Source organism: Microcebus murinus, chromosome 6 (genome assembly GCF_040939455.1).
Source record: "Microcebus murinus isolate Inina chromosome 6, M.murinus_Inina_mat1.0, whole genome shotgun sequence".
NCBI classification, from domain to species: domain Eukaryota; kingdom Metazoa; phylum Chordata; class Mammalia; order Primates; family Cheirogaleidae; genus Microcebus; species Microcebus murinus.
Window position 1 is genome coordinate 45782937 of NC_134109.1, and position 72089 is coordinate 45855025.

Here is a 72089-nt window from a genome sequence, read left to right on the forward strand (position 1 = left end):
GGTCTTGAACTCCCGAGCTCAAATGATCCTTCTGCCTTGGCCTCCCAGAATGCTAGGATTACAGGCGTGAGCCACTGTGCCCAGCCTCTTGGTTCCATTTCTGATTTCCAGAAAAAGACTATGACAAGGCCAGCTTGGAACAGGGTTTTTACCTTGGCCATCCAGCCAAAACCAAGACGTAGTGTCATACAAGATCATATTTCCTGTTTTGTATGTGTGTGTATACACATAAATATTATAATGGTATCTTGGTTCTTGTCCTTCAATATAAAGAATCACTCTCTAGATATTAATGGGTAATTGTTCATATACTATTTATCACTAAAGATTTTAATGTGAGATTAGGTCTTTTCCAAAATCATAATCACTGAACTTATAATTTCTTCATATGTAAAAAAAACAGTTTTCTTGACTGAGAGTGATTAAAAGCCCAATGTTTTTACTTCCATATTTTTTGTTTTCTTTTCCACTCTTCTAAAAGTGGAAGGTAAGGCATACATCTTGACTCTTGGTTAGACAACACAATGCATAATCCATGTGATTATCTGGTATTTGTACTATTCACAACAGATACCAACCAGGTGACAAGCACTATGATAAATAAATAGGACAAAGTCCCTGCCCATAAGAAGTTTATATTCTAACAAGGGAGATTATGTTCTAGAAAATTTTGAATAATGAGACTTGGGAAAGGATCATAAATTTCATTGTATACTTTGTTTAAGGAGTAATTACACTCTTCTTACTTCAGACCCTGCTGTGAAAATAACAGTGATCAATCCTGCCAAACAGAAATTCCATTTTCATGCCATATTTACTGACATACAATATTTACAAGTTCGCAGTGATTCTTAGGAACAGAATTCTCTGCTTTATCTCCTGTGGTAAGGTTCAAGAAACCCAAGAACACTAAGTCAGGGCTTCTGCCAGTTAACCCCTGCATTGGGAAGGAGTGTTTATTTGTTAGAAAATGTAGCGTGTAAATTAAGCATTCCTGTGTGCTGAGTAAGCAGGCAATCTGGACTTATCATACTTAGAAAGAGATCTGAACTGAGGGGCCCCTTAACCTCTTAGTCAACTTTGTCAATAAGTTGTCATTTCCCTACGGCTGTTTGAATGTTAACGCAGAATATGCAGTGCAGAAAATCAAGAGCAGATCATTTGTTAGATGAGTGAGTGGTGATAACATTTTCCTTTTGCTGTTCCTCAGAAAACCTGAGCTGGTGTCAGGCAAGAGCCTCAAAAGCAAATGGGTTGGAGATCATTCTTTTCCCAGCTGTGTTTGGCAAAGCAATGGTAGTCAAAAAACTATGCTCGATACAACCTATAATGTTATGGCTTATATCAGATTTAAGTCAATAAATAAATAAATGAACCTGTGGTCTACAAGAACGATTGGATGAGCCAGGAGTGGATAATCGTTTTCATTCTAAATTTGTTGTCTGCCTGGCTTCCTCGGAAGAGCAATAGGAAGTGTGATTGCAGCACACATTGTCCTGGGCATCTGTACAAGATTCCAGGCACTGGACTGTCCAAGGATCTCTGAGTAGGGAGTGTCACCAAAGTTGTCATCATGAGGTCTTTTCCAAAATTCCAAGAAACCCACTTGGCAGCTTCCATATCATGAAACATTCTCTCTCTCTCTCTCTCTCAGTCAATTTTCTCTCCATAGCAAAATTTACATACTGATATACTTTGTCTTTGCAGAATTGTGTCTTACTTTATTTCTCCACATCAATAGACTATTAGTTTTTTAATTGTGAAAAATTTCAGATGCACAGAAAGCATGGAAGGTATATAACAAAGATGTAGGTGCTCACTATTCAGAATTAATAAATATCAATAATGTGTTTTATTTGCTTCAGTTTTTTTTAAGGAATGAAAATGAGGGACAGCATCCCTTTTGTGCCACCCTCATCCCATTCCTCTCCCTCCGTCCCCAGAGACAACCACCATCAGGAAGTTACTGGGTATCTGTACTTCTAAGTTTTTGTACCTTTACTATAGATGTCTGCATTCATAAAAATATTTGGTTTAGATTGTGTGTTTTTAAACTTTACAGAAGTGTCATTTATTTTAAAAACCAGTCTAAACTTGGCATTTTTTACTCAACATTGTTTTTGAGATTTACCCATAACAAAGCATTTAGATCTAGTTTATTCATTCGTTTTAACTGATGTGTGATTACTTGTTTGGTAGGCTGAAAAATACATTTTAATTTGCATTTTCCTAATTGCTGATAAGGTAGAATATACTTTCATATTTTCTTTTCCTTGGCCATTTAGGTTCTTTCTTCTGTAAATTGTCTGATCTTGTCCTTGGTTCATTTTTTTTATCGTGTTGATTGTATTTTCTTCTTTTTATAATCTTGATACTAATTGACACACCATTGGCTAGACTATAATCTTGATACTATACTTTTTTCACTATATGAGTGGTAGAGGCCTTATAGAGTTTGTGGTTTCTCTTTTTACATTATTTATGGTCTACACCCCCCTTTTATTATGTAGGAGTATCACATTTTGATGTATATAATTTATCACTTGTGCTTTTATTATTGTGGTAAAATACACATAGCATAAAATTTACCATTAGTGACATTTAATATTATATATTCACCATGTTGTACAACCATCACCGCTCAAACATTTCATCACTCAAAAAGGGAACCCATACCCAGTAAGCAGTTATTCCCCATTCTCCCACCACAGGTTCTAGAAACCACTAATCTGCTATCTGGATAGGTATGCTGACTTTGGACATTGCATATAAATGGAACCATACAATATGTAGTCTTTTGTGTCTAGCTTCTTTCACTTAGTATAATGTTTTCAAGATTCATCCATATTGTAGCATGCATTAATATTTCATTCCTTTTTATGGATAAATAAATTAGATTGTAGGGGTGTGTGTGTAGAGAGAGAGAGAGAGAGCAATAGAGCACATTGTGTTTATCCGTTTATCAGTTAATGGACATTTGGGTTGTTTCAAACTTTTGGCTCTTGTGAATAGTACTGTATGGACATTGGCCTACGAGTATCTTTTTGAGTCCCCGTTCAACTTTGGGGGGTGTATACCTGGCAATGGAATTTCTAGGTCATATGGTGAGTCTATATTTAGTTTTTTGAGAAACTCCTGAAATATCTTTCACAGCAGCTGCACCACTCGCATTTCCAGAGAATTCTTTCTGGGAACACTTTCATTTATTGATGTTTGGAAACAAAATGTACAGTCATAATGATCACATCAAAATCAAAGTACAATTTCTCTTCTTATATGCATATGTGTTGATTTTTATTTCATGTTTAATTTTCAGCCAAAGCTGAATGCCCATGTTGGTCCTAATTCGTGGTTAGGAATTCTTTATTCGAAATAGTATAAATATAAAACAAAACATTTGGATCAAGAATTAAAGTGGAAGCCTACTAAAAAGTTTTTTATATATGGTATCTGGCTTAGTTTATTATTTATGTCATTATTTTGAGACCTTATCTTGAATTCTTAGGAAACTTTAAAAAACTATAGCTTCTAGTTTTAGCCCCTGGGGTATTGTTCTTTGGCATAAGAAATGAAAATGCTTATCAGATATCAGTTTTATTTTATTTTGCCTTGAGAAAATTTCATGCAAAATGATGTATTTAAGAATAACACCATTATTTCTAAGATGTAATTTATACTCTGAAAATATTTCTGGAATATATAATTTTGTGACTAACCAAACTGGGCTTCTGTATTTAAAGTTCTTCCTGAGTTACAAAATGATAGAATGAGTTCACAGAGATGTGTCTGACTGAATCAGTGTTAAGATTTGTTTTGTTTAATTTTTTGCTTTTTCTTAAAATCTGGATGCTGTTTGTAAGATTATCTGTAGGGGGAAAAACAACTTGTCTGAGATTTATTTTCTATCTGTATTTAATATGTTTTATAGGTTTAGATCATGTTACAGTTCTACAGGTATTAGTGAGATGCCTATTATATTATCATAATTAGCATCTAGGAATCTACAGTTGATATGGAATGGGATGAATTCCTTACAGAAATGAAAAGAAAACATTTTAAAGATATGTCATCAGAGAACATATAGTTTCAGAGAAAAAGTAGGGGCTGGGTTAGTTGCAGTTGCTCTAACCAGTGTTAGCAAATGATTACAAGCATACTATTGATCACAGTGTTGAATTTATTTGATTTTCATTATGGTTTTGGCAGGAAGGGGAAGTCAGGAATACCTCCCTTAGAGACTTAAAAATGGACAGGTGTATATCAGGACAGGGAAATAGAAGCACTGCAGACTGAGGGGCAGCAGAAACCTCAGTTGGCATGGAGAGGTAAAACTGGAAGTTTCTCAGCAATGAGATGGAACAAGGAAGTAAGCAGACCCAGCCTACCTTTGCTTGTCCACTAAGGAGCTCGGGTCGTACCCTGGGGATGATAGGGAGCCAATGATGTAGGGAAACTGATTACTTAGGAATTAATTAGTTTCTGAACAACAGTCGCAGGTTGGTCCTAGGTCCTATAGGTGCGATCTTGTACAGTGGGGTTCTGTTCATGAAAACCTAGTTCATGAGAAAAAGAAACTTAATCATGAAAATAAACAGATAAGAAGTAATATAAAAATATGTGCTTTTACAAGTGCATATTAAGAGCTTTGTAGTGAAGGCTACTTTGGAAGATTTTCTTTTTTGCATTAATTGTACTGAAGGATTTTTCCTTGTAAATCTCCTGTAGCAAACACAGGAATATTTCATTTCTCCAAAGACTTTTGGCCTCAATTAACACATTAACTGCCACGTGAGCTGTATTTAACTCATGCTAGTTTTGAGCTTGGGGCCTTGTGAATCATATGTAACTCACACGTCTCTTCACCTTGGGAGGCGGGTGAACTCTTTTTCAAGTTGCATATAACTCACGCACAGAAAACAATAAAAAATAACAAATTTTTCATTAATTTAGAAAGGATAATTTTGTTTTCAAAGTTTTTATTCTATTTTTGTAATAAAACCTGGGCCCTAAGGAAAAAAAATATTTTTCTAATGTGGCAGTCAATGTGTTAAAAATTAGAGTCATTTGTCTCTAAATTGCTGGCTGGCAATTAAATTTATTCATTCTTTCTTTCACAAGTATTTATTGAACACCTACTATATGAGATATTATTCTTATGGTAAACACAAAGAATGAAGACTCTGCCATCAAGGAGACTTTTTTCCTACTTGGAGAGAAAGACAACATACACACACACACACACACACACACACACACACACACCACACAATAATACCAGGTAGTGATAAGGTAATAAAAGTTATAAAGAAAAGTTAGACTGAGAAGGGAGGGAGAGTATTGGGAATATTTTATAGAGTTATTTTATACTTTTTACAGGTCAGGAAAGATTTCTGTATGGAGATGACATTGAGCAGAGACCAGAACAAAATGAGGGAGTGAGCAGTGAGGCTACCTGACAGAAAAGACACGTGTGACTGTCTTAAAATGTTTTGATGGGATGGAGCTGGGTGGGGCAGTTGTTCCAATCACTACTCCTTTGAGAATTTCTTGCTGTGAACACGGCTGTAGATTAAGTTACTTGCATCGCCTCTGACTTCAGTGGGCTCCTGGGGTCTCCAGTCAACTTCAGATTTGTTAGCAACATCTGTCAAAGTCATTTGGTGGATACAAATATGACCATGTTGATGTCATTGGTGTTGGTGGTGGTGGTGGTGGTGTGAGTGTGTAGCTCTCATAATAAAACAGGCTGAACAGCTAAGGGTTGAGAGTCAATACACTCACAGTAACAGATCCTATTAATAAAAACATTATCAGATTTTTATTTAAAAATATCAATAGTGATAATAATAACTGGTATTTTAAAAGCACTTACCATGTGCCAGGCACTGTTTTAAATATTTTATAAGATATATCTCTCATTTGATTCTTTAGAAATTCTGTGAGGTAGGCAACTACTGCCCTTCTGATGTAGGTGTAAAAAAGAGGCTTAGAAAGTCTAATTAATGTGCTCCAAGTTACACGGTAAAGGGGCAAAGGCAGAGTTTGAAATGAGGTCTGTTTACCTTCAAAGTCTAAGCCTTACACCAACCACTGTGCTATTTTACCTCCAAGGCAATGCCCTGACAGCAGTGTGGAGGATGGGCTGGGGAGGACAGTAGCGCTAAACAGAGCTAGGCAGTACTTCTGACTAATTTCCTGACAACCTGCTCCCTCCCCTGGGTATCCTGGGAGTCTCTAGAGTAAACACAAAGCCTTCTATGCTTTTGAGCATAGATTTATGATTGGCAGGAAAAGTGAGCAAGCAGATTTCCTTATTGGTCTTGTGGAAATGCATGGAAAGTTTAATAAAAATTTCATTATGGAAAAAGTCTTACAGGAATTCATCTTTAAGAATAATAAATCTCTGTCTTCGAGATTCAAAACCTTGTTGCGTCTGTGCAAGCTGAACTGAGTAACAAGAAGATTGAAGTGCAGCAATTCTGTAGTTAGGCTTGATCTCTGATGGGTAGACCACAGTTTTCTTTTAGACATCATCATTTTTTCATGTGACACCTAGGATTATAATTAAGTCATTGCTGAAATAACTGTATTATTTTTCCAAAGTAAGTCATGTAAATATAAATAACAGTTTATAGTTGTAAATTTGTTTGACTTATTTCTATCTGTTGGGAACAGGACGATAGGTATATAAATTCTAAGCCAAATCTTTGGCATCATATTAATGCGTAGCTTGACTTGTTGCTGAACAGGTTGCTAAGATTTAGATAACAGCTCCTATAAACAGCGGCTTTATAGACCACGTCATTCTGCAACCAGTAAGATACTGATCATTGATATTTAGTTTTGATTTTCACTTCATATATGCTCACTCCTTCACAGCTCAAGAACAAAATATATGAAGAAAAACTAATCAGAGTAATAGAAATTAGATTCTGATTTTAGTTTACACTGTTAATTTCCCTCTATGTACAAAAACCATGAACCATTTTTTTCTGCCTTTTGCAGGAAGTGTGCCTACTGTTTTATCTGTTAATTTTTTTTTTTTTTTTTTTTTTTTTTTTGAGACAGAGTCTCACTTTGTTGCCCAGGCTAGAGTGAGTGCCATGGCGTTAGCCTGGCTCACAGCAACCTCAATCTCCGGGGCTCAGCGATCCTACTGCCTCAGCCTCCCGAGTAGCTGGGACTACAGGCATGCGCCACCATGCCCGGCTAATATTTTTGTATATATATATTTTTAGTTGGTCAATTAATTTATTTCTATTTTTGGTAGAGACGGGGTCTCGCTCAGGCTGGTTTCGAACTCCTGACCTTGAGCAATCCGCCTGCCTCGGCCTCCCAAAGTGCTAGGATTACAGGCGTGAGCCACCACGCCCGGCCCTGTTAATTTTTTAAGTGTTGAAACAATAATAAACTCACAGAAACATCAGAATCTCAGGACATGTAACTTTTCCCCCTGATTTATTTGAGATTAGGTTGTAGACACAATGCATTATATCACCCCCAAATATGTTAGTGTGTGTTTCCAAGGCTATTTTCCTACATAACCACAATAAAATAACCAAGATCAGGGATTTTGATGCATTAAAAACCATGTATTTCTCAAAACCCATGTAAGTTTTGCTAATTGTCCCAATAATGTCCTTTATAGCAACAGGATCTAATTCAGAATCACCTGTTACAGTCAGTTGTCCTTTCCCATGAGTTTTCTTCAGTCTGGAATAGTTTGTCACTCTTTTCTTGATTTTCATGACCTTGACTCTTTTGAGATTACAGACCAGTCATTTGGTAGAAAATCCCACAATTTGGGTTTGTCTGGTATTTCCTCACGATTAGATTCATGTTATTAATCAGAGAGAAACATCACAGAACTGACACTGTTCTTATTACAGAGTCTTCCAGCTCACAATTTAAATAGGTTCTATCACTGACGATATTAACTCTGGTCTTCTAATTAAATTAGAATCTGTCAGGATTTCTCACTGTAAAGTTATTCTTTCCCTTTGTAATTAATAATTATTTTATGGGCAGGTGCTTTGAAATCTTATAAATAGCCTGTTCCTCATTAAGCTTTCATTTTTAAAATTTTTTTTATCTACGTGAAATTATTGTTTCCTATTTTATCCAAGGGATCACAATCTGTTATCATCATTATAAATTTTTATGCTCAAATTATCTCCAGTTTGGCCAGTGGGAATCCACTTTCGAGTGACTTCTATGTTCTTGTGACATGGACCCTCATAACCTGAGCACTTCCTTTTCGTCTTGCACAGTAAGATGTTTCTGGCTCACTTTATACTTTTCTTGCCCTAGTCCTGGAATCAGCCATTTTTCTGCGGAGCACTGGTTCCTTTTAGAGCTAAAAATAGTATTTAGAAATCAAGATCTATGTGCCAGGTGTGCTCATTGCTATTTGATGGAGAAGTTGTTAATTTTAGTGGCTCTCAGTGAACAGAGCTAGAGAATATGGACACACGTGTGTGCACATGCACACACATCTGCATATGTATTTACTTCTATGTTTATCTCTCTATATTGAAAACTATGCGCTAACACCGACACCCCAATTCCAATTCTACACCACAGCATTCACTCTAGTTTTCTCCTTTTCATTTTTCTCTAACAATGGCAAATCTGGTTTCCATCATCCTTAATATATTTGCTTATTTAATAAACCCTTCTGTATGTAACTGATCTCCCATCCCCACCATCATCTCCTCCCCACACCACCCTCTTCCTGCTCAAGTTCTCACTTTCCATTCTGAACCCCTGACTGCCTCACGTGGATGCCATCCTCACTCTGCTTGGGTCCTGACAGCCCAGTCCAGGTTGTCCCACAAGTGTACACCCTTCTCACCCTGCTCAGACTCCTACACCCTCCTACTGGGCCAGCCCTTTTCAAGGATGCCTGGCTCTCCCACCAGGTTCTGCCTTCCTGTGTGGACAGCCTCCCCATCCCCTTGGGCTCTGATAACCCATGCGAGGCTGCCCCTTTGAATGGACACCTGCCTTATGCCTCATTCTGTTCAGGCTCCTACATCCTAATGCCAGGGCACTCTCTCCAACCTTATTGGGGTTCAGATCCCCACTGGGTCACTTCCCCTGTGTGGAGACCCCCCTCCCCCTTGGTGCTCTGATGCCTCTCCAGACCACCTTTCTGCGTGAACACCCTCCTCCATCCACCAGGGCTGCACAGCCCACATGGCACCAGTCCCATGCGTGGGTGCATCCCTTCCTTGTTTGGCTCTCACATCCCCCAACTGCAGAAGCCTGCCTTACTCTGCCCCACCCAAAGGGCTTAGGATTGAGCTGTTCAGAGAGAACGGAAAAAAAGAGGAAGAGGAAGACATGCTATCTTAAGTCTTTCAGAAATTAACAGAGATTCTATCCTTGACATGAGCCATTCATTCATTCGTTCAACAAATATTCACGAGTACCTACTACGTACCAGACACTATCCTAGGTAGCACAAATATGGTGCATTTGCATTCCAGGGGAATATGGTCAGAAATAGAGGGCCATTATAGATCTCCATTGTGTGGGGTCAACGGAATGATCCCTGGGCTTGAAATTAAAAATGATTTAAGTTTTTTTTAGTGTCCCTTAAGGTGGTGTGATCTTGAGTTATTTGCTTAACTTTGAATATGTTTTGTTATCTGTAAAATGGGGACAATACCTACCTTACAGTGTTGTTTTGAAGACTACGTGAGATTTATATATACAACACTCAAAACATGGTATGCGATCATTTTCAAAATACTCTTAGAAGAATATACTGAGTAGGTCAGGTGTGGTGGCTCATGCCTGTCATCCTAACACACTGGGAGGCTGAAGCAGGAGGATCACTTGAGGCCAGGAATTTGAGACCAGCCTGGGCAACATAGTGAGACCCCCATCTCTCCAAAAATAAAAATAAATTTTAAAAAAGAATATATTGAACAAATAAAAAATAGAAGAAGGCCTTGGAATGTATAAGAAACAATTCTAAGTGAATAGAACATCTGGCAAGTGTAAGATACCATAATACTAGACATCAAAACAAAGTAAAAGACCCTTGGGGCTCACTTTCTATCTGGAGGAGACAGATCATGAACACTTAGTCCATCTTGAGGTGTGTTTAAGGTCATTCCTATGGGGTGTGGGGCCCGGTGGCAACGCCATTCCAAGATGGCGCCCACTTCCTGGTCAAACCCTGCTGTTAGTCTGACAAACAAGTGCTCAGCGCATGTGCAGAGTTTGTCTCCTCCCTTCCAAGTGCCTTATCCAATCAGACAATGCCCAGTGTACTTACTGCCTTTATAAGCAGCCGCTGAGAACGCCTCGGCGTCTCCGCGTGTAACCAGTTAAGCAATCCCCATTAAAGCGCTGTCAGAAGAACTCCGGTTGCCGCGTTTTCCTTGCTGGCGAGGCGGGCGCGACAATGGGGAAATGATAAAGTAGGATAAAGGGGAAGGGGAGCGCAGGGGGGTACGGTTTTAAGAAGGGTGGTCAGTGAAGGCCTTACTGAGAAGGCATCACTGGAGCAAACTGTTGAAGGTGAGGAAGCGAGCCACGGCTAATCTGGGGGGAGAGCATTTGTTTATTGCAGGAAGAGACAGAAGCCAGGGCACTGCCTCTGAGATGGGAGCTTCCTGGTGTACCCCAGGCACAGCATCATGGCTGCCGGTGTGGCTGGCATCAATGAGCAGGGGAGAGAGGTGGGAGAGGAGGCCCAGGTAATAGAGAGAGCTCGTCTAGATGGAAGTTCTCACCTTGTAGATGTCTGCATCCCAATCCCAGTTTCATCATTCTTACCCTTTCACTGTGTTAGTTTAAAAATAAAGTTAGCAAGCTGTCTCCCGCATGTGCTTTGTATCTTAATCCAAAATTCCTGTTACAATGGATTCCAGTTAGTAGTATTTTAATGTGCTCAAATAGATAAAGGCAAGGCCTTATTATTTGAAAAATACTTTAATACTGATAACACAGGATAATTGTGTTTTCCTGCTTAGTATTTCTTTGTAACACACTATAACTTCATTGAGAACAAAGAAATTTGTAGAATGAAGATGGGAATCTGACTCTTCAGCTTCCTTAGTTTTTCAAACTGGCATGCCATGGAAAGATGTGAACATCTGAAATAGTGTTTCCTTTCAGAGTGGGCGTCCAACTCGAATCACCATAATAGGTAGTAAAGAGAATAAAGGTCTCTAGTTTATATTATAGTTAGGCATGGTCTCCTTTCATCGGAATGCCTACTCATACCAGAAAGATCTATTTTTACAGGTCAGAGAGTAGTACGCCACAGCATGCAGCCTGCAGTGTTTTGGTTATTGTACCTTTCATTCTACGAGTAACATGAGGACATTTATTTTTAAAAACATAAAAAGTTAATGTTGGATTTTCAAAAGTCTAGGGCTTTTCGGCTTGTTCCTCCTTTGAACTCTTCACAGTGTGGACATACTGAGAAATTTCTCTAAGAGCTGAAAGATAGTCTCAACTATGTCTTCAAAGTCTTGATCGTACAGCTGTTGCAATTTTTAAATGTTTAATTTCTCACAATGTATCAGGCATACTCTTAGGAATGAGATGAGTATTGGCCAAGTAAATATATCATTTGATAACTAAGAGCAGCCAGTTCCATTTTCAAGGGAACTTCTGTTCTCTGGGGTAGGACACTGACTTCTATATCACCATATAGTGCTATCACCTGACGCGTCAACTTATTAACCCAAAAGACCAGGTTCAGTTGACAAGCCCAAAGCTCCCCATCCCTAGTGTACAGAGCCAGTCTAAGAACTTAAAGACAAGAGAGAAACCAAATGACTGTGTGGTCTCAGGTTGGCAAGATCAGCACCATAATCACAAGGGCATCTTAGGAGGATGTCCTTAGTGACTAACCCACTTCACCCCGGCATGCCCAATTTTCCTTTGTGTAAAGTGGAATGCTGTTGCTTCTTTCATTTGTTGAAAGCTATCAAGCTACAACCTTGTTTCTGAGAAAGGTTTGTAATCTCAGGTTGCATTAATAGAAACACAATATCCACATCAAGCCAGGAACTGATATATCTGCACTCAGTACTTGTGAGACTGGTTTAGAATTATTGGTATTTGGTTCTGGCATTAATAACTGGAGAAGATCTGGAGGAGGGCACCAAATGGTGAGGTGTCCTGTGCTATGCTGTCTTTCTTTCTCTTGTCCCCCTGTCTTTTATGCCCACACATTCCTCTGCATTCTCCCATGTGCACTGATCTTCATTGCAATGTCTGAAATACAAACTCGTCCCATATGTGTATTATCATCAACATTCTTGACAGTTATCCAGAGGTAAAAAAAAAAAAAAAAAAATAGATAGCTCCACCCCTACCAACACCAAGAATCAGAAATCTGAGCCAGGACTGTGTGAAGTGGTTAGAGTGGACACTGAACTGGGCATCTAAGATGATGCTAATCCCTAACTGTATTAGCACTTACCATGTGCTATGAAATATGTGGATCATGGAATTAAACCACTAAAATTGACCTTTAAAAGTACATACATTTTGGCCAGGCACGGTGGCTCATGCCTGTAATCCTAGCACTCTGGGAGGCCGAGGCGGGCAGATTGCTCGAGGTCAGGAGTTCGAAACCAGCCTGAGAAAGAGCGAGACCCCATCTCTACTATAAATAGAAAGAAATTAATTGGCCAACTAATATATATATATATATAAAAAATTAGCCAGGCATGGTGGCGCATGCCTGTAGTCCCAGCTACTCGGGAGGCTGAGGCAGGAGGATTGCCTTAGCCCAGGAATTTGAGGTTGCTGTGAGCTAGGCTGATGACACGGCACTCACTCTAGCCTGGGCAACAAAAGCGAGACTCCGTCTCAAAAAAAAAAAAAAGAAAAAAAAAAAGGACATACATTTTATAGAAAATAATATAATTCAAGAAAATTTACTTAGAATAAAAAAAAATTACAAAAGCTAACAGAAAAAAATAAAGAGTAACTTTCTGAAATAAGTAATGCCTAATACATGGCTTTGGCACATATATAAATTAGATGCTAGCTTTTGTGAATTGCTAAAATAACACTTCTTTCTATAGTGTGTATTTCAGGTGATCAAAATGCTTTGTAAATTCAAAAAGTCAATTGCTGTTAGGTGATTGGTAGTATGTTATAAAGATGCAGTCAGAGAGGAAATCCAATGGAGTTAAGTGTTTGGTGAAGGCAGAAGACAGTCATCAAATATTCAAATTGCAGCACAGCCTGTAAGAGTAGGTATTATAAGTTCACATGCATGAAATATTGATTCTCTTTCTGTGAATGACTCAAATAGGGGCTCTTTTCAATTTCAGAAAACCATTAGATTTGGTTTAAGCTAAGTGAAATAAACAAACCCCAGCCTAAGTGAGAGCTAATTGTCTTCGCCTGCCTTTCAAAGTCATCAAATTCAAAACCTGAATATGTTGTTTTTTTCTTGGTTCAAATCAAAGCTAACTTCACATTAGCATTAGGACAATCCCTCTTTCAAAGTGCACTGAGGAAACAGGGACGCCAAAAGTTTAATTGAATTATCCTGAGAATGTAGTGACGTGGATGGGATCTGCCCTCCTTTCTCAGGGCTTGAGCCCTCTGCAAGCATCATGGTTTGGGGTTGGTGTTGTTTCTTGACCTTGGGTCTGGTTCTAGGTTGTCATGGGTTTAAACAATTTTGAGATGCAGGTCTTCTGGAGGCTTTCTATCACTTCTAAGCAAACTCAGATCCCTATTAGGTCTTTGGACATTCAAGGCCACAATTTAGCACCAGAATTTCCCAGTTCTTGAAAAAGATGTTTCTAGGAACAACTCAGCTAAGAGCCCACTGCTTGGGTCCATCCCATATCTGAACACCTAAGGTTAGGGCTGGTATTCTGAGATAAGTATCTGCTATAGTTTCTTTCTCTTTTTTCAATCCACTGACTATTGGGGGCAAAGAATAAAATCTAGTTCTTTTATCACAATTCAGTTCTCTAATTGATCAGGCTATTTTCTGCTTATTGTATTTCACTTGAGAATGAATCGATAACTTAAATAGGTCTGACGTGATAGGATTATTAGAAAGGAAATATTTACATGTCTAATCTTAGTAATTGTTTTCTAAGTTACCTTTAAAAGACCATAAATAGGTGATTGACTACTACAGAGGATTTTTACTTTCAATTCCTTCTATGTATTTATTGATGCAAATGAAATAACAGGATTTAGTCATTCAACACAAGGCATGGGACAGTAGTGCATGAGGAAACAAAGTTCCAGAAATCTTCCAGTTCTTAGTTAAGGGACTTAAATTCTTATATTTTGGGCTCCTAGATTGAATCATTTTGTTCCCACTTCCCACCTGTGATATTATGTTCAATTTTCCTTTTTTTTTTTTTTTCCTTTTTAGTTCTCAGGCATTATTCTGGAATTTTGGGGGGGTGGTGAGGTGGGTTGTGGGATTGTAGTTGACATTTTCATTTGGAGAAAAAAAGTAATCTGATAAAAGGAATCAGTCTTCCAGATTCAAAGTAACTTCAGGATTTTATGTTTAGGAATTACCCATGGGCCTAATTAGTTCCATTTAGAATAATTTTTTAACTTTAGAATGCCTGGTGGACAGGAAAGATTTATTTACATGTCCAGATTTTAGTTAAGTTAAATTTTGCCTGACTCATTTAAACTTGTAGAAAAGCAAACCATTTATTTATTCTTTTTAAAAATAAGAGCTGATTTGACATAGATTGTTTGTATCAAAATATACTGATGACTAGATTGGTTTGAATCATTCTAAGTGATCATCTAGTTTGATAACTGCTTATAAGAAGTGGGTTTGAATAAACAACCCAAAGAGACTTTGGGAAAAAATAACATCCCCCTTTTTTAAAAATAACAGCTACCCTATAATAACACTGCAAAAAATAAGGCAATTCTAGTATTTTAAAGATCATGTTGGAAGTGTAAAAACTGAAAGAAAAAATACCTTCTAATAGCAAGAACAATACTGAATATTTTAAACTCTAACTTACAATGCAACTACACTTTTGAAAACCTGGCAACCACACTTTAAAAATCCGCCAAATTAAATATAATTTTTCTACTTTGATTTCATTTAAAAGGTACTATGTCTGCATTAATTGTAAAATGTGATTGGGGATAGTTTATCACATACTATTCCATTTTCAAATTTTTGTTTTATAGTTTATTTCTGTAACATTTCAGTTGAGTTTACACAGTAACTATGATTAAACAGTGCAAATTCACTGAAATATTTGATGCTGCGTTCACACTATGCCAAACATTTAGAAATATATTAAGATATGACTCACTGTTACATGATTTCCTATATGAGTCAAACCATGTTCCCTAAATATAGACAGATGAATTTTACTACAACACAGTCATCTTATAAAGTGTATTTTACTCATGGCCCCAGTCTGAGCATTAAAAGAGTTCCAGTATATCTGAAGAATGAACCAGGTTTTTTCAGTTTTTATTCCTAATACATGGCATCAGACATAGCCACATATATTCTCCCTTGGAAGTAGAATAAAGAGTATTAATAGGAATTAACTGTCTTGAAACCTTTCTATTATTTCTTGTTGAGAGGAAAATTCCTTAAGTCTTGATTACCATTAGCATAGTAGACATTATAAAATAAATAATCTGACAATTTGATACATAACTTGAGGAGGATGAATGAACAAAACTGACATTAACCAACTGAGTCCACTCTTGTAAGTAAAAGTAATACTGTAGTGATGAGAATACTCCCATATACACAAACATTACAGTAAAAGGTACCTATGAGTTTCAACTTCATTGTCCAAATAAACAGTTTGTTAAGAAATCATAAGACAGAAAGCTTGGTTCCTTCCACACATCTACTTCCTAGAGAATGCATATGAAGATTTATCTAGTCTGTGCACGGTATGTTTATAACAGCAGTAGCATAGAAGATTAAAATACAAAAGACAGTAACCATTTAGGGTTTTACATGAATTACAAAACCACATGCTTTGTCATTCAACAGAAAAGCATAAATCAAAAGGAAACTGGATCTTAAAGGTGGCTGAGTGTTCCTCTAAAGGCCAAGTAACATGCTCATTGAGGGAAGATTTTATAGATCTTTCTGACACCTGCCATGAAGTGTCTTGTCAGCACGCCTGTAGCCATGACCCTGCTTAATTGTTTGTTTACTCCTTTTTATTAGAGTAGGTCCATTTTGTTTATACAATAAGTGTTTTCATTTCTCTAAGGAACCATTTCAAAATGATCTTCCAGATGTTCAATAACTAAGCACTTTTTAACTACTGTCTACAAAGGTCATCCTGTTTACTGGCATTTGACTGTGTAGAACAGGAAGTCTGTGCTGCATCTTGTGTTCTTAATGAAGTCCGACAACAGAGGACTGAACGAATTAGTCTCAGAACAGGAGGCCTAAGGATGGCAAAGACCCAAGGGTCAATTATTGAATTAACTGATAAAAATCTAAGAGCTTGAAGGTCCCACTTTTCCTTTCGGGAAGAGGTTTCATTCATATATGCAAAAATCTGTAAGAAGCAAAGGGGAAAAATGATGTTAGTTTTACATTGTAGCAGTAAACAGGCTTAGATCCTATGCTATTTATTGAGATTTAAAAGCAAAACTATGTTTTGTGTTTGATGAATGAGGGGTGGGGTAGGGAGGCAAAAACATATGTAACTAATATGTAAATTATAACACAATTAATGCATTTTTGCCCCTTGAACTCAATGAAAGCATGTTTTCTGTAGATTATAATTAATATTAACACCATGTGCAATGGTCCTGGTCTTTTCATTGGGAATGGAGGGAAATGAAAAAACTTTTCTTGGCACCTAGAATAGAATCATTTAATAAAAACTGACAATAATATTAGTAGCTCCCATTTTTCAGTAACCTAATATATGTGTCATGAATTGTTCTGGGTACTAAATCTGTTTTATCTCTACTCCTTAGAAAAACTCTCAACTGTTGTCTCTTTTTCATGGACAAGGAGGTGAACTTTAAGAAAGTTATAATAATCATATGTTCCATTTACTTCCAAATACTAAATCTAATTATCACAATTCAGTGAGAGAGGGTTGGCAACAGAGCACCAACAGCAGGAATATGGGTTCTGGCCATTGGATTGCCTGAGTTTGAATCTTAGCTCTGTATAGAGCATTGGGACCAATGGCAGGAAAACTAAAACTTCTGTGCCCCAGTTTCTATATCTTTAAAATGGGCAATAATAACAACATACCTACTTCATAGGGCTGCTAGGAGGATGATGGGAACGAACGTGTGTGAGCTGCTCAGAACAGTGCTCCACCATGCTAGTTGTTATTTTATGCTAGTTGTGCTCATTTTACCAATGAGCACACTGGATGTAGAAAAGTTAGGTGACTTGCCCAAGTACCCAGGGCTGGTTAGTGGCCAAATCAGGACACAACTCTCTTGACACCAGTGCAGTGCTTACTGTGTGCTACATCCAGACCTGTATTAGAGCAAAGCTTTTCAGAACAGTGTCCTGAACACTAGAAATCTGACACCTCTTTATATGTGGATCGGTGTTTTCAAACCGGCATGACAGCTCTCACCTGACTCCTTAGACATTCAGGGAGTAGCACAACTTTTTGGTCAGATTGGAAGAATGGAAGAATACATGATTGATAAAGATCAAACACTTCCATTTAGCATTTAGAAAAGAGGAAAACAAATGCAGTCATTTAAGACCAGTTCTTTATAACGCTCCTGGGACTTTCTTACTATGGCAGTCTGTGAGTTAGGGAGCTATCCCCTCTTTTCCTCCACTTTCCTTTTCCAGAAGAAGGAACAGTTCGTTTCCTTTCTCCTAGTACTTACTCTGCAGGCATCTGGCAACTGGATATACAAAGTAAATTGCAGACAGGGAGAAGAGTAGTCACCTTTGGGTTGCTTATGTTAGGACAATAGCAGGAAGGTTTGGCAGCCATAGGTGTTTATGCCAGAGAATCTTGGCATAGGGAATGGAGAAAAGATTTGGCAGATGAGTAAGGAAAAAGAAGAATTGATGGTGGGTTTCTCAGATTATAGAGAGAAGAGGAAAGTTAGATGTGGATATGCAATGAAACAATAGTTTTCTTGCCAGTTAAACTATTATGGATGAAAAATATCCAGGATGGTATATTCAAGTGATTTCAGAAGTTAGAAATTCAGGATAATGATAGATTAAAATATATTATACTGATAGATTAAAATATATTAGTGTACACACACGCATGTGCACACATATTAATAACTGAGCACTCCGTGGTAGAAAAAGTCTGCAGCTGAGCTTATGATCTGGTTTAGCCAGAGAACATGATGGTGCTGAATTTACTAGCCAACACAGGCAGGGCAGAGGGCTCAGCATTCTAGCAGCCCAGCTTCACACATGAAGATGAGTCAGGTTTTCAGGGGAGAATAACCCACATCGCGTTTCTGATCTCTTGACAGTGTGACAGAGTAACGAGAAGTGAAATTTGGTTTTAGAGGATGAAGCAATTCTGTACTGTTTCCTTTCCTTTTCATCCACTATGCTGGGTAGTTTTTAGAATTGCTTAAAATTACACCTCAGGTAGTGGCTGATATTTTGTAGAAGATAATTCCTTCTTTTACACTTGGAAAAGAAACATACTTCAGTGACCCTTGAAGTTCTTGATGTAAGTTTTGTTTTCTACCTCCCCATTTTTTTCTCTTGGTTCTTGTCTTTTGCCTGCAGTACCATTTTTGATCTTGTGGATCCTGGTTTTTTTGTGTTTTTTTTTTTTTTTAATTGTGGTAGAATAAACATAACATTTGCCACTTTAGTCATTTTCAAGTGTGCAATTCAGTGGCACTAAGCACATTTACATTGTTGTGCAACTATATTGTTTATAAAATTTTTACTTTTCTGTATATTATGATGTTTTTATATCTTAAAAACTTTTCTGGCTGGGGAAAGACTGTCCTTCCTGGAACTCAGTGGTCCCTGGCTTCTTTGGTACCAGGGACCAGTTTCATGGAAGACAATTTTTCCACGATGGGGTTGGGGTAGGGGGTGGGAGCTTAGGCGGTGATGCTGCCAGTTCCTAAGAGGCCATAGACTGGTACCAGGCCAGGTACCAGGGGGTTGGGGACTGCAGGGCTAGCTAATTCTTAGAGATAGCAAAAAGCTCCGCTGGGAGCATGTCTTTGATATACAGACTAACCATTCCAGAGCCAGCCCCGCTTGCCTGGCTCGTATGTACAGAAGGCAATATTCCTCTGCCTTAATCATCCTGGGGCCAGAGCCAGGTAACTAGAGACCACCCCTCTGGCTTAGAGCCTGCTGAAATTATTCAAACTAACCAACCCTTAACTGTTCACCCTGCCCTGCCTTTCCTGTGGAAACCCCAATAAAGGCAGTGGCCCAGGCTCACCCCTCCCTCCCGCCCCCTCATCCTCCTAGCTGATCCTGGTGTTGTTCTATGTGGCCCCACATGGTGTGCCGTGCCTTGTTTTCCTGAGCTTCTCCTGTCTCCTCCTGTGGATGCACTTGACTGACCATAACATAACATAAAAGAACACCGAACAGCAAACATCACCACCATCATCTCCAGAGCTTTTTCATCATCCTAAACTGAAATTCAGTACCTCGTAGACAATAACTGCACATTCCCCTCTCCCATAGACAATAACTGCACATTCCCCTCTCCCTGCAGCCAGTCCTGAGTTTTTAATGAAAGGATGCCACAAGGAATATAAGGTAATGAATTAATAAGGCATCAGTTATATTTTTCTGCATACACTACTAATATATTTGTTATGAGAAAAATACCTAGTGTTAAGCCAAATGAGTCAAGTGAGTTTTAATTCCTCGGGGCAGGCTCTCTACAGGGCTGTGCTAAGAGCTCATTGAGACATTTATAAAAGCAGCGCAGATGAGAATTAGCGCTATTCTAGCATTGTCTTGTGTAGAAGGAGCCTCCCATGGAAAACTTCATCTTGGCACTGACCAGGTACTGTTTATTTGAACGACCTTCCTATCTTTAATGCAACTACAAAGTAGGTTCGGAACTTTAGAACAAATGAGGATTTTATGTGGCTGATCACTGAAATCACCTGAGCAGTTTTTAAAAACTATTCTGATGCCTTGCTCCCTGCCTCAGAGACTCTGACTTAATTAGTCTGGACATCAGGGTGTTAGGGGTTTGAAAAGCCCTCCAGGTGATTCTAATGTGCAGCCAAGGTTGAGAACTAATGTTTTAGAACCTAACTAAAACCTATTCATTTATCACATTTAAGGATAAAAGACCCACTTAGGCCTCGTCAATAAAACAACTGACTTTGGGCTTTCAGAATTCAGTTCCTGATCATTAATATGCAATTTGTTTTCTGTTGGAAATTGAATCCTAAGTGTATAGCAGCTAACATTATTTATTTATTTTATTTAATATTTATTTTGTTTAATAATTAACATTATTAAACACCTACTGTGTACTCAGCATGGTGCTAAACAATTTGTAAGTCTTATTCTGTTTAATTTTTACACAAACCTACAAAGTATTATTATTCTCAGCTTAGAGAAGAGGAAACTGAGGCTTAGAAGATCAGTTACCTGGGCCAGGATCACAGTCTGGGTAAGAGAGAAACTGTGGAGTCAAACTGAAGCAGGAGGATACCAACCTTTACTTTTAGCCATTACACACTCTGCTGCCATCTATATAAAAGGCTATGATGTAAAGCTTCACATGAAATTCACAAATGACTGACTGAATTATGAGTTTGTAGGAGGCTTCTCTTCAAAGGTGTCACAAAGTTTTATAGATATCACTGTTCCTTTTTGTAGAGTGGAAAATCATGGCTATTTCCAAGTAACTACTTGGTTTTCTCTGGGACTTCTTTTTCCTCCATATTTTTCCACAGCTAAATTGCAGGAATAGATTGTTATATGTTTATCTGCCTTCTGAAAGACATTAGGGTGCCCTAGCTACAGACTTTGCATAGTTTATTCTTTAAAAATCTTTTGGGGGAAGATTATTTTAAAGATATATAATCAGTGCTTTAAAGAAACCTTTTTACCCAAATCACAGGTGTTTTATGGTGGAGGGAAATAGAAATCTATTTTCCTTCAGAAGGAAAAACTGGGGCATGGATATAGCTCTGTAATTAGAGGGTCCTTTGCCTTGTGCTTCTCAGAACTGGAAACTAAAAAGAGCTAATGCTAAAGTTTAAAATTCCAGGCCTATATACTCCAGCATGGTGGCTCTTAATTAACCCTTTGAGAAAACGATGCATGCTATGAACCATCTACCATGCATGCTATGAACCATCTACCAAGGACTCATAAAAACACAACATTTTGCAAATGATTTCAGAGAGATCCATTACTGTCCAAGGAGCACAGGTTAAGAACCTTGGTCTAGAGGAAGTCTCAGCCTTCCCTGAATGTGCTTTCCCTATCCCCAGCCCTTCCCATCACATAGATGTCCTGACTGCAGGGTTCTTAAGTTTTGTTTTCTGTTAAGGGCTATTTAAGGCAGCAAAATATTCTCAGAAAAATGGAGCTTGGGACACCTTGATAATATAAGTTGAACCTCAACTCATGCGTTCAAAATAAGGACAGGAAGTGGTGGTCAGAAACTTTAAAAGAGAGGACAGAAAAAGCCAACTGAGCAGGCCAAGTTGCAGATTAACTGGGTCTTGAGCCTCTAGCTGGAAAGAGACCAGCTGATCACCTTCCGGAAACATTGCGCTTCACCATTTCTATTCTTTTTTAAACTTAACACTGTGATGGGCTCTTGACACACCAAGGAAGAAATATACTTTCCCCCCAAAAGCTGTTTTTCTTTAAGCTAAGGACCTGGCCTAAACCATCTGAAACAGGAGTGAGGATCCACTTGACCTCGGGTATAGACATAATGCACAAATTCTCTTTTGGGAAAAGGACTATGGTTCTTGCTGTCTAAATTTTAAAAATCAGCGTAACTGCGTCTTTATTCATAACCAGCATTTCATAATACCAAATGGCAAAGGAAAAGATATCAAGTGAAACCATTCATATAGAGGAACTTTCTCTTAAAAGGTAATGTGTATTAACACTATCTCAACAATCCCCAAACACAGCACTAACGATGCTCGAATGATAAAGGGCCTTCCAATTGTTCCTGGACATTAACTTAAAATATCACCAGGCAAAGTTCACTGTGGCTATGCATAGAGATTTCTGGATTTCTATTTCATCCCTACCAGAATTATTACATTTTACATGCCTGTAACTGGCCAATTTCATATCAGTTTTTCAACCCCCATTCATGTTACATTTTATACAAAGAGTACCAAGAATGAACAGAAAACTACAAATTACTTGAATTTTCTCTGTATTGCCAAGACCACATGTCCACTAATCAGATTTACCTACAAATTATAGCCATAAAGAATTTCTAAAGATGGAGACATTTTTAGAATGAGTTCAATGGTTCACTCTTGAAGTTTTGAAGTTGAATAAAATGCATAAGTACTTTATCCTAATAGCATGCGGGAAACAGTTTAAAATGACCAGAAGCTTGCCACAGTTAGTAAAGTGGTGAGAAAGTGGCTTGATATGGGTTGGCAATTAAGACACAAACAGTATCTGAGGCAAGAATGGAGGTCTCATATATTTCCTGTGTTCTGTTCCATTTCAGGAAGAAAGAGTTTCTATTTATCTCTGTGAAATGATGACAAGAGCTGATTAACATAAGGAGGAATTTATTAATTTATACAATATCCCTTTCGTGAATAAACAGTTTGGAATAAGTTGTTAGTCTCATGCAGGATTTCATACTGGACAGCCAAGATAATGTTACTTCCCAAACACCACATGCTTTTTTATCACTTAAGAAATGTTTTATGTGTACCAATGGAAGATTTTATGTGAAGGGTAATCTGATTATTTCTTAATTTAGATCAGCATTTACATTAGCCAATCTCCTAAAATCTCAGTCTCGGCCTTTTATTTCATAAGTCTGTGGAGAAGAGAAAGGGAACCATGCACTTGGCCCAGCTCAGGTCCCTGCAGCTGACATGGAGAAAAACAGTCTTTGCCATTTTATTTTTAAAGCTAACTAGTTGGAATTAAGAGGCGAAGTGGTCCAAAAATTTTTAACATCCTCACAAGCCTCTTATGAAATCTTAGATTAATCTTCTCATATGTTACTCCTGAGATGAGTACTTTCTCTTTGACAGTATTGTGGTTAAGTGCATAGGCTCTGGGCTTAAACTGCCTAGCTTTGAAGTCACTTCCCTCACCCACTAGCTGTGAGACCCAGGGTACGTTATTCGCCTCAGCTGTACAATGAAGATCATAATACTATCTATTTTCTAGGTTGTTGTGAAGATAATGGGTTAATGTAAAAAATTAGCTCTTGAAAGTGTTAGCCATTTTGGTGTTGATAATAATGATTGATATATGACATTGAACTTGACTTCATTTCAGGGTATTTTTTTTTTTAACATTTTTATAGTTTTACTTCACAAACATCAGAAGTCCTAGCCTGGTATCCTTGGAGGAAAGCAGTAATTCCAACATGCCCCCACCTTGGGATGGATGGCTGACATTAGTAGTTCCAGGTTTCCTAAATTTCCCATTCCCCTCTTCTTCCCACTACTGGAGGGCTGTGGAATAGGCTGGTGTCTCACTGGGCACAGCTGTGAACTCTCCTTCTGGTTGGCCAGTGGTTTGGTCCATTTTTGAGGGACATAGAAAGCATCTGTTATCTGAGGAAGGAATGGGCAGAGATAGAGCATATTGCTGCTACTATCTGGGATACAAACAAAAAATTAGTTGGGATATCTCATTAATAATTATTTTACATGGATAACATCTGAATTGATAATATTTTGGGTATACTGAGTTAAATAGAATATATAATTACAATTAATTTTATCAGTTTCCTTTTACTTTTTGTTATGTGGCTATTAGAAAATTTAAAATTCTATGTGTGGCTTGCATTTGTGGCTCACATTGTATTTCTATTGGACTGTGTGCACTCTGTGAGAGAAATAGGAGCATTTCTGAAGGCAACATCATAAGCCTTTGCCTTGTCTAACACAGCCCCCTGTTAGGATATGTGGAAACCATTTATCCCTGACATGGCAGATGGGTGTAGGTCACTTTTGACACAATTTTAGTGTGGGCCAAGTAGATTAAAAGGACTTGGGGGGAAAAGCACCCCCCCACACACACCAGGGCACATGCCAAGCATTCTGAAATAGCAGAATGTATGAACCAAACAGTACTCATCAGTGTTGAATTTTCAGACAAGCCCCTCAAGAAATTACTTAAATTGGGATAGTGCAGCACTTCATAAAATTTAAAGTGCTATGTAAATGAAAGATATTATTATTACCAATGATATATTGACAAAATAAAATGAATCAATGTAAACTTCCTAATTAAGAGATGACTTGATACTTTAATTCTGTTTTGTGCCTAGTTATCTATAATTCATCTGGATATGTTGTCATGGTAGTTCCCAGGTAAGAAATCAGTGTGGCCAGCTTTCCTATTATGTTCATACTAGGATTTTCTCCTGCTCTTCGGGAATCTTTGCCACAAATATATGCAGAAACAAACCTAGAAAATATTTGCTGATAGTGTCAATGCTAAGGGGTTACTTGGGGGAGCTCAAGCCCTTTCATAATCTTCATCTGCCCTCCCCGCCCCACCACAAACAGGAAATTGAAACAAAAATACAACTTCAAAGCAGACCTTCTACTCCCTCGCCCTTTCTAACCAGACTTCTGTCTCTAATCCCTTTCTATTTGGCAACTCTGGAGCTGCCCATAGCCTAATATTAAATGAGAGAGGAATAAGAATTATACACACACACACACACACACACACACACACACACACACGCGCGAGCGCACAGATTTAAAAAGCAATAGGTGACAATGATGGAGTTCTCATGACAAAAGGTAAATTTATGTGAAAATGGGGGAAATCTGTTGGAAATCACTGCCTTTATTTTACAAAATACAGTTTATGCAGTGGGTCAGTCATGGTCAAAGGAGAGAACATTTTTCCTCTTGCTTGCCTGTGTAAATGACTCAGAAAAGGCAATGACAACCCGTTTCGCAAGTATGTGATCACCCCGAGACCATCCCAAGTGATTTAAGTAGCTGGAGGTGGGGGTTATTATTTTGTGTATGCTCACAGATGACAGATAAAACTCCAAGAACTGACATCCTAATTTCCACCATCCTAATTATGCACTCCCTAATTCAGGAATGGTTTCTGCCCCCCAAGTTGAATTCTAAGTTGTTTAGTGGACCCTGAAATGCTTTTTTCATGGATACATGCTCTATATGCCAGTCCTGACCCCCAAACGCTGATTTTGTCACTAACATAACTGAAAGTTTCCACCAATAAATAAAACAAAACCGTAGAAGTCATGTTGATTTCTACATCACAGCATTTCTGTTACACAAACTACCCTGCTCAGGGTGGAATGGGAGGCCCTCGCAGCCTCTCACAGTTCTACTTCATTTTATAAGAGGACGCCTTTGGCCTTTGACGTACTCCATCTCATTCCCCCGCAAAGTATAACTTACTAATTCAGAGCAGCTACTGCCCTGACAGATGATGTGGCAAAAGAGTGAGGGATGGAGAGAAGAAAACATAGCTAACAAAGGGGATTAATTAGGGTGGGGAGAAGGGACTCATATCCAGGCTCTCGGGGTCCTGTGTCCTTTCCCATCTCTGAAGATGTGAGCAGATGAAGATAACCAGGAGCAGGAGGTAGGAGAGAGTTACTTCTTCTCCAGCTTCCACAGGTCAGACCTGCTAATATTAGGCACTGTCCATCTATTTCTTTTCTCCAAGATTGTGGCAGGTGAAACTGCTACTATTAATTGCTTTGACCCTGCAGGGTCAGCCTTGTTCTTCTGAAGACTAGGAGGTGGAGTTGCTATACTCCCACATTCCCAATTACTAGCCTGCTGTAAGAGCCAGCACATTCTCAGACATTTTCCAGGACCTACTAAAACATTACACTATTAAGAGGCTTGAACTCACAGCATCATAGAAATAACTGCTGAAGTTGCCCCAAACCAGGGCAGCCCTTATGCCAGAACCTGGGCTCCTGTCCTCTAGCTCTCCAGAAAGCTCCACTCTCCGTTCCTCACATAGCCATTCCTGGATGTGTCTCTGTGTTCATATAGTGCATGACTGTATGCTGAACAGCACTTGTAGATATTTCTGACAGTGACATTAAGAGGATATTTTGTAAGAGGTTACAAATTCCTTTTCTGGAGGGATCTCAAAAGCTTAGCAAGGGGTTCCAGAAAGCACCTGTCTTTTCCTTATCATTATCATTATGGACCTATTATAAATTTTCATGGCAACAAAGAGTTACAATCAAATATATAAATTGGGAAACCTGTAAACTAGATGTTTGTTGAACTTTCCACACAAATAATGAAAGTTCTGAACTTTTGCAACAGGGATGCTTCTTATCTGGGACCATTTCCAATGGCAGCTAGAATGCTATGGGTTGAGCACCACATTTTGCCCTGGCAGAAACAGAAGGCAAAGCATGGAGAACTAGCACCAACAGGTGGGAGGTACAGGGTGGCAAACTGCAGCTTAAGATAGTCAGGTTGTTAACAGTGACGACCATCCTATGGTGGGAGGGGCTGCCTTCTCCTCAATTACTAAGCCAGGCTAGCCGAGGGCGAGAAAGGGACAATGTCCCAAGGCCAGGATGAGGGTCCGGGCTGGCTTAGCCCAGGCCCAAGGCTCCCTTTCTGAGGGTCTGTGTTATTGCAAGAGAAACACTAGCATAGCAATGCCCACAGGCCAGGACTGGGGGAGGGAGAAAGTGGGGTAAAGGTGAGAAGCAAGAGAGGAAGACTATAGATCTTTACAAATTAGAGCATATTTTTACAACCTGCAAAAGTTTGTAGGGCGACGGAAAGGATGGGGGGTGAGAGGAGAGAGTATGACAAATCTGCACAGAGCCGGGCTGGGGAAACAAAGTGAGTGACTTACCGTGAAAGGCAAGGAGCAGATGGCGAAGGTGATGGTCATAATGGCCAGGAGAATGAGGTGGTCCGTCTCCTCTGCCATGGACACCCTTTCCCCTCTCCTGCGGGCCCCGGAACCGCCCCAGCTGCTGCCCAAGGAGGGTCCACAGCGGCTTCTCCTGCCTCGGCGGTGCATGCGGATGAGGTTGAGGATGACGCTGAAGTTGCAGGCGAGCACCGCGACGATGAGGAGCAGCAGCAGAGTGGCATAAAGCTGCGGGTAAGCGGCCCGCCCGTGCCGGATGAAGCACCACGTCCCGGGGCAGTACTGGACGTACTGCCCGTAGTCCAGGAGCGGCAGGGAGCAAAAGAGCAGGGAGACGCCATAGATCGCGGGCAGCACGGCCAGGCCCCCGCGGCGCGTGACGCGGCGCTGGTAGAAGTAGGGGTGCCCGATGGACAGGTAGCGCTCCAGGGCCATGGCGAAGAGCATGAGCATCGTGGCCAGGCTGAAAAAGGTCATGGCGAAAGCGAAGTAGGTGCACGCGCGGCTCTCGGGCGCCAGTGCCACCAGGGTCTGGTTCCGCGCGTACGAAGCCAGCACCACCGGGCTGATGAGGCAGGTCCCGAGCAGGTCGGTGAACACCAGCTCGGTCACCAGCACGTGGAACAAGGAGAGGGAGTTCCTGCGGCCGCAGCTGCGCCCCGCGTCCCCCCGCCAGCGGCGCGCCAGCAGCGCCAGCGCGATGAGGTTCCCCAGCACCCCGGCCGAGAACATCACGGAACTGATGGCTGGACTCTCGCCCGACGGGAGCCACTGTCGAGTCTCGCAGTCCTCGGGCAGGGAGTCATTGGAGGCATTGCCCATGGTGGGGTGCCTGGAGGAGAGATGCACTCGCCTTTCCCCGCGGGTACCTGGGAGGAGGAGGGTCTCAGAGCGGGAGTGCTCCGAGACTCCGAGGGAAAAGGGGAGGGACCAAAATGAGGAACCCCCTTCCGGCCCGGCGCGCGCCGAGGGCAAGCTCGCCCCGGGTCTCCCGCCGCGCGCCAAGTGGCTGCTCCGCTGCTGCATCGGGGTGGCTCTCGAGGCTCCCACGCCGACCCGCGCCGGCCGGGCTGGAGGCAGTGCAAAAGGGAGCCGCCGCGGCCTCCGGCCCCCCACCCCCGCGCGCCCAGGGGTGGTGTCCCGGTCCCGCAAGCGCCAGCGCCTGCGCCAGCGCCCGCGAGGCTGGACGCGTCGCGCTCGCGGGGACGCCGTGAGTCCCTGGGGCGCGCTGGCGGGGAGAGGGCGAGGCGGGGTCCGAGCACCGGCCGGCCCGGCGCTGGGCAGGCGCGCGCGGGAGCTGCGTTCCTCCCTCCTCCGGCGTCCAGTGCTGGAAGCGGTGCGGCCGTCTGACCTGGGCTAGGAAGCGTTAAGCCCCAACCCAGGGCTGGGAGGGAGTGCGGGGGCACTTGCGGGGTCTACGCAGAATGCCCAGAAGGCCGGGTCAACAAGCAGAGCGACGAGTCTCACCAAACAATAGAGAAGTTAGGACAACTCAGTCCCATGAAATGTGCAGAACAAGGGAACAACAGACACCAAGACAGCTTGAAGTAAGACCAATATGTTTCGCTTTGTTTTACCATTCCCAGGAAGATACACTAAGAGGGAGGGATAGAAATTGGTAGGAAGTGAAAACCACTCTGCCCATCCAAGGAAGCAAACCACGCAGCCCTCGCCACTGAGCTGCCTGTTGCTCTGCTGCCTTGATTCGGTTGCTAGCATTTCACCTTTTCCTATGTCAACAGCATAACGGATAACCACTGGTTTAAGCAACCATTAAAAAAAAAAAAGAAGAAAAAGGAATGTTCCTTGTAATTGTGTAGAATTGTGTTTGTGGACACAGCGTGAAAACTGCTGCACATCATTGTTCTCTCCTCAAGCTCAACCTTGAAAGAAAACGTTGATGTGTCCTCTAGCAGTTAATCTTTCCACGGCCAGTTAACCAGGGAGGGCTTGTCAGGAAAGACCCGTTCCTGGTAAAGTGCTAAGTGGCCAGCCTCAGACTGGAACTGACAATAATGGTTGCATACCACATATTGTCATAATTGCAGAGTTGTGAAAATGAGCTGATATTTAAAACAACACCAACAAAATATCCAGTTTGGCAGACAACATAGGTAACTGTGTTCTGCAAGAAAGGTCTTACCTACCTGGGGAAGGGAAGTGGCCTGGGAAGTGGAAGGATAGGAGACTGGCAAGAAAGCAAGTTGTCTTGGTGAAGGAAAGACTGCCTGCTGAAGAGCACCCCCTGCTACAGCCTGTTTCCTCTCCAGGAATATTTTAGCTCACCTTGATTCTGGCCTGGGGATTGGAATGTGGATGGGGTTCCCAATAGGGCAAGCATAATATATTGGGTCACTTGCAAAGCCTCCCCACCCATTTTCACATATCAGCAGCCACTACCTCAATCCCTAAACTTTGTGTGGCATGCAGGGGATCTATCTTAACTCCTAGAGTTTCTCTTTCAGACTGTAAACTGCAGGTCAGTAACACCTTATCACCAACTTGGTCACCCCTCTATGACTCCCCCACCCACCATTCCCCCATCTCACCCCAAGTAAAGGGCAAACCTTATGTAAATCAAGTGTTTCTTGGTAGGAAAACACCATGGGTCTAGTGTACAGCTTAATTCTACACTCCAGTTTTACTATTAACTAAAGGGTTTTTATTCACTGAATTTTCAGTGCTTGATTTCCTTTTGAAATATCTTTTCTATTTTCATAAGACCCTGCACAACAAAAACCTACAATGAACTTTTCATATATATTTGTCCGTAGCTTTCCTTGGGATGGGTACCTGGTGGCAGGCCTGCCCCTGCTTTTTGTAAGTACCAGAGCAAGAGTGCAACTGGAGCTCCTCCCCTCAGGCCTCTCTCCCTTTCTCTTACTAACCTCTACCCTTGACTCCACAAGGAGACTTGCACAGGAGTATGTGGACAACATAGTCCTTGATGACCAAGCTCTCCCCAAAAAGCAACCCCTTGGGCCTGGGGACATGTACTCCAAGCATGCAGTTGACCCTTGGGTGGCTTGACCTGGGGAAGATACCTGTGTCAAGCCCTGGAAGTGAGCTCTGCACCAACATTTGAGCAGGGAATTCCGTGATCTCAGGTACCTGGAAGGTGGTCTAGAATGGAAGGGCATGGGGTCTGGGTAAGTAGTGCCTCTTGGCCCTTAAGTTGCCTCACCTGTAGTGAGGTATGTGGTAAGAGGAAAACCAGAGTGGGGTGCCTGGGCCTAAAAATCTTGGGGGCCAGTATCTTGTCAATTACTGTGTGCCTCAGCTTTACTTGTTACCAAACATCAAATTACTCCTTTTGTTTTCAGCGTTTGGATAGAGGGTGTGTGTGTGCGCGTGCATGCGTGCATGCGTGTGTGTAAACAGTTCTGTGTTCCGTATTGCCACGTCTCTGACTGGAGGGGTTAATTGCTTTGCCATCCCTAGTTCCTCAGCTGGACCATCAGATTTGTTCCTGTAAGTCCACGTCTTGTCTTATCTTGTCAGTTCCCCCAGTTTTTTAGTTTAAAGCTGCTTCTTCCCATTTCTAATTTTAGTGTCAGCATCTTAGTACATTTTCAGTTTGCATACAGCCTAGAATTTCTTAACAGAAAACAGACTAACGCCCTCAATTCTAGAATTGAGTCATAGAGCTTTGCTAATGTTTTAGTTCCTGTTTGTTGGGTCATTGTATTTGGGGAGCGCCATGTGATGGGTAATTTTATATGTCAGCTTGGCAGGGCCATGGGATGGCCAGAGAGCTGGTTCAGCATTATCTCTGGGCGTGTCTGTGACGGTGTTTCTGGAAGGACTTTGAGTTGGCGGCCTGAGTAAATCAGATAGCCTTCCTCAGTGTTGATGGGCCTCATCCAATCCATTAGGGGCCTGCGTAGAACTAAGAAGGCAGAGGAAGGTTGAATTCGCTGTCTGTCTCACTGCTTGAGCTGGGACATGATCCTCTCCTGCCCTTGGCATTCCTGGTTTTCAGGCCTTCAGACCGGACTGGAATTTGCATCACGGCTCTTCCGCACTCAGGCCTTCAAACTGCATCACCAGCTTTACTGGGTCTGACCTCTCGGCCTCCACAATTGTGCAAGTCAATACTTTATAATAGGTATCTTTATATATATCCATTGCTTCTCTGAAGAACCCTGACTAATATATACTTCTTCACATCTAAAGTTCACAGTTTTCATTTATGTATCTGCAAACTCAAAGAAGGACTGTGGAAGGCAGGTCAGGTTACTCACTGTAGGTCATTCTTCCAGAGAAAGCAAAGAGACATGTGAAGGAAAAGAGAACTGCTTGGGGAGAAAGCTAACATTAATTCTTGTTCATAGTTCTATTTATGTCATTTGCCTCTTTTAAAAGGCTAATTTAAATCTATATTTTATGATTCCTATGCAATGTAATTACATTCTTTTTTTTCCAAATTGAGTTCTAAGAACAACATCTGTGTCCTGTGGTATTCCAGACAAGGTTTATGTCACTTCATTATAAGAAACAGAGCCACTTAAAAGAGAGAGAGAATTTATTGGAAGGACACAGTGATAGTCCACTGCCCACAAGGGGGCTATTTTTTTCTCACATAAGAAGTTTGGAGGTTGCAGGCAGGAGGGGCCACCAGGACTCAGGCTCTTTCTGTCCTTCAGCCCTGTCATTCCTTGTATGTTGGCTTTGTGTTTCCATGCTCTTCCCCAAGCAGTTAGCAGCTGCTGCCTGCATCAGTCAGGATTCAACCAGAGAAACAGAGCCACGATGGGTGATAAAGACTGTGGAATTTAGGCACCAGGCACCAGGTCTACATCATCTGCTATGGCAGCCACTAGCCACATCTGGCTATTAACATTTACATTTAAATTAATTAACATTAAGTAGGAATAGAAATTTAGTGTCTCTATTGTCTAGGTATATTTCAAATGCTCAATAGCCACATGTGACTAGTGGCTGTCATATTGTGCAGCTCATATAAAAAACACTTCCACCATCACAGAAGCTCTACCAGACAGTGCTGCCTTAGACGCTATACAGTGTGGGAGCTCGTGGAGGAGTCCATGCAAGGCTACTTGTTTTCTTTGGTTCTAATAATGAGCTTGAAGTCACTGTAGGTCAGCCAGAATGGCAGACAGGGTAGAAAGCTAGATGTGGATGAGAGAAAGACCAGACTGGAACTTGTGAGGACAAACTGGAATTCATGAACGTTCTAGAGGACAAACTGGATCTGCATGTGTCTCTCACTACCTCTGACTTCAAGGTGTCCTACAGAAGAAGCTGGCACCTTGTACGAAGCTACAGATGCACTTGGCTCAGGACTTGAAGAAACTGAAGGAAGAGATCTGGTGGGAGCTGGTGGAACTTGCAAGTCTGGGTGCTGCCCCATGCCAGCAAGGTGAGCCCGCAGGTCAGTGACAAGGTGTGAGAGCTGCCAACATGCCTGGAGCATTGTCCTTCAGAGCATAAAAACCATGGCTGCTGCTTTGCTGCTGCCTCCTAGATCTTATGCAACATTTCTCTTGTGGGCAACCCTGACCTGAAACTATGTGAAGATTCTGGACAACAGATCCTGCTTAGCTGGGTCAATGCAATACAAAGCCACCACACTGCCCCACGGGGCCAGGCCTTAAGTCTGCACTGAAGCCAGGGTTGAGGGAAAGATAGTACCCAGTGAGCTTACTCTCTCTTGTGCCTCTTTCTTTCATTAGGAAAAGGCTTTCCAGAAACACCCCAATAGGCTTCCCTTCATGTCTCATCCAGAATTTGGTAATATTGCAAGCCCTTAACTCCAAAGGAGGCTGCCAATGGGGATATTGAGCTTTTCCAGCCTCTTTCAGAGTACAGGCAGGCAAGGGAGAAGGGGCTGGGAATGGCTGTTGAGTTAGTCAATCAACAGGGTCTGCTACAGATCTGCATGATGCCTCCCCCTACTCCCCTTCTTACAGCTGGAAAAGAAGTTCAAGAACACCTATTCTTCCAGTCCTTCATTTGCATGTGAAGAAACTGAGGCACTGAAAAGTTAAGTGACTAACCCAAGAACACAGAATTAGTGCAATATGTCTAGGAATATGATAGCTAGACCATCTTATTTGTATTCTAGGCCCCTATATATTGCACATACTGCCCATGTAAAGCAAGCAAGAAAGATACTCATCCTCAGCACTAGAACAAAATCACTCAACAAAATTTAAATGTTACTTTTTTTTCTGACAGATTGGTAAAGTTTGGAGAGATTGCACATGCCCAGCATGATCAAGGATATAGAGAAATGGGCTCACTATTGCTGATAATGTCAGTGGGTGGGAAAATTTCCTGGTGGGAAATTTTTATTTATTATTAAAATTTTTGAATATGCTTCAGCCCAGAAATAATGTTATAGAAATGTACTGCCCCAAGGAGACATAATCTGACAGGTACACAAAGATGTACTTGTGTAGATGTGTGTATAGCCAGACACACACACAGAAAAAATGTTCACTCTTGCACAAATCTAGAAATAAATGTCCTTCCATAGAGGACTGGTTTAAGAAATTATGGTACAGCTATGCAATGGGATATACAGTCATTCAAAAGGATATATGTCTACATTGATAATAATCTTTACCACATATTAGTTTAAAATATATACTATGCCATTAATATAAAGTTATATGCATAACTATTTGCATAAAGCAGCATTTATAACGATGTTCAACAAAATATTAATGGTAATTTCTCTGGGTAATACTTTCTTCTTTATACCTTTCTGTTTGAGTTAATTTTTCTATAAATTTATGTATTACCTTTATATTAGAAAGTACAAGGAGGCTGATTTTTGTTTAGGAAAAAATGATCATTGGAGGGCACAGTCTTTTGTACTTGGTGGAAAGCTGGTGATTTAAATTCTTTTCTCGTTCTACTCTTCAATAAGTGGAAGGTCTTGCCAGTTGTTTGAGGCTAATCAGGAAGAAAGGAGATGCTATCCTTATGTTTTTCACAAGAGTTTTGCAACTATCATTTTTATCTAAAGACTGGAAATCCTCATACATCATGCATCATTTCTATTGAGATGATACCTGGCCCCACTTCAAGAACATTAGATTATTGTCATTAGATTATTAGACATTAATTAGATTATTGTCATTAGATTATTGTCATTCCTCAGTGGCATTGCTTAACCCAATTCTGATGTTGGCACCACCAGGAAGCCCCCCTTTCATAAAGGTAGTAACAAAAAGTCAACCAAAGTGTCAAAAAAAAGAGGAGTAATCAAAAACTGACATCCAGATAGCCTAGATTTTGGATTTAATAAATATGTTCAAAGAATTCAGGAAATTGGGAGTGGTCAATTTCTCAATTTCCATTTCTCCACTGAGAAGAGAGTCAGTGGAGAAGTGGAAATTATAAAAAAGAACCACATGGAGTTTCTAGAATTAAAATTTACAGCAGGTTGGAGTTGGCAGGAGAGTGAACTTAAAGACTAGCCACCTCTGATCACTTTTCTTTCCATGTTCTCATTACTTTGTGCTTATAGCAAATATTCTCACTCTTTCCATACCATGTAAGGCTTAGAGAACTATTGTTTCCTACTGCTTGCCCTGTTTCCACCCAGGAAGTGAGGCATGGGTTTTCTGTATTCTCAGATCCCCTAAACCTCTCTGAGATTTGGGGGTACAGAGCCACATTCCCCAAGAAATCCCTGTGTTAACACCTAAGCTCTCCTTATTCTCTTGAATTTCACCCTCCTTCCTCCACAGCCTGTGGAACTTTGTTGGGGGAAAAGTAGTGAAACTTTGCTATTCCTTATCTCTGATCTGGGCCTCCTCTAAGCCGAGGCTCTCCAAAGTCATAAACCAAGAACTGATGTCTGTGTTCTTTAAGTTCTGTTATATTGTCCTTTCTCTGAGGCAGTAAGCAGAGAACACCCTAGCTGCTGCAAACACAGAGGAAAGGCCTGGAGTATCAGGAAGTTCTGGGCAAAAAAATACATAGGTTAATATGTCAAATTATTATCTGGCTACATTTGCGTTCATGTAGGTGCATGTGTGTATCCAAGGCTTGGTGGACTTATTACAAGCTCACAGGATTGTTTGAGAAACAATTTGATAAAGTCTTTGCAAAACCCTGAGTCAATAAGTGCTTTACAAATGGATGGAAGAGTACAACAGTTCTCTTGTCCTCACACTGGAAATAGCAGAAAGGTAAATCAACAACACCACTTATTAGCACCAGAAGTTAGATCCAATGAGTCAGTGCTCTAATGTTGGCAAGGCAGATTACCTTTGATCCTAATTTCCTCTTTAAGGTTGGTTGAGGATAAAGAATACAATTAATCAGGAAAATTCTCTTTTCTTAGAAAGGTTTGCTTTCAGAGGACAGAACCAACTGCAAGGTTGAAAAGCACATGTAACACAAAAGCAAGGCTGTGGTTATTAATTTGTTTGCATAAAGTAACAACTCATTGTAGAAATTTTATAAAAATAGGAGGGAAAAAAGTCACCCATTAATTGTCCCTCAAAAAGGGTCACTAAATATTTTGATGTGTTCCCTTCAATTTTTCTTCTATGCATTTTTCCATAGTTGTAATAATGTATATAAAATTTTATAAACTGCTTTTCAAGAAATTAGCATTATAATAAATAGCTTATGTTGCATATATATATTAAAGGCCTTAAAAATATGCATTCCCTGAGATTCAGAAATTGCATTTCTAGAAATCTACTATATATATTTCTATATTTATCAAGGCAGCATGGTATAGTTTTAAGGGCATGGGCTTTGAGGTCAGATTGCCTTGAATTTAGATTTTAGCTGTGTCCTTAGGCAAGTTATCTCACCGCTATGTGCCTCAAATTCCTCATCTGTAATATGGGCAAATAGCAGTACCTACTGCATAGGTTGCTGTTGAACTCAGAGCTTGACCCATAGGAAGCATTCAGTAGGTGTCTACTATTTTAACATTGAGCACTTGTTATGTGCCAGCCCCTAAGTAATGCTGACATAGTCCTTGCCCTAAAGAAGCTTATAATGAGATGATAATAATAATGAAAATACTACAGTTTATTAAGGACTCACTACATCCCCAAACTGCTAAAGGCTTCATACACATTAGCATATTAATCTTTGTAACAATTCTGTAGGAAGGTTCAAAGATATCTCCATTTTATAGATGAGGAAACTGAGGCTGAAAGGATAAGTACTCAAAGTTGTAAGTATAAAGAAGTTCCTTTTAGTATTATTTATATTATGTAAGTATTGAAAGCTAGCCTGACTTTCCATCAAAAGGGAGTTTTACAAATATATTACATGTTCAATGGAAATTTATGCAACTATTAAAAATATATCTCTGCCTTTATTGACATGGATACATGTCTACAATGTTAAATGAATGAAATGAGTCATGACACACTATGTGTAATATGGTTTAATTTTTGTAAAAATAAACACTTATACCAAGATATATGGCTAGTGGACTTTTCACTGGAAAACCAGTATGTACATACCCCACTGTTTCTTCTCTTCACAAATATTAAATTTGCTCACTAAAATTCAACTTATTAAAGATCAATGCTCAATTTTAAAACAATGAATTATAATTAAAAATAATATTTAAAAAAAACAAAACAAAACTAGAGAGACAGTTGGAAGACTTAGCAGGCATGAACCTGTGAAAAGCCATCTATATTATTATTAAATACATACATTTATTAAAATAAAAAAAATAATAAAAACAGTAAAAAAAAAATATTTAATACCTCTTATATCAGCTACCTATTTTATGTAACAAACCACTCCAAAATTTAGTGGTTTAAAACAGTCATTTCATTTTTTTCATGATAAGTGGGGCCAGTAATGTTGGTCTAGATTCAGCTAAAAGGTTCTTGTGCTGGTATTGCACAAGATTATTCTTGTGGCTATAGTCATCTGGTGGCTTGATGAGGGAGTGGTTTGTCTGGGAGGCCTCAACCCACAGGTCTTCCCCAAAGGTTAGCATGAGTCTGTTCCTATGGTAACCTTGTATTCCCACAGGGTGAAACTAGAAGCTGTAAGGCCCAGATGTGGGAGTTTCACACCATCACTTCTACCACATTCTATTAGACAAACTAAGACAAAAGGCAAGCCTGGATAAAAGGAGGGGGAAATAGACTCTGCCTCTGTCTTGGTATGCACACCAGGATGAAGGAAATGTAGTAGTCATTTTTGCAAAGAAGCTGCCATTCCTACTATGAAATCTGTACTTATTATATTTACACAATAGATTTATTTTCTTTAAGATTAAAACAAAAAGTAAGAGAAGTTCACTCCTGGACCATTTATCATACTTTGTGTTCCCTGATCTACTTTTCACTGTTAGAACATAGCCATCACTTGACATAATTGAAAAGGGGGTGAAGAGGAGTCAGCTTAGGGCCTGGAGGTTTGCCACTTCCATTTCCGTTGCCTGCCCCCAGCACCCAAAACATAGAATCACAAACTAGGAAATACTAAATCCCTACTATTCCTTCTCAGATTCTACTTTTCCTTCTGTCTTTTCTGTGGTATCCTCACATCAAATTGAGGAGAAGTAGGAGAGAGAAGAGCACTAACTTAAGAAAGATAGCAGATGAAAATGTGATTCATTTTTATGATATGGGGATATAAAGCCATCCTATAATTTGACTTGATATTAAGTATTGTCATTTAGGGTGTGTTTTGTTATTGAGATAATTACATGTTAAAAGGGAAACTCCTCCAGGTCATTACTGAGTTCTATGCTTTCATTTTCCCATAGCATTTATTGCCTTCTAACACACCACACATAATTTAGTTATTTACCGTTTTTTACTTATTAATGCTTTCCTCCTGCTAGAATATAAGTTCCCAGAGGGCAGGGATCTTTGTCTTTTTAATTCATTGATGTATCCCAAGGATTAGGACAGTACCTGGCATAGAATAAGTGCTCAATAAATATGTGTTGAATGAATGGAGGAGGTAGTGATGGACTCAGCCAGTGCTGCTTAAAGTGCTAACAAGATGATCAGATGTCTGGACTTGACTTTTGCAAGATGTACCCACACTGGGGACCCTGCTGAGAGCTTTTTTGGTGGAGTGGTGGGGACAAAAACCTGATTTGAGAGGAGCTATAGGAGAGAATGGGGAAAGAATGGAAGGTGACAAAGTAAAGATAGGAATGAAGACAATAATATGAATAAGTTTGTAGAGCTATGATTATGCTGAGAAATTTAGTGGTGGCTGGGGGGCCTGCGGGGTCAAGAGAAGTTTGTGTTTTAAGATGGATAGTAGCATGTAGATGGAAATCATCCCATAGACAGGGAGAAAAAGATGATACAGAGGAGAAATATCAGTAATTGCCAGTGCAAACACCTTGAGAAGTTGAGAGAAGGATTTAGGGCACGGGTAGAGGGGTGTCATAAAGAAGAACCGGCGTATCTCTTCCACCGAATCCAGATGGAAGTCGGTGTGTGTTGGTGGAGTTGGTAGCAGAGGATGAGGTTGTTGAAGAAAGAGAGAAGGGGAAATGTTGGTAATTTCAAGTAGAAAAGGTGTGCTATTGCCACCTGGAGTAGAAAAGTGCATTCACTGGGAAAGTGTGGTTGTTTATGTCTCTTTCAGGGTAAGATATAGTGGAAGTTGGCATTATATTTGTAAAGGCAGCATTCTATACTTCCTTCTCAAACTGGTTTCACATGCATTGTTCTCAATCTCAGCGAATGGCATCATTGCCCACGCAGTTGTCCAAGCCAGAAACTTGGAGTCATCCTTAACTCTTTCTTCTTCCTTCGCCTCTACATCTAAATAATCTTTTTGGTATTTATTTCTAAACATCTTTCAGATCCTTCCCCTTCATTCTATCCACACTGCTACTTTCTTAGATCTGGTTACCTGAATTGCTGAAGGTTAGATTCCTAACTGGTTTTCCAGCCTCTACTCTTGTCCATTTCTGTTAAATTCTCCATATTATGGCCTAGGTGATCACTCCAAAAAGGAGATCTGGTCACAATACTCCCCTGCTTATGAATATTCAATGTCTCTCATTGCCTTCAGGTGGAAGTCTAAATTCTTCAACTCAGCATACAAGACTCTTCATGCCCTGGCTCCTGCTTACCTCTCCATGAAGACAAAAACAATATAAGAGACAATAGCAGTAACATTTTGAAAATTGAAAAGAAAATGGACAAAAAATTACTGACTTGGCAGACCAGAGATAAACATATGAGCATGAAATGTTAAGAGGAAAATTAAAAAATAGAAAGTTTTTTATATTAGACAAAACATATATAGATTTATAGTTTAAGATTATTGTCTAAACTAAGAGCACCCCACTGCTAAATTTGACTGGCTTAAAAAAATAAACTAAGAACAGAGAAGAACATTAGCAAAAAATACTACGCATAAATTGGGGACCAAGATAATGTCCAAAGGAAGGAATGTTATCTGTAATCTAAATATAAAAATATGTCCAAATAGGGAACCCCCAGCCACTGTCCAAATGTGCAACAATTTGAACACCAAAAAGAATAGTGATTTTGTGGATTGAATCACACTGAATTTTAAAATCTATGTCTCTATAAGATACCAAAAAAAAATAAAATAAAAACAAACAAAACGAAAAACAACAACAACAAAACAAAAAGAGAGAGAGTAAACCAAAAAGAAAACTAATAAGTCATCATTGGAGATGGCTTGTAAATTGACTTTTACTTTGACAGTTGGTAACCAAAGAGAAAGAATTAAGCATTTATCCAATCTTTATGTAAAATGTGTATCTTAGAGTAATCAAATAGTCCCAGTTGATGAGGGAAAGTTTTATTTTACAGAAGAATGCTAACCAAGAATGTGGAAGAAATGACAGAATTAGAAAATCAACATTCTATCATCCCCATTAAAATGATTAATGAGACAATTAATGATTAATGTTCAATTGCTATTAAAACAATAATTTAGGTATATGATTGATGGTTACTAGACATTCATATAAGACCAAAAGTAACACTGTAGAGATCACTTTTATGTTGCAAGAGGTGGAAGGGGTACTAATTGTTCAATAAAAGGCTGACTGTCATTACCTTAATCCAGGGGTTGAATCTTAGCAACCAGTTAATATTTATCTTCTCCGATATGATGCAACATGAAGTATAACACCGTCTATGATATCATTTAAAAATTAACTTGACTTTGTTGTCTTTAACTTTCAGATTTAACTTTCAGGAATTGAGGAACAAGTTGAATGGCATGGCAACTTGGCAAGCAGACAAAGGAATTAGGACAACTGGCAGTTTCTTCAACGAGTCAGAGTCATTAAAAAGAGGAAAGAGGGGCTGTGCTAGATCAAGAGACTTAAGTGACATAACAAGATGTAAGGCATGGTCCTGCATTGGGCTGTGGTTTGGACAAATGAACTGTAAAAGACATTTTGGGAACAAATTATAGAAATTTGAGTATGGACTAGGTATTAGACAAGATGAAAAAGTATTGACATGGAAAGTTGGAGGACCTTAAGTAAAATAAGCAGGAGTTTGGGGGTATTTTGGGTAACTTTCCATAATGCACACATCCTTTACAAATAATAATGAAATAATGATGATGATAGTAATATGTAGTAGTAGTCTGAAAGTAGAAAGAAGCTGGATGAGGAGACTCTTACAGGCAGGTAGTGAAGCATAGCACCTCCCTTTGGGGCAAGGACTCCACAGCTAGGATGGTAGTCCAGGATCCTGGCCTTTTATTTTATCTATCAGACTGTATTGAATAGAGAGAATAAGATTCCTGAACAAGCCATCCCCAAATAAGAGAGTTTTATGGGGCATTTCTACCTCTGGATCTCATGAGAAATAGTCTTACCTGCTGCTCCTCTGCCTATTAGCCCAAAGAGCTGCTAGGACTTATTATCTTACTTGAGAAGATTCTTATTGTTCAAGTCAAGTACCAGAAAAAAGTTTGTAGGTTCCTACTGTCCCCATCTTTTATTGCCTTTGTTGTTTTCTGGGCATATAAAGATGGATGGGGAATAAATACTTCTGAAGAAGCTGTGGCTCTTCCTGTTGTACTTAGTTCCAAGTAGTTTTGAGAGAAAACTGGGTTACAAGAAGGAGATTAGGCACCTTATTTAGGATTTTTGAAATTCAAATCCAACAAACATGAGAATGTTTAGAGTGGACTCAGAGCTAGAAAGTGGCTGAGCCCTGAGGACTGTCCAAAGCTAAACCTCATCTCCTTTTGCCATTGGCATAGCAGGAGAGACACGCTTCAGTCACCAAAGTGGATCATTGTTCAGATTTTTCCTGCCTGGGTAGACCTCTAGCCAAATTAACCAACATCAAAGCTACAACTACTTTCTTTTCTTGGTGCTCCGTGGAACCCAACCTTAATAGGATACTAAAAACAAACAAATAAAAAACATTATTTAATGCTACCTCAGTAATATTGGGGCTTTGAGGTAGTTTTCATCCTTGATTTTCTTTTCCTTTTTATCATCTTCCTTTCCACTGAGAACTTCAACTCAAAAAGATTATATTAATATATTCTATGGAAAAAGTCTGTGTCACTTAAAAGCAGCACTAATAATAGAAATTAAATGGCTTTTAGCTAGAGATTGTCTTCTGTATCTTTCTAAGACTAGTGTGCTTTCTTGCACCTCTCAAAATTGTTGACTGTTGTGAAACAGATCAAGTTGTGGTTATGAAGCATCTTAAGTACTTGTGCTCCCTCTAGAGGAACAATATAAAAATTCAGGGCTATCAGGATTTGTCAAGAGTTTTGAGGTTAAATTTTGGTGTCACTTAAAAGAACCTATTTAGAAATAATCATCAAAATCTAGTTTTAATTAACTATAATTTTAAAATTATAAAGGTATCAATTCTCTATGATAATATCACTTTCATATAATTACTATTTCTAATTTGAAATATGTCCTTCCAGTTTGTCTGCTATACAATACACATAAAATGTGACATCCTGCTTTCTCTTATTGTAAGTATTTTCTATGTAGTAACATTGTAGTAATCATATCTACTGAGTAAATTGTAATCATTCCCCCTATTGCTGGACTGCTATATTGTTCCAATTATTCAAGAACAACCACACTTAGCATTTTTATGTGTGTGTAGCATTTCCATGTTTGTGGTTCTGTTCATAGGATTGAATCTTAGCCTTGAAATTGCTGAATCAGAGAATATGATCTTTTTTGAAATGATAGTACATATTTACACTGCAATTCCTAAGAGGGTTGTACCAATTTATATATTATCAGCAATATATGAACATAACCAATTTCAATACTCCCAACACTGGGTACTACTGTTTTAAAAGTGATTTGGTAATTCAGTGGGCCAAAAAAATGCTATCACATTGTTTTCATATGAATTTTTTTGACTTTTGGTGAGGCTGAACATTTCCCCAAGTTTATGAGTTTTATTTTCTCCTTTGAGAATTGTCTGTTCTCATTTTTTATGCATTTCTCTTTTGGAGAAGCTAAGTTTCTTATTTAGTAACGTGAGCACTTCCTGTCACTACCACTACCACCAGCACTACTAACTAGCTATCATTTGTTAAACAACCATAATATGTCCAATATTATGCTAAGAGCTTTACATATATTTAATCCTTGTGACAACCTACAAGAAGGAAGGAAGTGAGGCTCAGAGAAGCTAAATAACTTATCCAAGGCCACACAGCCTTGGACAGGTTACTTTCTACTCTAACCTCTGCTTCATGTAAAGATAAAATACAGTCATGCACCTCATAACAATGTTTCAGTCAATGATGGACTGAATGTATGCCGGTAGTCATCTAGTGAGTTAAGGTTAAATTATTATTGAATAAAGAAAAATAATTTTTATAGATTTAGTGTAGCCTACGTGTACAGTGTTTATAAAGCTACAGTAGAGTATAGTAATGTCCTAGGCCTTCACATTCCCTCACCACTCACTCACTGACTCAACCAGAGCAATCTTCAGTCCTGCAGGCTCCATTCATGCTAAGTGCCCTGAAAAGGTGTACCATTTAAAAAAAAAATCTTTTATACCATATTTTATTGTACCTTTTCTATGTTTAGATACATCAATACTTTCCTTTGTGTTCCAATTGCCTATACTATTCAGTACAGTAACATACTGTAGGTTTGTGGCATAGGAGCAATAGGCTATACCATTTAGCCTGGGTGGGTGGTAGGCTATGCCATCTAGGTTTGTGTAAGTACACTCTATGATGTACAATAATGACAAAATTGCCTAATGACACATTTTTCAGAATGTATCCTGTCATTAAGCCATGCACAACTATATATATTTATCCATATATAAAAATATTAACCTTTTGCAGTATTTTCTCCAGGCCTGTTTGCCCTTTTGTTTTACTTATTTTTAGACATATAGAAGTAGCATATAATACTGTAACTGTAAATCATTTTCAGAGCCAAACACATCTTGGTTTTAATTATGTGTCATACAATGGCCATTTGAAGTACTGAGATGAGATATAGTTGGCTTTCTTTAAAAACAAAGTGTGGTCTAGATTAATGTCCTCCAAATTGTTAAACAGTTATGCCTGTTTTATATACTGACTAACCTTTGTTTTCCTTGATTTATGAGATGCTCTTTGTTCATATAATAAGGTCATATTTCAACTTGTCTATTTCATCAATCTAGTTTATTCTTTGTACAATTACCACACTGTTTTAATTACTATATCTTTGTAATATGATTAAAATAGGATAGGACTAACCTGACCACAAGTATTTTTTTTAGAATCTTCTTCCCTTTTTATTCTCCGAGTGAACTTTAAGATGATTTTGTCAAAGTAGGCAAAAAAAAAAAACCCAAAAAAACATTTTTTTTAAGGGACTCAAAGCAGTAGAGAGTTTGAATGGGATTATCTCTAAATTAATTTTAGACACTGTTAGTTTCACATTCAGTCTTCCTAACCAGGAAGAATCATCTAGTTACTTTCTCAAGTCTTATTTTACATTTCTTAATTTTTTCTTCATGTTGTTACTACATATCCTGTTAAAGTTATTTCCAGACATTATATATTAGTTGCTATTGCAAACAGGACCTTTGTGTTTGTTTGTTTTTGTATATGTTACTGCTAGTATATAAAAATGTGACCAATTTTTATATATTTTATATTGTCATATTTATCTTATTCATTTTAATAGTTTGATTCCTTTATATTTTCTAGATATACAATATCAGTTAAGAATGATACTTCGCTTTTTTTTTCTTACAAAATTTTGCATGTAGGAAAGAATTAACATAGCAGGCCCGAGGCTGCTATTTCTAGAAAGGCCTGCTTGCAAGGTCACCTGCATGTGGTTGACATATAGAAACCTAGATTTGGGGAGGGTTCCTGCCATTCCCTACACGATAAGGGCGGTTTACTGTGCCTGGACTGTTTTGTGCACACAACATAGTTTATGCTGAACACCTGACTTCCTTCTAGGAGTCTGAAATTTTGGTCTGTGCCAGGAAGAGGCTGCTTATGTGACCAACTCCCTTAGGAGTCAAAACCTTAGGTGCCAAGTCTGTAATGAGCATCCTTGATAGACAACACTGCACCAGTGTTGTGAGTTTGTTGCTGGAGAATGAAGCATATTGGTGTGACTGACTCCACTGGGAAAAGGCTGGAGAAAGCTTGGGACTTGTTTTCTCCTGACTTCACTCCATGCAAATTTTCCCTTTGGTGATTTTCCTTTGTATCCTTTCACTGTAATAAACCATGGCCATGAGTACAACTATATGCTGAATCCTGTGAGTCCTTCTAGAGAATCCTTGAAACTAGGGGTGGTATTTTTGGCCAAGTCTAAGTATCAATGTAGGTGGAACTGCTCTGGGTGGCCCCGATGGGGAAGGGTTTGGCCCCTTCCTGATTTGATGCCTGGCCTGCTCCTCTCATGTGCCCTGCTCCCCTACAGATCTAGGGAGCAGACTTTGAAAATTACTGGCACCTACTACCTTCCTGCATTCGCTAATTTTTGTCATTGTCATATCCCCTTTATTTTTAATTGTGTTTGTTTTGTGTTACTTTCCTGATTAATTTAAGCTTGTCTTCCTTACCTCTCCCCCTCCCAAAGGATCAGTTTTTAGTTTACTTATATTTTTTCTCATTCTTTCATGTATCTATCATTTTTAATCCTGTTTGCTTAGGATCTGTGTTCTTTTCTCTCTCTCTTTTAATATTAGAGGTACTTAATTGCTATGATTTACTTCTAAAATATAGGATTGACTATCTCCTGTACATTTTTATATTAACCGATCTTGTTTTAATTTTTTACTAAATAATATTAGTTATTTCATTTAAGGGATTCCATCCCTATTCCCATAGTTATTTGACAGTCTGAAAACTTAAATTGAGTTATGTTTTGGGTAATGTAGCAGGCTAGACTATTTATACTAATCTTCCAGTTGAAAACAACTTAAAAATGCTGTATAAAATTTCAAAAGCATGAGAAAAGGTGATAAGATAGTAAGGATTTGACAATAAGAATCTAGAGGGAAAAGCAAATACAAAAGTTGCTTTTGCCTCTGAGAACATATACCAACTAAAGAAACTTGGGTTTTATTTTTATATTCTCTCAGGGTCCACAAGTTCAGAAATAAAAGTCTTAAGTTCTGGCAAAGGTGGAGAATCTAATAGGAAACCTTCCGGAATCAGGGCCCTAAAGGGCTATTTCCTTAGGTTGGGAATGAATCAGAAGTAAACCTAAACCTACTTTCACTCCTGAATCCCCTCCCCACCGCCCCCTCAGGAGATCTTAAGAAAAAAAAGTCCCTTGATGATGAACAGTGAGGAGGGGAAAAGAAAGAAAAGAAAAACCCTATCCCTGGGAAGTTACAAGCATGTGCTGGCAGTCTCTGTGAGTCTGTAACCCCAATTCCCTTCACCTGAAGAGTCCAAAAGCCTTATCCCTGAGCTGGTTTAAAGTAGTCCTGGACTGACCCTTGGTGCCTGGAGAATGCAAGTCCCCCTGGAGGAAGGCACTGTCATTTTAGGCATCAGGGAATCTCAGAAATATGAGTCTCATAATATCCAAGCTCACCAGAAAACAAGGTACCATAAGTCAGAATCAGCAGGAACAGACCTACAGTGCCTTCAGGTATCTTTTGCTATCTCAATTCTCACTTTGAACTCCAGGGACCAAATAGATTTGGATTCATTATAAAAAATTTTGCCACACACTGCCCCAAACTCAAGAACCTAATAGATTCAGATTATGGAACGCCTGAAAATCAATAAGCAAAAAGTCAGACAACCGAATAGAAAAGTGGGGAAAAGACTTTAAGAGATCCTTCACAAAAAGGGATATCCAAAAGAGAATAAATATATGAAAAGGTGCATATCAGGGATATGCAAAGTAAAACCACGGTGTGATACCACTATACACCCCCAGAGGGCTAAACTGAAATAGAAAGTATTGATGAGCATGTGGATTGACTAGATCTTTCATATACTGCTGTAGAAGTATACATTGACACAATCCACTTTGGAAGACTGCCAGTATTTGCTCTGTATAAAACTTATGACCTAGCAATTACATTCATAATTATATCCTTAATATAAATGCATTCATATATTCCCAAAAGATGTATAAAAGAATGCTTATTACTATTTGTAATAGCCTCGATTAGAAGTAACTCAAATGTCCATCTACAATAGAATGGATGACTATATTGTGGTAAATTCATACAGTGGAATACTACACACTATAGCAAAGAGAATAAAATATCACTCTCTGAACAACATAAATGAATTTCACAAGCATAGTGCTAAGTGAAAGAAACCAAGAATACACTGAACGATTCTATTTATATAAGAAAGTGGACAGAATTAATATATGGTATTAGAACTCAGTAAGGTGGTTTTCCTTTGTGGATGAAAACATAGATACAAGGGGATTTTAGAGGTGTCTGGGCTTCTAGTAGTATTCCATTTTTTGATGTGGGTAGTGATTAGTTAGGTGTTAACTTTGTGAAAATTCATTTCACAGTTTACTTATAATTTGTATACTTTTTTCTATTTATATTATATGTCAGTAAAACGTTGAAACCTTTATAAAGAGACCTTGAAAAAGACATAAGTAAATTGGGAGATATACCAAATTAATCAATAAATTCAGTGCAATCTCAATGGAAATCCCAATAGATTTTTGTTTTTGGTGAAACTTATCAATCTTATATTAAGATTTATACTGAAATACAAAGCACTGTGATTAACAGGGCCCACTTAAAAGAAGACTAGGTAGAAAGATTTAATGTACCAGGTAGTATCAAACTACAGTAACTAAGAAAATAGGCCAATGGAATAAGCACAGACATACAAATTTGGAAACTTGATATGTGACAGAGATGATATTTAATATCAATAGGAAAAAGATGGACTTTTTGATAAGTGATACTGGGACAATCAGTTATTTATATGGTAAAAATGCAAAATTGGATATCTACATCACACTGTACACAAAATAAATCGCAAGTGGGTTAAAATCCAAGAGTGAAAGACAAAACTATAAATAAATCTTTTATAAATAAAGAAAAATGTTTCATGATTTCAGGTTTGGAAAAAATTTTTCAAACCAGACATAAAAAGCTTAGCCATAAAATAAAAACGTAATAAATTAGACTCTCATAAAATAAAAATTTCTATTCATTAAAAGTCACCATATGAGAGTGAAAAGACATTATGGAATGGGAAAAAAAAATTTGCAACACATATAACTGACAAAGTAACAGTAGGTAGGACATTTATAAATCAATATGAAAAGATAAACATATTTAAAAATTAGGCAAAAGATTTGAACAGAAGCTTTATAAAAAGAGGATTTCCAAATAGCCAATATGAGTATGAAAAAGTATGCAACATCAGTGTTAACAACGAAAATACATTTAAACCTCAATGAGATACCATTACAAACTTACTAGAGTGGCTAAAATAAAATCTAACAATAGGAGTGTTGGCAATGATGCAAAGCAATGGAAACTACCAAACAATGCTGGTGGTAGTGTAATGGAAAATAATTTTATAATATAATAAAGGTGCACCTATCCTACAACCCTGAAATTCCACTCCTAGGTATATGCCTTAGAGATATTCTTACACATGTCTAACACAGGACATGATAAAAATAGTTAAAGCAGCAAATGTTCGTTGTCAGCATGTTACATGTTCATATGGTGGAATACTGTTTGGCAATGAAAATTATGAACTACAGCTATACACACAGCAAGGGTGAATCTCACAAAGATACTATGTAGGAGGCACCATCCAGATCTCCTATTCCCTGACAGTGTCCCCACCTCCAGCTCCTGTGAGTATTGGTTGCTAATAGCTCAGAGGAACTGGTCCTTTCTCTAGAAAATTGCCCTTGGCTCAAAGAGTACCCCCCGAAACACCTTGGCCAATGGCTTACTGACCACAGGTGTGTTGGTGGGACCAACACTGCAGTGCTAGTCAAGCTCCAGAAACCCCCTTGGGCCCAGGCACTGCGGCTGAGACTTCATCCTTGTTTCACTCCTGTCCTTGCCCTATGCTGCTGCCTTCACTAATTTTTCCCTGAGAGCAGGAACTCCACATGCCACATGCACCGGACTCCTTGTCCTAGACTCTGCATGTGAGAATTCTGGTCTAGGACATATTGCTCGGCTTGAGAAAGCCACATTGCTAGGCTTAGAAAAAGATGGCTATATAATGATGCACACATAGGTGGTAAAATAAAGAAAAGCAAAAACATGATTTCTCAAAAATCAGGACAGGGTTTACCTCTAGGGAGAGGGACGGACTATAATCAGGGAAGGCACACAGGTGCTTCTGGTACCAGCAGTGTTCTATTTCTTGACCTACATGTTGTCTACATGGATATTCACTTTATAATTATTAACATTATTTAAAATTATATGCATGTTGTTTGCACTGTTTAGTATGTATGATATATACAGAAAGAAGAAAAATTTCCATGTAATTAGAGAGATTATTTTGGTTTCAACTTGAATAAAAATGTATTTCCTAATCAGAGAAAATGTACTTTTACTTTCTTCTCACATTTGTTGAGATTTTCCTTGTAGCCTAGTATACAATCAAGGCTTATAAATATTTCATGTGTCATATTTTTCAATAAAATATGCTGTGGGTTTATGTATAATTTGATATCCATTAATTTAATTGGAATTACAATTAATTGTATTAGTTATCTGTGACTGCTGAAAAAATTACCCCAAAATTTAGTGGCTTAAAACTGTGGTCCCTAACCCATAGGCTGCAGACCACTAGTGGTCTGTAGCCTATTAGGAACCAGGCTACACAGCAGGAAGTGAGCAGTGGGTGAGCCAGGGAAGCTTCATCTATATTTATAGCTGTTTCCCATCACTCCCATCACCGCCTGAGCTCTGTCTCCTGTCAGATCAGTAGTGGCATTAGCTTCTCATAGGAGTGAGAACCCTACTGTAAACTGCACATGCGAGGGATCTAGTTTGCATGCTCCTTATGAGACTCTTGCCTGATGATCTCAGGTGGAGCTGAGATGGTGATGCTAGCTAGCGTTGGGGAGCAGCTGCAAATACACTTTATCATTGGCAGAGAGCTTTGACTGCACAATAAATGTAATGTGCTTGAATCATCTTGTAACCATCCCCCCCCCCCATCCAACCCCTGGTCGGTAGAAAAATTGTCTTCCATGAAACTGGTCCCTGGTGCCAAAAAGGTTGGGACTGCTGGCTTAAAACATTTCCCATCTCATTATTTCTGTGGGTGAGGGGTCTAGGTGCCTCTTGGCTGGGTCCTGTGACTTTGGCTCAGAGTCTTTCACAAGGCTTCAGTCAAGATATTGGCTGGGGCTTTAGTCAGCTCGAAGCTGGGCTCAGAAGGATCCATTTCTAAGCACAGTCATGTGTTTGTTGGAGGATTTGGTTCCTTTGGGTTGCTGGACTTCACTTCCTTGCTGGCTGCTGGCCAGAGGCCTCCATGGCACAGCTCATAGCATGGCAACTGGCTTCCACTGATGCAAGCAAGGAAGGCTTTTTGGTAACCTAATCTGGAATGTAACATCCTTGATTTTTTTTGGCTGTATTCCACTCATTTGAAGTAAGTCTCTAGTTCTAGCTCACACTTGAGGGGAAAGAATTACCCAAGGGCACGAATACCAGAAGACAGGGAGACAGGGATCATTGGCAGCTCTTTCAGAAGCTGTCTACGACCAGTGATGTAACTCACTAGCTGGCTTCTCACGTCCTTGGAGGATTGCTAACCATTACTAACTAAATAAAATCCTGACAATACTCATCCTTGATGGTACGATACAGAGTTCTGAATGCATGTAGCAGCTGGATCACAAATCTACATTTAACAGTCAGAGATTGTGTCTTTATGACTTTGGGTTTGGGGCCTGTATTTCAAACACTGTTCATTTTGTCTGCCCATATCATTTTACATATTGCATGTATCTTTGGAAGTCACTCAAGCCTCTTGATACACCTTGGTATGACCTGCTCCATGTCTTTCTTGAAGTGCCTCTAGGGTCACCGAAGAATTACAGGTCTATATCATAGCCTATGCTTAAAAACAGTCCATTCTAAACATACCCTGCCAATTTGATAAAATTCCATTTGAGTTTTAGTGATGTGGCAACAAAAATATAAATATATTTAAACAAACATCTTTTTGTCTATTTGATCTACCTTGATTGATGGTAGAGCATAAAATCATCCACGATAATAGTGTTATGTTGATTTCTCATGTTTCTAAAGTTTTTTCCTTTGTACTTTTATTGCCACATTATTTGGTCAAACTAACTCAGTGCTATAAATTCACTACCAATTATATTTGTAGTCATATGTTGAGACTTGCTAACCATTTAACCATTTAAAACTTACTGCTTTAAATTCTACTTTGCTTTAGATTTTTTTTCACTAACGATAGATCTTTGATCCCCTTTTTATCTTAAGCTTTGTGGGGGTTCATTTTATTTTGGATGTATCAATCATAATCAGCTATAATCATAATCAGTTTGCACTTCATCTTTTTAATCTAATTGAGAACTCTGGGATTTGGGGAGAATTAAAGAAGTCTTTTCCAATTTATTATGAATTGTGTTTTGTGGCACTTACATTTCTATATGCTATTTTGTAATGATAAGAAATTGTTGACAGGCTACCAACTTCATTGTTTGCCCAGGTCTCTATATAATGCGCTGCTAGACTAATCTTAAACATCAATTATCTCTGATTTGGGGCTTCGGTGTTTTAAAAGCTATGCCCCCGACTGTATCATTTGGTAACATTTGCACCACATTGTATGCTTTTTAATTTCTAGTTTGTCCTCAGTTTCCAATTAGATTACAAATGCTTTCATAACATTTGGATCATCATAAGACCCTATGTACCTGACTTAAAATATACTTTCTTATCATATTTGACTTGACTATGCTTTATTGTCCTCTTTGGTTTAAGCATTTAAGTATCACAGCAAACAAAAACATCAAGCTTATTTCTTCTCCCTACATTTGATTTCATACTCTCTGTAACTAGAGCACAATAGGTTTCTATACACCTTCACTGCAAAGATTTTAAAGAGTGAACTGACTCTTGAGTTTGTGCAGTTTTTAAATTGTCTGGAAGATTGGAATGTTCACCTTGCTGATATCAGGTGAGACCTGCTGATTCATTCTACTGAGTTAGGCAATTGTGGAAAGGCAGGGAGGGGAAGCCCTAGTCACAGTACCACCCCGCTGCAAGTGCAGCTTTCCCCACCTAGAGGCCATGCTGGGAACACCCAGACCAGCAATTCCAGCCTCACTCAAGAGAATAATTATAAGAGTGCCACTCAGCACTGTTTCAATAAGACAAAGTTGTTTTACAACGTTAAAATTATTGCCTATACACAAAATTTTTACATTATTAATTTTGTTAATTATGAGTTGCTATTTCCTGATAAAACTGAAACACATATGATGTTAATTTCCATAATGTCTATGACAGTAGGAAAAAAATAGAGAGCAAAAATATTTTCTCCTGCATTTGTTATTTTCACCTTTGGATGGCCTAAGAGAAAAGTCCTTATATGCTGGAATAACAACATTTATTAGGTACATAGGAAACTATGACCAAGTCATAGCAGCCCCTTATTGAATATACTTATGTTTTGGGGATGAGAGAGAACACCTTTTGTTCAATATATGTTTATAGTATATTTATAAGCCTTCTACAGTACATATCTTAGTTCCTAGGAGAAATAAGAAAAAAATAGGTGATTATCTAGTCCTCCAGGCTTTTAATGCATGGAAAGGGAGATGAAATGTATAATGTATTCCTGGAAACATACAAAAAGATCAAATTACAAAGTTTAGGAAAAGCTTTAAATATTTTAATGGTGATTTCTATCCTTCAGAGAGCTAAAAAATATTATTAAATCCCTAATGAAAGCTCACCTTAGATATAATCTCTGAAAATGTTTTTGTGAATGAAGCCTCTTTAGTGTGTTTTCTTTCACATAGAAAAACTGTCAGGCTTAGGCCCAAAAAGTGACCACAAGAGGCCAAAGAAACAGCACATATGAGGGAGCATCTTTACTTCCATGGGCCAAGTAGGTGAGACAGGTCTCATCACTGCTATCAGAACTTTAAACATGTGAAAGAAATCAGTGACTGCTGCCAGTAAAGATATTTAAAAGCTGTGACTTCCTTAAGAACATTACAGATAAAATGCTATAGGAGTTCAAGTGTGAACGATTACTTGCAACTGAAACGATCCGAGAATCAGCAGTCAGCAAAACAAAACTGGAGTCTATTGCATATTTTCTTGTCTTTTTATTTTTTGTGTGGAGGAGTGGTTCTCAAATTTTAACATGCATGAGAATCACCTGAAGGGCATGCATGAGAATCACCTGAAGATAAAGCATAGATTGCTGGCCTCACCCCAAAGATTCTGATTCAGTAGGTCAGAGTGGGGGCCAGATAACCTGCATTTCTCGTAAGTTCCGGGTGATGATGCTGCTGCTTGTCCAGGACCACTGATTGCTTTTTGGGAGAGAATTTTAGAGTGGAATTACTGGAGCAATAGGAAAGAACACTTTAGGCTCTTGATATACACTGTCAGGTTGCTATCAAGAAAGGCTGTACAGATTTACAAACACACTAGGGGAACATGAATGTTCCTCTTAGAATAACCTCTTTGTTATTGAATCATAATTTTTTTGTTGGTCCTTGATAAATTTGACTTTAATTTTTGCACTTCTTTGAGTAGGCTGGATTTTGAAAATATTTTTTTTTTTTTTTTTGAGACAGAGTCTCACTTTGTTGCCCAGGCTAGAGTGAGTGCCATGGCATCAGCCTGGCTCACAGCAACCTCAAACTCCTGGGCTCAAGCAGTCCTTCTGCCTCAGCCTCCCGAGTAGCTGGGACTACAGGCATGCGCCACCATGCCCGGCTAATTTTTTCTGTATATATTAGTTGGCCAATTAATTTCTTTCTATTTTTAGTAGAGACAGGGTCTCGCTCTTGATCAGGCTGGTTTTGAACTCCTGACCTTGAGCAATCCACCTGCCTCGGCCTCCCAGAGTGCTAGGATTACAGGTGTGAGCCACCACTCCTGGCCTTTCCTCTTATATAAACTATTTCTTTGTGCTCTTTTTAGTTTTCAATTGGAGTCAAAATTCCTACCCATTTTCAATACCAAACTTAAGCATCTTCTCCCCTGTGGAGTTCTCCTGACAACTCTACATATCGTCCCTAGTTTGGGCCTCCTCTTTGAATGGTACTCAGTGTGTGCATTTACTACTGAGAATTTCTATGCTGTATTGTAACTGTTCACATTCCTGTCTCCCCCAGAAGACAATGAGCAGAACCAGGTCTGAGTATTATTTATTCTTTTCCTCAGTACCTAAGCAACTGCTTGGCACAGGGTCTGTGTCAATTATTTAATGAACTAATGAATAAATCACTGAAGATCACTGGAGTTGATTTTAACTCAACATGGATTTCATCAAGATGGTATATCTAGATTTTGGAAAAAAACAAAGAGGAGCACTAAAGTCTCCTCATAAATAAATCTATGACAACTTGTTTAATAACATATAAATGCTAATAGGAAAATATATAAAAATTCATACTATTAAACTGCTAGGGAATGAAATATTGCCAGCAACTGTTTGCTCAAAAAAGAAAACCAAGCCTTTTCCTTTCATTTGAAGAAAAGTAATTTCCTCTGCAAAATATTACAAAATTATGTTTATTGATTCATCTGGGACCTTTTCAAGTTATCTGGACAGTTATAACACACCTGCCAAAAGGAGGGTACAAAAATGATGCATTTCCTCTGACAATAAAACACACATATACTTATATATTAAACATACAGATGAAAGTTAAACTTTAAAAACAATTACATTTCTTCATCATGGCATACTCTCAAATTATACTTCTTATATTCCTGATTTGGCTTTTTCACAGTTTTGCTATACAAAAAAAATTGCATATATATATCTCCAGGTTTATGCCATCTCTGAGATACTTGGAACAACCAGAGGTGAAAAAAACGAGGCTGCTGCTAAGCTGGAAACAAGGTAAATACTTGTACTCTTGTCTTCAGATGGGGTTGCTGGCTGGTGTCGTCGAGACCCCTTAAACGTAGCAGGCTCTGCATCTCGGAGGCCGAGTATGTGGGGTACAAAGCATCTCCAGAGATGCTGAAACCCCTCTTCCCTCCCCTATCTGTTCTTTTACCCAAGTGAAAGCTCTTACCTGCACACTGGGTTTACAGTCTCCTTTTCAGCTGCAGCTTCATTTCCCCACTCTTCCCCTTAGGTCTTCACGTTGCTTTGTAAACTTTTAAATTACAGTTAAAGTGCTCAGTTACGTTCCTTCTGAGCTACATCCGGCTCCAGTTTTGAAAGTGTAGCTCTCAGGAACCTCAATAAGATCTTATTGTTTCCACAAAGAACAGAATATAGCTGTAATAGGTAGCTGTTAAGGTAGATGTTAAGGCCATCGTCACCACCCTCAACTAAGTCCTGGGTGGGCTTTTCGCTCTTGCCAATGCCAGGCTTCTTTAAATGGCCTGGCTTCTTTAAATAGTAAACATGGTTCTCTGGTAAGTTGCACATCACTTTTTTTCAAAGAAGCATAAATCCTTCCACCAAAGATTCCATCAATATGTTAAAACTTTTTGTAAAATGGAGTTTCTAAAAATTGAAAGAACATTTTTTTGCAGCCTACTCCCAAATTCTGATTCCTACTGACACCCCTGCCTCAATACAAAAGAAATTGAACTTCACAAGGTAAAAATTAATTTTCTTTTGTCTGGGATGTATGCCATGGTCATATCTTGCCTTGTGTCCACTTATGGACAATGTCTCATGTCCACATGAGACAGTGAGTCCTCCCCAGATTGTGGCTGGGGAAGGCCCCTCCAACTGCCTGACCTGGTCATATTTCCCACTTCACTTCTCTTAGGGGCATCTATAATTTAGGCCATCCTTAGAACAACTGGCAAAGAATAGAACTAAACAGGGCAATTATAATATGAAATGAAAGAATCAGGTTTCACTAGAAATGAATAGGGTAAGAAATTGTTATGCTTTTTAAAAACATCCATCACATAACTGTAGACGCATAGATCTCAAGGCCTCTCCAAAAATTAGGGCCACCAAGTACAAACGTTGGGACAATTAATATCATTGCTTTACAACTTTTAACATTGTTTATAATATTTGAAATTTTAGTTGCTGTTAACAGAAAATGAAAAAATGCACTGAAGGGGTTCATGACTATAGAGTGACAACACAGTGTTATGATATGTTAAGTACTTTTGAAAATATATTTAGATGCTTTGGTTAAGGGAAATAATTTTTAAGAATTTAAATTGTAAGATTTTTCTAAAAAAACATGGTTCTTTGACTGAAAATGCAATATTTTCCTCAGCTTACCAGAGAGTGTAAAACAGTGTCACAGACTGGATTCCATGTTAGTTTGGCAGGAATTGCTGTGCCAACTCTTATACATAATAGGTCTTATGCAAATCCTGTGAAAAAACATCCGAAATAGTGAAGTTCTAAAAATGATGAAAATCCAAGGGTCCACGATTGAAATCACAGACAGAAAACGCAAAGCTCGGAGGTCTTCCTTTTCTTCAGAGGTTCCGTTTTTCTCCTTGACATCTTTAAATGCTCCATAGTAAGCACGATACTGTTTTGAAGAAAAATATTCCATTATGATATTGAAAGGCTGATAGCAGCAATAAATTCACTTACTTAAGTTTCTGTAATAAGAACACTGCAATTTAGCTTGGAATACTCATTTTTGGTGAACTGATAAGCAGCTAAGGCCACTGCAGCTGCTGGGTGATCATGGGGAGCCCAAAAGGTGGGGGCAGACCTGGGAAGTGGGTGCAAGTTGAGGCACACAACATAGACCCAGTCCGAGTAAGTCCCTGAAGGCTGTTCTACCTGCTGGGCTCCAGTTCCTAGGTCCCTGCCAGCCCATGAGCATCTGTTGAGTCTTTTACAAACAGGGTCACCATGCTTCCATAAATGCAAATTTTTTTTCCAGCTAGTATTCTTACAATCCATACTTTCTTCAGTTCTCCTTTCTTTCTTCTGCCTGTTTCCTATCCTCTTTTATCAGTTCGCTCAGAAATAAATCACATTTATGAAAGCCACATATATGGAGATACCAGTGAAACAGATATTTTAATCAATGTGAAGAGACAAGAAATACAACAAACAATTAAAAGACATGAGGTAACTTGAAAGAGGAACTGTTCAACTCATGTAAACTGCTCTACTTACTCTTAGCATAGTTTGATTGTTACCTTTTCATGGCTGACATCCTTTTTTTCAGGCTAGTGGGGAAAACACGCACAAAAATATAAGGCTGCTTACCTGTGTCTAACCAACTGTTATTGTCTTCATCTTCCTTGAGGTCTCTGCAGCCTCCTCAGAGCCCTGCAAAACTGCCTCAAAGTATAGCTTTTCCTGGCCATTCAGCCAACACTGCTATCTAGACTAGCACTACCATTGCCTCCCACTCTGCCTAAGGCCGGCCACCTTTTGTTTTTGCCATTACATTTCTCATGCATACTGAAACTCTAAATCTATAATGGAACACATGGACTCTAATGGAACAGAAAATATGCAAACTCAACATTAGTAGGAAGGGATATGGATAAGAGAACAGACTCATTTAAGGCAATCAAGGAACATCTCTGTAGAAGATGCATTTTCCCATAATCATTTTCTTAGCTTTCCTACTTTCTTCTTTATAGAGCATTTCAGCAGGTTCAGCCACTCCAATCTAATGCACTTAGGAAGATGCTTTCATTGGGGTCAGCTGTTACTTATATCTGGCTGCCCTCTCCCATCCTTTCTGTTTAATACTATTACTGCTACTACTAATGGCTAATGCCCTATAGAGCTTACTATTCTCAGCCACTGTTTTAAGTATATTACTTCAAAAAAAATTCATTTTATCCTTACAAAAATCCTATGAAGTGTGATCATTATCCCCATTTTACAGGTATGGAAACTGATTACATGCCCTAATCTTACCTCCCTTCAAGGTCCACCTCAAATATTATCCCCTTTAGGAAGCTTCTTTGAGGCAGTGACTATACACATCTGCTGTAGGGTCTGACTACTTGGGTTAGAGTCCCCTCTTTGAATGTGTGACTTTAGGCAAGTTATTCTATTTTCTAATTTTTACAATGAGGATCACTGTGTATCTACTTTTTAGGATTATGGTGAAGTTTGAATGAGATGGTATGAATAAAACCTCGAGAACAAGTTCTAGCATATAATAAGAACTAAATAATTAGCTAGCATTGTTATTTTATCAATTAGGAGTGGATCCTTTCCTCCTCTAAACTCCCCATGATCATTACTCTCCCTCCTGTGTTATAGGTTATGCAGGTGCATGTGATGTTTTTCTCATTTGAAATCCCCACAATACATATTATAGAGTGCTTTGGACGTGGTAGGCACCAGATATGAATGGATACACAGATGACAGTAGGCTATATGCTTAAATTGACTTTAAAAGCAGATTCTTTATATGAGTTTGTTTCACACTAGCCTCTTTCTGCTCAAAGTAGAATGTGGCAAAATGTAACTCCAACTATTTGAGAATGCTTGATTAGTTGGGATCTGAGCAACTTAATGATATTTGTAAAATTAAAACAAACTATTTCTAAGCAGTATTTATTCATATCAATTCTATTAGGTTATTTGTATTTTCAAGTCACTTGTTTGGATTGGAAGTGTTATTATTCTACATCCAGCATTTTTACAGTAACTCAGATTCCATAAAAAGGACCTATGAGAGCAGAGTGCCCTCTCATGGATTTAGGAGTCATTGAACAACAAATACTGCTGTTGCCAACTCCGTGGCTGGACATCCCTGCTGGGGAAGACCCCTCTCGATTCTGAGGCCCTCTTCTATTCAGTCCACCCACCATAACACCCCACACCTCGCCCTCTGCTCTTTCCCTTTAAAGCCACTTCAGACCCTTTTCCCTGGGCCCATCTCTTGCCTACCATCCCTTACATGCCTCTAACAGCCTCCTGTGGAAGGAACATCCCACCCCATTTTTTCTGCCTACTAAAATTGTGCACATACAAGAATTACCTCCATGCATGTGGAATACCCTCTATTCACTTCTCTGACTCCATAGATTCTGAAGTAAGTGATTACACCAACTCATATCAATCTTTACCTGGTTTTCAAACCTTTCGACAGTAACATCTAATCTATACACGTTCACCCTCTCTCATCCATCTCTACGCCCTCACCAACCTCTAGTACACTCAGGTCTTCTAAGGTAAAAATAATTTTGATGAAAATATGTTATATGCTTTAGATAAGACACTGCAAAATGCCAATAAAGCTCATGCCATATTCTCTATACTTTCTTCCTGCTGTATCAAATTGGAAATTTGAAAATTCAATCTAGTTAAGTATCATATTCTAATCCAGCATTCTTGTAAAGTTAACAAAAAATCATACTCCAACAAACTTTTTGCCAGCTTAATGAAATATTTATTTTATGGGTAAGCTGTTGTTGTTTCCCCCAACCTTCAGATACAGCCTTATTTTTCCAATTGCTAGCTCCATTCCTTAGAAGAGTGGTTTCCAAAGTGTGTGTGTGTGGGGGGGGGGGGGCTCCAATACCCATTCAGTGGGTCCATGAGGTTAAAACTATTTTCATAAAAAGATACTATTTGCCTTTTTCACTCTCATTCTTTCACAGGTAAACAGTGAATTTTACAGAAGCTATATGACATGTGATGACATCATCATTGCCACAACTAATGGACTATGTGCTCGTATATTCTTGTGTTTTCTGTATTACTTTGTAATATAGTAGGTTGAGGGTATACATATGTGCATTTTCAGAGACTTTCAATACTTCTGTGCTCTTAACATGATTTTATTATTTACCCTATTATCTCTGTAATCTTACTATTGTTCATTAAATCATTTTGAAATCCTAGTTTTTCCTTGTACCTATGGAAAAACACAAGTACATTTTGTTATCTTGTTTTGTAACAATATTTTTATTAATATAATTTCTTAGCTTTATTTTTAGTATGATAAATACTGATAGATACAATCCACATAAATAAGAGCTGTCTAGGTCCTATTTGTAAGAGTATAAAGGTGCCCTTAGACAAAAAATTGTTTGAGAACCACTGCCTTAGACTAGATAACACTATCTCTTCCTTTTTTTTTTTTTAGTATTTAGGAAAGTTTAAATTTTGGAACGTTTCTTTAGCACAGTTTTAGTAATTATAATTCCTCAGTATTCTTTAGTGCTGTGATTTTATATTGCATATAAGCATGGTCTAAATCATTATTTTGTGTTTTTTTCTTTCTCTTCTTCAAATGAACATGTGGAATCAGAATACACAGCAAGTTTCATTTAATTATTTTAAAATATTCTGTTTATGATCCACTGATCATAATTGGAACATCCCTTGTATTACTTCTCTTATCAATATAATAATTTTAAAAAATAGGAATTCAGAATTAGAAATATTTAAATGTAGGCTTTTACCTAGTTATATATGATGCAATAATTTGAATGGTCCCTTTTATTCAAGAATACAAATGCTAATTTAAAGTGCCTTGATGGTCACTTTACATAATTAGCTTTTTTATATAACACTGTTTATTGCGGAGATCATATTTCTTTCTTTTTTTTTCTGAGACAGAGTCTCACTCTGTTGCCCAGGCTAGAGTGCCATGGCGTCAGCCTAGCTCACAGCAACCTCAAAACTCTTGGGCTCAAGCAATCCTTCTGCCTCAGTCTCCCAAGTAGCTGGGACTACAGGCACACACCACCATGCCTAGCTAATTTTTTCTATATATTTTTAGTTGGCCAATTAATTTCTTTCTATTTTTAATAGAGATGGGATCTCGCTCTTGCTCAGGCTGGTTTCAAACTCCTGACCTTGAGAGATCCTCCCACCTCGGCCTCCCAGAGTGCTAGGATTACAGGCGTGAGCCACCACACCTGACCTGGATATCATATTTCTTGATTAATTATCTATGTCTAGAAAGAAATAATAAATGGAAGTTATATTTATTAATAATTGTGATGCTAATTATTGAGGCCAAGCACTAGGTTAGGAGAGATACACACACATACACACACATACATATATATGTATGTAATTTCAAATCTTCCTAATTATTTTACAGAACACATACGACTATCCTCATTTTACAGATGAGGAACATGAGGTCAGAAAGGGTAAATAAGCCTCTACTAAAGCTAGTAAGTGATCAAGACAATTCAAACTCATGTCTGATGCTAAAACCCTTACCCTTTCTAGAAAATGATGGCTCCTGTGAAAAATGCTATCAATATTACATATATTTGGAACTTTACAAATTTTGTAGAAAATCAATTTCAACTCCATTTAGTCCTTCAATCTTCTCAATATCCTATGAGTTACTCACATCCCCTTACAAACATGTCCAATTGCATTGTTCTTTCCACTGTATCATGTTGCTTTCAATATTAGTCTTACTAAAACATTCAAATTCAAACTCAGATGAAAATTTCCATGCATTTGACTCTCTGCTTTTATCATAGCATAGGTAAGTGCAGCTATCACTCTAAAATAGTGGTCTGTAAAAGTTTTCTGTAAAGGGCTAGATAGTAAATATTTTAAATTTTACTGGCCAAGAGGCAAAATCATGAATATTTGATAGGTCTTATGAGAGAAGACAGATTTTCACAATTTTTTATTGATGAAATTAAAAACGTAAAAGTAACAATGATGACTGACTATAATTATTTTGTAATACACATCTAAGGAGAAGAATGAAAGGTTTTCTTGGCATAGTTTTTAGCTTACTTGGAGCTCATATCTCTTGGGCCCTATCATCTAACTCATTGCAAATATTTATTTGTAAGAACTATTCTTAACTCCAGAACTGTACAAAGACAGCAGGCAGGACAGATTTGGCCTGTGGGCTGTGGTTTGCCAACTCCTGTTTCAGAGGGTGGTTCTACAAACACGATCCCTGAATTGGAAGCTTTGATATCACCTGGGAACTTAAGAACAAAAGTTCTTTAAAAATGTCTAAATCAGAAACTCTAGTAAATGGGGCCCAGCCATCTTTCTTTTTAAAAGCTATGCTGATGATTTTGAAGATGTTAAAATTTGAGAACCACTGCTATATATAATCTATGCCTATATCTGTATCGATATATTTACTTATTTTGGAGAGTTCTGATCCTATCCCTGTATAATGATGCTATAAATACTCTTCTCCCACACATTAAGGACTTCAGGGAAAATCACTTTATATTTCCCCTTCATCCATCATTGAAAGTAATATACAAAATTGCTACATCTACACTATGATAAGAAACTTAACAAATTTTCCTATTCATATAAGTCTCAGGACTCCAAAGACATTGAACTGGTAATTAATGTATTTAAATGCTGTTCTTGTTGAACAGGTACACTGGGGGTGGAGGAGAGGAGAGAGGCAATACCGAATAAGGTCTCTCAAGGCTCAGCCACTCCTAGGTGTCTTGGCCAGGACCCCCAGGGGCCACTACCTTCAAAAGGATGAGATAGCACCTCTTACATTTTTCTGGATTGAGCTTGAACCAATTATTCGAAGTGAAGTATCACAAGATCGGAAGAATAGGCTCCACCTGTACCTGCCATTAAATTGGCACTAACTGATTAACACTATGGTACTCACATGGTAGTAATATTTTCCAGGGATTAGGGGATTGGGGTGAGTAAACTCACAACTAAAGGACACAGTGAGCATTGTAGAGGGGAAGGGTATGCCTCTAACCCTTGGGTGAGGCAAAGACATAAAACGTAACCAAAATGTTTGTACCCTCATAACATCCTGAAATAATAATAATAATAAAAAGACGAGATAATTCAATCTCCACCACTGTCCCCATTAGTAAATTGAAACTTGAGATAATGGCTTTCAAGTCACCTCACTTGCCAAGATAGAAACAAAACCTGTCAAGACAGGTTGTCAAAACCACAAGACCTGCTGAAACACAGCCTCAGCTTCTACCACTACCATTCCTGGGCGGCGGCAGCAGATGCGGCGCCTCAAAGTTTACCCAGAAGCTTTTCAAAATTAAACCTGTGCATTTAGTCACTTACCTTTGCAAACCATTCTAGCAGAATTAAAACTTCCCTTTTTCCCTTCCCACGTGAAGAACCCCCAGACACCGTCAGCCTATTTTTGATACCACTAAAATCGTGGGCAGGTCTAACAAGACATCACCTGGCCGCCAGGGAGTAGAGGACTTGTAATGCCAAGAAGGAAGCAAATTCTGCTTCTGCATCTCGAAAGTCTGGGGAGCAAATAAGACCTTCAGTTCTCCTCACAGAGGAGGGAGTTCTGCCAAATGGGCGCTGTTTTGTTAAGCTAAGCAGACAGCGTCAGGCTCGGTCTTTCCCTTCACTTCTCTAACTTTCCGTTTTTTCACCCCACAATTTGGGTTATATCTTGGGGTTGTGGAGGGAATACGGCTTGGGGAGCGCTGCAACAAACCCTCCTAGGTTGGGGCGCAGCTTCTCTCGCGCCGCGTCGATGGCGCTCCACGCTGCCCGCCCCGCGCCCGCGGCCGGACCGCCCCAGCGCCCTACAGCCTGGGCGCCCAGAGACTCACAATTACGGGCAGGGAACACATGGTGAACAGCACGGTCATGAGGGCCAGCAGCAGGAGGTGATCCAGCTCCTCCAGGGGCGGCGGGGACGCCTCCCTCTCGCCGACGCGCAGCTCCCTGGTGCTGGAGGGCGCGAGGCGCCGCAGGCGCCGGTGCATGGCGTAGAGGTTGCGCATGGCGCCCAGGTTGCACAGCACGGTGGCGAGGACCAGCAACGCCATAAGGCTGGCGTAGAGCACAGAGTAGCCCAGCACCGACAAAGAGCCCTCCTCGTGGACCATCTGGATGAAGCACCAGGTGCCGGGGCAGTACTGCACAAACTTCCCGAAGCCCGCGAAAGGCAGTGAGCAGAAAGCCAAGCAGAAGGCGCTCACGACAGGCGCCACCAGCGCACCCCGGCGCGGGGTGATGTGCCGTCGGTAGAAGAAGGGGTGCCCCAGGGAGAGCCAGCACTCCAGCGCCATGGCAAGGAGCTGCAGCATCGAGGCGAGCCCGAAGAAGGACATGAAGAAGGCGAAGACTTGGCACAGCGAGTTGCCCGACGCGGGCACGAGCACCCACAGGCTCCGGTTCTGCGCGTAGGCAGCCAGCACGACGGGGCTCACGAGGCACTTGCCCAGCAAGTCGGTGACCGTCAGGCCGCACACCAGCACGTAGAAGACCGACCGCTGCGGGCGCGGAGGGCACCATCCCAGCCCCGAGCGCGCCAGCAGCCCCAGGGCCAGGAGGTTGCCCAGGAGGCCCGCGCTGAAGAGCAACCAGCCCATTGTCGCGGAGTTGCCCTTCTCCACTGAGGTAGCGTTGTGGCAGCCGTAGAAAGGCGACCTCATGGTGGGCCGGAGCGGCGGCCGCGGGAGGGCTAGGGCCCAGCGCCCGGGTGCGGAGGAGCCCCCTGCCGTCCGGCGCGCAGCTCTGGCAGAGGCTGCGCCCAGAGGAAGCTCCGCGGGCGGCGGAGTGTTCTCCACACAGCCGCCTCCTATCTAAACTCTCAGTCACACCCCTCTCTGAGGGGCGGGACGCGCTGTCCTCGGAGCACCCGGTGCTGCCACTGCAGAGCGCGGAGCAGCCAGCGAAGAGCTCTGCGGTGATACGCGGGGTTCTGAGGAGAGACGGACCCTGGTGCCCAAAGTGGGAAGGGGAGAAGAAAGTAACCAGAAGTCTGAGCGCCCAAGACCAGTCCTCCCGGCCAGGCAAGAGAAGAACTGCTGAAATTAGGCAGCAGCCACCAGGGAGGAGCGGGGCATGAGGCGGGTGGTGGTGGAACTCTGTGGGTGCCAGGAACTCTGAAGATGAGCCAAGAGGGGAGGCTGAGAAAGGCCCCACCTAGTTTTCTTGAATTAGTGGGTAATGGAGGGGTGAAGGAAACGCACATTTGCATAACTAAGCCTCAGCCTGTTCTCTTCTAGATCAGTGCAATGTGCTGCATTAACAATCATCTCCATTGCAAAGCTGAGGAAACTGAGGCCTTGGAACGTTAAGTGATCTGCCCAAGGTGACAGAGCTAGTAAGTAGCAGAGGTGGACCCTGAACCCGGATCTTCTATTTATAGTCAGTCTGTCTTGCTTCCTTGGCCAGGTTTCAGGGAAAACCAAAAGTCGGTGTTGGCCCTGGGTTCCATGAATCACAGGGACTATGTAGACCCAGTGGGAAGGGAACGGTTAGCAGCATGGACGCTGTCACCAGACAGGCCTGGGTTCAAGCCTGGTTCTGCCATTCAGTGCCTGTGGGACCCTGAGGGGCTGGCTTACCCTCTCAAGCAGCATCTAGCCAGCCTGCGTGGCTCTTTTGAGGCATAGAAATAACACATATAAAGTGCCAGCACATAGGAAGTGCTCAGTCCGGGCAATGGCCATGATTCTTGTGGGTTAGAAGGATATTTTGTGAGCTGATGTCTAACTGAAGTTTTTAGCATGGACTTTGAAACCAGGAAATAGTAGACTTGGTTTAAAGCTTTCTCACAGCTCTGGCTTGTGACTACTAGAAAACATTCCTTCCCTTCTGGCCTTTGACTTGGCTGTGTCATAAAGGCAAGGGAGTTAATTGTGATAAGTATGATTTATTTCTTTAATTAACACTCAGAACCCTGCTTTGAGTGTTGAATTTGAGTGGGATGACTGAGGCCATATTATGTAAGCAAGTAAAGCAAGTAAGTTATGCCTTGGCTTGAAGAGTCTCATTTTTAGTCTCTGCGCCTGTTCTGATGGACAGACAGGGAAAGAGCAGGATCCTTGGGTTTTAGATGTGAAAGCCTGAAGGGTGGATGGAGAGGCTGCATCCAGGCCAAAAGCCTGGCCAATAATTCAGGCTATCGGGTGGAGAGTAAGAAGCCAAGCTGTGAAATTAGATTAAACTCTACCACTAGCTCTGTGACCCTGGGTTAGTTTTACTCAATCTCTCTGAGTCTCAGTTTCTTTATAAATAGGATATGGGACTTACGCTGAACTCATAGAGTTGTTGCGAGGTTGAGAAAACATGAAGTGCTTGGCATAGAGTAATAATAATGATAACAGCTGACATTGATGGGTCCTTGTACATGCTGGACAATCTCTAAGCCTTTCACATATATTGGCTCAATAGAAGGCCTTTTATAGGGTTGGATCCCTGTCTTTCACCTTCTCTTTCTCTCATCCCTGCCTCTCATCCCCATCTCTAGCCCCTAGCAAATAACAATGGGTTCAGAAGAGTCCCACTTGAGTTGATGAAGTGGAAGGAGGAACAGGCCTTAAAACCAGAAGACATGAGAATCTGATGAAAGCTGAGGTCTCCTCCTTAGACAGGCAGACACACACACACATACACAATTTACATTTCAGGGTGTTCAGTTTCCTGAAGTCCCTCTGTAGTATCCAGAGGAGACTCAATGGATACTAGCTAAAGAATGCTTCCCCTAAGGACATTGCATGGGTTGTTCTTCTGAAGCATACCTACTTCAATTCTTTGCAGCCTTATTTTTCAGCCACAGCTGCCTCTAACTTCATATCCCTTCCAGAAATAGTGCTAGGGAGAGAGGAGCCCAACAATTTAAACAACTTCTTAAAAACAACCCCAGAGTGTTACTGATGGGGCAGCTATGGGTCCCTGACATGGTTTACATATGTCATGCTTCAAAGGTTGAAGGTTTTGAACGGGTGCAATTCAGGAAACCACATGTTTCCTTCTGGGCAATGTAGCTGGTCTTTGCCGTGGGGTTTCCGGTTGCCTTTCCTGCCTGCTTTGCTGTTGTCCACCCTGCCCTGTTCTCAGGCTTAATTTTGGAGTCTTCTGTCCCTGCTTTTAACAAATCCTATTTTACAACTTCACTGTAGAGCCAAGAAAAGTATCCTTTGTTCATGCATCAAATATTTTTTTGAGCTCTACATTGTGCCAGGCACAGGGGTAAGGCATGCGGGCACTGAAGAACATACAGCAAATAAAGGAAGGCAAACGTCATGTTGTGTGACTTTTATAGGCTTATGGATTTTTATATTCAGCTTTCAGAATAACTAGGCTAAACGATTTTTTCCTTATAGGGAAACTTTTAATGAAAGTATCTCAGGCCCTGTTAATGGTAAAATTACCTCCATTATCAACAGAGCCCTCTCAGGCTGTTTGAGTTATAAGACAAATCTTCTGGAAAAATATGTATGACATCATGTGCACAGATTACTTTATGTAATTATATTATGATAATGTAAACAAAAAAACAACATATGCTTACGGAGGTAGCCTACAAGTTGACATAGGTAAATGAAAACATTGACTTAAACTTGAGAAGGGATGGTAGAAAAATTTCTCCTTGGATTTCTGATATTTTCACTATAGTAACTGTAATAATTATTTTAAAAGATTTTAAACATAAAAGAAGTGTATGCTCATGGCCAGATTTTAGGAAGGAGGAGAGAAGGGAAAAAGGATAATTTTTTTCTGTATCCACCCTGATGATGTTTCTAAATCTTATCCATTGTTCACTCCTACTTAACTCCAAGTAATATTTTGGGTTGGGGATTGTGAAGAGCAGAGACTGGAGAGGAGGTAAGCTAAAAAGCAGTGAACAAAATTAGATCCCAAATTTGGAACATCTTCTGCATGCTAGAGACCATGCTAGATGTTTCTTCACATTCAGTAGGTGGAGTGGTAGCACCGCAGTGTGGCTGTGATGTGTGAGGTCTTGGCAGTCATACTGTGTGAATTCAGATTTCAGCTTTGCAGCCTGCTAGTTCTGTACCCTTGAGCAATCTTCTACCCTTTCTAAACCTTAATTTCCTTATCTATAAAAATGGGGGGAGTTGGGGGAAGGGGATAAGAGTGCTGAACTCATAGGGTAGTTATGAGGCTTAAATAAAATAATCTGCATGGAGCAATCGTTCTCAACCTTGGCTGCACTTTAGAATCACCTGGAGAGCTTTAAACATTTGTGATGTTTCATCTCCCCAAACTGGTTGTATCAGACTCTCCAGGGGTGCCTTCCTGGCTTCCATATTTTTGCAAGCTCCCCAGTTAATTTCTGTGTGTGGCTAAGGTAAGAACAGCTGGACTAGAATGTTAAGCACAGTGCTGTGACATGCTCTGCATGGCTCTGTAAAGTGTTCATTAATGTTCATTATTAAATATTCCTGCCAACTGCACTGCAGAAGTTTTCTTTATTTCTTATTTTTTGGATAAGGAACATAAGACTTAGAGAGGTTAATAACTCATTTAAATTCACATAACTAGTATATGATGAGTCTAGAATGGCATCCAGGATTTTTGGATTCTCCAAGCCTCTGCTTTGGAGAAAGAGATGAGTGGAGAAGATAAGAGAATGAGAGAGAAAGGAGGGACCCTGCAATTTCCTCTGTGTGCTCAGAAGTTGGGAGGCAGAGCTCCCAGCAGGGTCAGATGGCATGCCAGTTCCCCATGTTTCCATGGTTGTATAATGTCTTGTGACTAAGTCTGCATTGATGTCTTTTCTGCATGTTTGCTAACATTTGCAGGTAATAAAGTCTTCATTTTGTTTGATTCTGATTCCTGCTTTTTGGGGTCCCCCAACCTTTTGTCTAGCAAGAGTTTCCATTTTGATGTTTTATGGCCCAATCAACAGATTAACTCCTCCAGAGATTCTGGGGATCTTGGCCAAGCTGGGTTGACCTGTGTCCACATGTAAATCAAGATTAGGATCTCCAGGACTTGCAGAAAACATACTTTTAGTTTTATCATGGTTGTAGCTTAAACCCTGAAGATCAGCATGAATTTTTGAAAATGTCATTGGGTGATGACTTGAGAGCAAATAAATTGTGAAGTAATCCATTTTGAACTCAATTATAGGTTGTGGGGTTTCACTGATCACTGAGCTTTGCTAGCAGTCTGTGCTTCTAAGGGAAGTTGTTGGCAGGTGTGGCTGGTGTGGTTCCCTGGGAAGCAGACTCTGAGATGGAAATTAGGAGAGGATATGTAGGATACTTATTAGGAAGTGCTTTTGAGATTAACACCCGTGAAAGGGAAGGAACAGAAGTGGGATTGCATAGAGAGAGGAATTGGACTGCGAGAATTCCAATAAAAGGCCTTAATCAACTCAGCTTAGAAGCCAAAAGGAACCCTCAGAGCTATTCTGCATATAGGATGAAGGCACTGGGCCTTCGTATCCTTGGGTGGGGCAGGCTGCCCTGGGGAAGGGCACAGGGCATTGGGTGCTGCAACTCTCTCAGCCAGGGCAATACCTAGAGGGGGTTGACAGCTAAGGACTGTCTGCACGCAGCTGTGGGAATGAATCCTTCCGTCCTAAAGGGTATCTGGGTGACCTTATGATCGGGCCCAATATTGTGGGCTGTGCTGTTGGACAGCTCAGCTGAGACCCAGAGGCCAAGGGCCCTTAAGCTCTACTATATCTATTTCAGGTTTAAAGGAGCCTCCCTGAACACTTTTCTGGTGAGCAGGAGAAGTGAGGCCAGTGACCAGGCTGCAGCATTCCAACACTGTGTGTGCATGTGTGTGTGTATGTGTGTGTGTGTATATATATATATATAAAATATATGTATACATACATATATTGTATATAATATACATATATATGAATACAATACAATACATACAATATACATATTTTATTCATACTGTTTTTGATTTAGCTTTCTTTAGCATAGTCTTGGATTTTTATTTCATTTCTCTGATCACTCAACAGTCTTCTTTAGATTCTTCACAGAAGTTCCTCTTGGGCTGCTCAAATGCCCCAGGAGTTTACTGTATAATATTGTATTGTTTCTGCTGGTGGGACTGGAAACTAGTACAACCTCTATGGAAAGTAATATGGAGAAATCTCAAAGAACTAAAAGTTGAACTGCCATTTGATCCAGCAATCCCCCTACTGGGCATTTACCCAAAGGAAAAAAGACATTGTACAAAAAAGATACTTGCACTTGAATGCTTATAGCAACACAATTCACAATTGCAAAGATGTAGAAACAACCCAAGTGCCCATCAATACATAAGTGGATTAATAAAATGTTATATATGTATACCATGGCATACTACTCAGCTGTAAAAAAACAATGATGAACTACCTATTGTATTATCCTGGATGGAGCTGGAGCCCATTCTTCTAAGTAAAGTATCACAAGAATGGAAAAACGAACACCACATGTACTCAATATTAAAATGATACTAATTGATCAACACTAATGTGCACATATGGGAAGTAATATTCATAGGATGTCTGGCAGGTGAGGGGGGAGGAGGGGATGTGTAAATCCACACCTAACAGATGTGGTGCATGGTCTCTGGGGGATGGGCATGCTTGTTGGGCAGTGCAAAGGCAATTTATGTAACCAAAGTGTTTGTACCCCTGTAATACTCTGAAATAAATAAAAAAAATATTGTATTGTTTGTTGGCCTGTTGGAGTATGAGTTTGTCAAGGGCAGCAGCTATGTCTTATTTAACTTTGCCCCCTATGTCTCAGCACACACTGCTAGGCACACAATAGAGTCTCAGTGAATGTTTACCTAGTGAATGAATTATGATGATACCTTCTACTATTTGTGCATGTCCTGAAAGATTTTTTTTTCTTAAACAATTTAGCTCTCTTATTCTAAAAAGCAAACATATTCTTCTGTTCAACTACCAGGTAGAGAGTCTAGGTTAAATAAACACAAATTGTATGCAAATATAATTCTGGGTCTCAAAATTATTTTATACACCTGGATGTGGATCTGGAGGAAGACATAAATGAAATAATTGAAATTGAGTTTCAGAATTGTTTTTCTATATCTGTGACATCAATTGGTGCTAATTTATATGAAAGACCCATTATTTAAAGCAACACACTTTTTTTAAGTAGGAAGAATAATTGGAGAATAATTGGAAGAGTTGGAAACATCCAACTTTAAGAATGAATTATTATTACCATTAATAAGACTAGAGAGAAGAGGAATTACCTGATGCAAATGTTTCTTGGCCAACTTGAATTTAAATACAGATAAATGTCTCCCTAGTAGGGAGTAATCTGAGTTGAAGGAAGGATAATCTAGAGACATGACAATTTTGACTGATGGATCAAGAGTAGACAGTAAACTTCATCTGAGGCTGTAAACATGGGAGGGCAGCTTGGGGAGAACTTTTACTTAGAGTCTCCAGAGTGAAGCAACCTAACAGGAGAGTTGTTGATCTGGGCAGTGAGACACTGTGATCTCTCTATGTCGTATAAACCTCATCTGTATTTTTTTTAACTTGATAAACATTATTGTGAATAACAACCAACTTCATTCAAATTTTGTCATTTTATCTCTTTTTGAAGATTTAAAAATACAATTTCATGGGACAGCTTATCTGATCTATTCCTTTATCTTAGTATTTACTTCTCAAACTTCACTTTCCACAGCTGTAAAGGCTGATTAATTTGATTATGATTGATAATGGTTTCTATTATGGCAGAGTACAAATTAATTCATGGGTTATGACAACAGTAATAAGAAGAGAAAAATCTTAAGAGCAATATACTTGCTGTGGCAGAGAGTGAAGAAGAAACACTGATCTTTGGCTTAAGGGACTGATCAAGTGAGATTTTCTGCCCTAGAATTACACCCAGTCAGGGAACAGTGACTCTGGCCTGTTCCAATCATGCCTGCTGATCTGGCTGGGCCAGAATCTGTCAGTGGAACAGCTTAGCTTAAAGCCATGTGGCAGAGTCTGGCTGGTTGCCCACAAGCTAGATTTCCTCCTCTTGGGCAGTCACATAAGCCGTATTTTCCTGCCTCCTTTGCAGTTATGTGTCACCATACAACTGAGTTCCTGCCTCCCACATGATGTTCTCCATACCCTAGCCCCATCTGCCAGCTGCATGTAGAGGACTCTTGAGATCCTAGAAAAAAATGACTGATAAATATGGAAAGAACTAGGATCCCAGAATGACCATGCGGAATGTTTACTACTGATCAGGAGTACACATTTTGGACATATGTGAGCAAAACAAAACAAAACATTATTGTGTTATGCTGATGAGGATTTAGAATTTATCTGTCACGGCAGTTGGCATTAACCTAATGTATACAATATGTCATCTTTCATTTCTAATCCTATCTCTATTGTGAGAGTGGATGGGAAATGTTATCGTTTCATTGGACACATTACCACCTGGAATAAAATTGGGGTTGTGTTGGAAAGGAAGAAAAGGGGAATGGGATCTTTGATGATCAACCAGCAGCCTCTGCCGTCGTATGTAATAGTTCACGTTATACAGAGTGATCAAGGAAAATGAGGATTTAGCAAAGATAATTGAATTTGGCAAGTAGGAAGTCACTGATGACCTTTAAGAGCACAGAGCAGGGGAATTATCAGATTGCAGAAGATGAAGGAGTGCATGAGCTATGAGTCATTGGAGGTAGAAATGTAATTTGGGGTATGAAAGGAAAGAAAGAAATTAGAAGCTTGAGCAGCAGGGGATGCAAAACAAAGCTTTTTCAAACTGAGCCAAAAACTGTCTACATTTAAATATGTTAGTGGCCATTGACTATGTCCTGGCCC

General features: G+C 39.6%; 2 protein-coding genes and 1 long non-coding RNA gene across 6 annotated transcripts; 1 reads left to right on the plus strand and 2 right to left on the minus strand.

Annotated features, from left to right (window-relative positions):
* Positions 1–888: 888 nt before the first annotated feature.
* Positions 889–29496, minus strand: PTGER2 (prostaglandin E receptor 2). 4 transcript variants are annotated; one of them, XM_012758009.3, is made up of 3 exons: positions 26993–29490; positions 23536–23715; positions 14353–16526 (listed from the first exon to the last, which is right to left on the minus strand). In XM_012758009.3, exons 1-3 carry the CDS (start codon positions 28037–28039, stop codon positions 16284–16286), a joined length of 1470 nt encoding a protein of 489 aa, XP_012613463.2. In that variant the 5' UTR covers positions 28040–29490; the 3' UTR covers positions 14353–16283. The 4 variants fall into 4 exon arrangements, with proteins under 4 accessions (XP_020141417.2, XP_012613463.2, XP_012613466.2 ...); XM_020285828.2 differs by lacking the exons at positions 14353–16526; positions 23536–23715 and adding an exon at positions 889–6552 and having other exon boundaries at positions 26993–29496; XM_012758012.2 differs by lacking the exon at positions 23536–23715 and having other exon boundaries at positions 26993–29486.
* A 12342-nt stretch (positions 29497–41838) lies between these two features.
* Positions 41839–59426, plus strand: LOC142871467 (uncharacterized). The gene is made up of 4 exons (XR_012919723.1): positions 41839–41950; positions 54450–54523; positions 55171–55237; positions 59203–59426. It is a non-coding gene; the product is annotated as an uncharacterized LOC142871467 (long non-coding RNA).
* Positions 53272–64081, minus strand: PTGDR (prostaglandin D2 receptor). The gene is made up of 2 exons (XM_012758014.2): positions 63121–64081; positions 53272–56144 (listed from the first exon to the last, which is right to left on the minus strand). Exons 1-2 carry the CDS (start codon positions 63946–63948, stop codon positions 55905–55907), a joined length of 1068 nt encoding a protein of 355 aa, XP_012613468.1. The 5' UTR covers positions 63949–64081; the 3' UTR covers positions 53272–55904.
* Between the last annotated feature and the right edge of the window lie 8008 nt (positions 64082–72089).

Coding starts and splice junctions, on each gene's coding strand:
- PTGDR (XM_012758014.2), bottom strand. CDS start 63,948: ATGAGGTCGCCTTTCTACGGCTGCCACAACGCTACCTCAGTGGAGAAG. Junction 56,145..63,120: donor TGTGTTCCCTGCCCGTAATT/GTGAGTCTCTGG, acceptor TCTTCAAAACAG/TATCGTGCTTACTATGGAGC.
- PTGER2 (XM_012758009.3), bottom strand. CDS start 28,039: ATGCAGCAGCGGAGCAGCCACTTGGCGCGCGGCGGGAGACCCGGGGCG. Junction 23,716..26,992: donor TCTGCTCCTTGCCTTTCACG/GTAAGTCACTCA, acceptor TTCCTTCCTCAG/ATAACAGATGCTTTCTATGT. Junction 16,527..23,535: donor TGTCAGCCATCCATCCCAAG/GTGGGGGCATGT, acceptor TGCTTCTTACAG/ATTTTTGCATATATGAATGA.